Source organism: Vanellus vanellus (genome assembly GCF_965231255.1).
Source record: "Vanellus vanellus genome assembly, contig: HAP1_SCAFFOLD_71, whole genome shotgun sequence".
Lineage (NCBI taxonomy): Eukaryota > Metazoa > Chordata > Aves > Charadriiformes > Charadriidae > Vanellus > Vanellus vanellus.
In genome coordinates, this window is record NW_028126759.1 from 508,442 (window position 1) to 579,657 (window position 71,216).

Below are 71,216 nucleotides of genomic sequence, written 5' to 3' on the forward strand. Positions count from 1 at the left end.
CCCGGCCCGCTTCTGCCCTGCCCTGCGGTGGGGCCGGGCCGGCGCCGTCCCGCCCGGCCCTGCTCTGTTTGGGGGAGGCGCTTGCCCTTCTCCGGAAGCCCCGAGCCGGGCCCCGGCTGGCAGCTGGGCGCCGGGAGGCCGGGGAGTGCCCGGAGGAGGGGAAGAGGCCTTCGGGGAGAGGCCCCCACGGAGGCCGGAGGGGCCCCCCAGAAGCCTCCCAGAGAGCGGAGGGGCCCCTCGGAGAGCGGAGAAGCCTTTCGGCGTCCCGCAGGCCTGAGGCGAGCGACAGCGGCCGGCGGCGCGGGCTCTCGCGCGCCCCCTCCTGCCTCCTCTGCCCTCGGTGGGTGAGGGAATGCCAATCCCGGGCTTACCGAGCCCTTTCCTCCGCGCTCGCACGGCGCTTTGCGCCCCTCTGGCGGGGAGCTGCGCTCGCTGCACCCGGCTGCGCCATGGCTGCGGTGCGACTGGAAGGACGCGGACTGCGTTCGGCGTTCCACCATGGTGAGCGACTGTGACGGAGCGGCGCCCGACCGCCGGCCGCGGGCAGCCCCGCTCGAGCCGCTGCTGCGGGGGCCGGCGAGCGTGTGGTGAGTGCTGAGCTGTGTGCTGGGGGGTTGGCTGGCTCTTGGGGCGCTGCCTTGCTCCTAAGGGGGCTTTGAAATGCGGTGCTCGCCCCTCGTTAACGAGCTGTTTCCTGTGGGGTGGAAATGTGCGGCTGTTGCTGCAGCCCCGTCCTGGAGAGGCTTTTTTTCCAGGGCTGGGAGCGAGAGCGGCGTCCAGGCTGGGCAGGGGAGCCGGGTCTGCTCGTCCTCCAGCTGAGCAGTGGTGGTTTGCAGGTAGCATCCGGTTGCACTTGCTGGAATGCAGAGCAGGAGAGAGTTGTGTCGTGGTTTTCCCCTGCAGATGCGGGACACGGGCGGCAAGGTGGCAGCGTGGGGGGAGTGGGGGTAACTGGGAGCCCCCGTCTGCCTCCCAGCCCCATGGCGCTGGATGCAGCTCAGATGCACCCACGCTCTGTGAGGGGGGGTTGAGGGCCTGAAGGGTTGTCCCCGTGTCCCTGCCGGGCTTATGGTGGTATCTTGCTGCTGTGCGTGGGTCTGGGGGTGGCCGGGAAGGGTCTGGCATGCTGGGGCCATCACTGACCCTCATTTTCTCTCCCACCATAGAGCTCCTCGGCGTAGCTCTCAGCCAGCTCTCGGCGGAGCTCCCCCAGCCTTCCCACATCAGCACCCTTTAGGTGCCTGTCCCCCCTCTCCAGGAGATCTTTGCTGGGGCACCTTGGGAGAGTGGGCAACCACTACCATGGGATGGTGGGATGGGGACAGCCACCTCCTTTGTCCCCTGTCCAGCTGGTGCCCTGACCCTCTCACTCTTCCATGCCCCCGCAGCTTCCGGAGCAAGAGGTTGTGAACGTGTTCATCGGGACGCAGGCGGTGGGGGCCATCATCGGGAAGAAGGGGCAGCACATCAAGCAGCTGGTGCGGTTTGCGGGTGCCTCCATCAAGGTGAGGAAGGCGCTGCGGGGCTGGTCCTGCGCTTCGTGCCTCAGTTTCCCCTCTGCACTGCCGAGGTCAGGGAATGGGAGTGTGCGGGGAGCAGTTTTGCTCCCCAACTTATCACAGAACGGTTGAGGTTGGAAGGGACCTTGAAGATCGTGGAGTCCCACCCCCCTGCCCTGTTCAGGGACACCTCCCCCCAGCCCAGGTTGCTCCAAGCCCCGTCCAACCTGGCCTTGAACACCTCCAGGGCTAGGGCAGCCACAGCTTCTCTGGGCAAGCTGGGCCAGTGATTCACCACCCTCACAGTGAAAAATTTCTTCCTGTTATCTCCTCTAAATGTCCCCTCTTCCACTTTGAAGGCACTCCGCCTCGTCCTGTCACCCCATGCCCTTGTAAAAAGTCTCTCCCCAGCTCTCCTGTACCCGTTGGCATGGGCCCACCTCTCCCGCCTGTGTTTAGTAGAAGGCCAGGCCTGCAGCACCCTGGTTATGAGCCCGGCTCGGGTGGGAGGGGATGCTCCTGCATGGGGGGATTGCCCTGCGTTGTGGGGGGACATGCCACCGAGGGAAGGTCTTGCTGAAGCGGTGGCTGCACTCACGCTCCTTCTCCCCCATACTTCCCCAGATTGCACCGGCAGAAGGTCCCAAGGGCAGCGAGCGCATGGTCATCATCACAGGGCCGCCCGAGGCTCAGTTCAAGGTGCGCTGGGTGGGGGCTGTGGGTGTGGGGGACAGTAAGGGCCAAGTTGAGAGCGTCCCTGTGGTCAGCACTGTGCTGCCAGCCTGGCTTGGCCTCCCTCAGCGCCAGGGGAGCTCTTTGCTGGGTACCGTGGTTTTGATGCTGCTGGACGTGAGGACATTGTGAATGGACTCCTCGGTGCGGGCAAAGCCACCCGCATCCCACCTGGGTTCATCTTCCATAACCTTGTCTCCTGTCCACTCGAGCGGGATGGTGGCCCCCCCCCCAAAAAATTGAGCCTCTCTCAAGGAGCGATGGAGGAAGCACAAGTTAAAAAAACCCAGAAACCTGAAATTAATTAGGGCTTGTCCGGGGTGAAAAGTTGGGAGCGGCGAGATGCTGGGTGGGGGCTCAGGGGTGGGTGGTGGTGGGAGAAACAGTGCCCTGACCCCCAACTCTTGCTTTTCCCTTCTCCTCCCCAAGACTGCACAGTGCAAGATGAGGGAAATGGTCCAGCAGGTGAAGCAGCAGGAGCAGAAACACGCTCCGGGAGCCCCGGCCTCGCAGCACAGCAAGTGATGCTCCTGTCGTGCCGCCCAGCACTGCCTGAGGAATGTAACCCCACTGCCGGACAATCCCCTCCAACCTCCTCCACCACCCCCAGCAGGTCAGGGGAGCAAACCAAAGACCCGCCCAGACACGCAGCCCCCCATTCCCGCGGCGCTGCGAGGATGCGCAGCTGAGGGGTACGGGGAGGGCTCTCTCCATCCCACAGCCTCCCCCTTCCTCCTCCGTCGCCTCCCGACGCTGTCCCTTTAGTTGGACTAACAGGGGCAGGTTTTGGTACCTCAGCACCTCACGCTTGTGTTTCCCTTTTAGAGATTTTGTGTGCCTTGTAAAACTGAGAGTTGGAGCATTTTTTCATTAATTTTTTTAATAAAAAAGACTGAGTTGGAAAAAACCATGTCGAGCGAGTGCGAGGCGGGAGAAGGAAAGCAATCCCAGGGGTGCTGACGTGCGGAAAGAAACTCCCCAACTCAGGGCGAGTTACAAAGCAGCATGTTTATTGCAGCGCTGGGTGCAAGGGGGATGGCTCCCAACTCGCCCAGGGGCTGGTAAAGCAAGCGTTCCTTTCTGATGCAAAGGCATACGTATTCATTAGTGTAGGCTGGGAATAGGCACCACTCTGGTCATGATCTGTGGGTTGTTGTGGAGGAAGGCTCCCAGTCTTCCTGCCGGTGTACTTTTCCCCTTTGGCTCAAGAGTGCTGCTGGGGCTGAGCTCTGAGCCGCCAGACCGGTTCTCAGCAGATGGTTACTTCGCGCAGACAATAAGGCCCTGAATAGCCCTTCCTGTTCTCTGGATGGCTCTGGGTGGCTCTGCTCCTCTGCTGCTTCTAAGGTCGGGCTGCCCCAGTGTCATCATTGAGGAGCCTTTTGTCTATCCAGTTCTCACTTGTGGGTGTTCCTGCCCATGTCAGTGCCAGAGCTCTTCCGTAGGCTCCTTCTGCTAGCGGAGAGCCAGGGGCCGTTCCTTCAGGAGAAAGCTTGAGAAATGTTTAAAAAGAGAAAAGGGGAAAAAAAAAAAGGGAAAGGAGGAAAAAAAAAGTGGGAAAAGAAAAAAGAGAAAAAGAAAAAAAGGGGGAAAAAGCAAAAAAGGTCAAAAGAAAAAAGGGGTAAAAGAGAAAAAAGGGGGAAGCGAAAACATATTAAAAAAGAAAGGTAGAAAGGAAAAAAAAACAACCAAACCAAGCAAGGAAAGTGGGAACAGCTGCGGGGCAAGAGGAGGGACAGGAGCTGGGGGGGGAGGTGGCAGTGCTGGCGCTGACCCCGGGGGCTGCGACACCACGTTTTTGTCCTCTACTGCAAAGTGTTGTGTGAAAAACAACCAAGCAAAACCCACCCAACGACAACATCAAAAACCAAAGAGAAATCTCTGCAGCTCACAGGAGCCTGAGCTTGCTCTCGGTTGCTTTCTTTCCAGTGTCTTGGGGGCGTCACAGCCGAGCTGAGATTGGGGTGTGGTGGTGGTGGGAGTTTGTCCCATGGCTGTGATGGGGGGAGAAGGGGTGGGCGGGGAGTGAGGGATGTGGTGTGGGGTTTTCTTTGGGTGATGGTGTTTTTTTGCCAGGCGTCGCTTTACCCAGTGGTTCAGGGAGGTGTTGGCATCACAAAGCCTGCGCTAAAGCGGGGTGGGGGCCTCGCCGCAGTTGGTTAGCAGAGCCAAAGTGGTTATTAATGGTTCTTAAGGGCGCCCTAATTATGCCCGTGTAACTGGGAAGCTCAGATGCCCCCTAAGCACCCCCCCGGTGCTTCTCTAGCCAGGCGAGTGCTGGGCGTCCCCCCCTGCAGGAGAGGAGCGCACCTCCAGGGTGGGTAGAAGGGCATCACCCAAGAGGGAGAGGACCAAGATGGGGCTTGGGTGTCCTTGGGGTGGCCGGGTGGCGGGGTAGGGCTGCTGGGGGCTGCCACGATGAGGGACACCCCCATGCCTTTCTCCATGGCTCCCAGAGCTGTGCTCCCTCCCTCCCTCCCACCCATCCAGTGCCACCGGAGAGGTGGTGTCCCCCCTCCCGGGGCGGGCAGGGGCTGCTGCCACCCCACCTAACACCTCAACGCACCAAACCAGCTTTCAGCAGTCACAGCCACCCGGGCGCTGCCAAGGGGGCAGCAGGGGCTCCCCACAGGGGGTTTACAGAACACAGAGAGCGTCCGTACACCGCTGACCCCTCTCCAGGGGCGGATTTTCGGGATGCTGCTTGCTCATCTCATCACTGAACGACACCCCGATTGCCCCTGCAGCACTGTGTGACCATCGCTTCGCCGCTTCTGTGCTCCGATGCTCCTCCTGGCTCCAATCCTCTTCCTGGGGGATTGTGAGGGAGCGAAAATCCACATCGCTACATCCAACTTTTTTTCAGTTAAATAAAAAAAAAAGAATAAATCACCCTCTCTCATTACCAGGTAGAGGTTCGTTCCATTAAGGCTCTTTTTATGAAAATAAATATTTAAATTCTATAAAGAAATAAATACTTCTCTTTTCACATTAGATAACTCCCTGGAGACAGCAAAAAACAACCCAACACCACTGTGCACCAGTGTCCACCAGGGCTTTATACTTTTGTGGCTCTCATGTGCCAGGCCATCGAATCCACACAGTCCAATAAAGTCGGTTGTCCCTCTCCTCCTCCTGGCTGGAGGCAGGGCACCTCTACTGTTGACCGTAGTACCTACGATTATCAGATTGGTTCCTACCTGGTCCGTAGGATCGCCTACCGTAGGTTGGAGCAACCTTCTTCCTGTAAGAATCCTTTCTTCTATCGGCTTCATTTTGCAACTCAAGCACCCGTGCCTGTAGGGCTGAGGTAGGTTCTCCATCCCACTTCTTCATGTCTTCTGCATATTCACAGAGGCAAACCCACAGGATATCTCGCATCAGCTTTGATTTGTCTTGAGTCGGAGGGTGGTTTTTCTCTTGAGTAGGAGGGCGTTTCCTCTTAGCAGCTGCAACATGAGTCTGTACAGGGAAAGCATGGAGTTTTTCCTCCACCTTGGTTAGTTTATCAAACAGTTTATCGGTTTGCTCAACTAATCTCTGGGTCATTTGCTCTATTTTCTCAGTCAGTTTCTCAGTCATTTTCTCGGTGGTCACAGTCAGCTTTTCTATGGCTGCCACAGAGAAGGGACCAGAGAGACTGTCTTCATACTGTCGTACCTTCTTAACCCCTTCATTTACAGTTGGTGTGTCAGTATCGGATCCTCCCCAGACCATTGTTGACAATGTGTGGGAATATGTTGATGGTGCACTTTGTACAAACTTTTTGAGCAGAGATCGTTTGCATGGCATTTCATCAGGGTCTACTGTCGCTTGCCCATCACTATAAATCACCTCTCGCACAGGCAGTTCTCTCAGGTACTTCATACCTTTTCCCATGTTGGTCCATTTACTTGGACGGCATTCGATATCGTCCTTGAAGGGATACCTGCGCTTTATGGCTGACACCAGTCGCCTCCAGAGACTGAGAGTGCTTGTCTTTCTCCCAATTTCTTTATCAATCCCTCCATCCTTGGCCAGGTTTCCCAATCGCCTAGCTTCTCTGCCATCTCAATCTACGGTATCTGCCCCGCTATCCCAGCATCGGAGCAACCAGGAGACAAGTGTTTCGCCTTCATGACGACTAAAGTCCTTCCTGATACTTCTCAGATCTTTCACGGAGAAGGATTGAACAACTCCCTCTACATCTGAGTCCTCCTGTGGTGAGGCTGCCCCAGAAGGGGCCTCTCCAGCATCTGCTCTAGAAGGACTCTGGCCTTTGTCTGTTTTCAAAGGTCTCTTTCCCTTCTGTGGTCTTGAAGGACCCTCCCCTGGATCTTGTTCAGAACTCTCCCCCAAGCTATGTGACTTGAGGTGGTCTTTGTGGTAAGGGGCAGGGGAAGGAGTTGACCTCCTCTTCTTGCTCCTGGTTCCCGGGGCGGCTTGTACCGATTTTGATGGAGTTGGAGTAGTTTTGGTACTGGTTGTAGTGGCTGCAGTAGGTTGTGCCGGGAGAGGCGGCGGCGTGGCTTGTGCCGCTGCAGGGGGGGGCGCGGCTTGTGCCGGGACGGGCGGCGGAGGGGCCGGTGGTGTTGCGGTGGGGGGGGCGGCTGCCGGTGGTGCGGGTGCCGGTGCCGGTGCAGGCGGCGGCGGAGGCGCCTGTGCCGTGGCGGTGGGGGGGGCGGCTGCCGGTGGCGCCGGTGCCGTGGAGGAGGCGGCTGCCGGTGGTGCCGTTGCTCCGGGGGGTACAGCTGCGGCCGGGCCGGGCGGGGCCGCGGTTCGCGCCGCTGCAGATCGCCGAGCGGCTGCGCGGGTCTGAGTGGCGGCAGCGCACGGTCCCCTCCAGCTCCCCCTGCACAGATGTTTCACAAGAAACCACCCCTGCACCACATTCAGGAGCATCAACAACAAAATCACGATCTTAACAAGGTACCAGTCCTTATCCTCAGAGCCCAGAAGGTTGCCATGCCCCAGCTCTGATGGGGTCACATCAGCATAATTATCAAAGGGCGAAGTAAACATTCCCCAGGTAGAAGAACCCTTTGATCCCTTTGGTCCCTTTTCTACTGAGCATGAGGCAGATGGGATGGAATACCCTGTTGGTCAGTTTGGGGTCACCTGTCCTGTCGCTCCTCCCCGCAGGTGGGACCCCACTATGCTTTTCCGCTTCCGACCCTCCAACGGGGCAAATAACAAAGCTGGTTGGCCGTGGGGGTTATAGCAATAAGTATAAGCAAGAGCCTCTCTGCATCCCACGCCTGGGCATCAGCTGTAAACATTGCTCTTATCGCTCTGAGAGAGTGAACGCTGACGGCACAATAGGCAGTTAATTTCAGTTGGTAGAAGAGGCCCAGCTAAGAAGCCAAGTTACTGAACAAAATTGGTTCTCTTTTACCTCAAACCAGGACACAGGGAGAGTTTCCTTCCATTAAGGCTCTTTTTATTAAAATAAATATTTATATTATATAAAGAAATAAATACTTCTCTTTTCACATTAGATCACTCCCTGGAGGCAGCAAAAAAAGCCAACCCCAAACCAGCCCAAAGGACAGGGGCTTTGGTGAGAAATCAAGAGATGGTAAACGCTTTCTTTCCGTGGTCGTGACAAATCCAGTTTTAGGAATCAAGGAGATGGTAGATATTCCAGAAACAGAGGAAAACTCTCTTTGAGACGGTAGTTCAGCACGTTGTCCTTGGGAAGGTAAGGTGGGCAAACACAACTGTAACCACCACCACAGATGTTTCCCATTTGTCTGTAACGTGGTCGCGTGCGCTGCGAGGCGCGAGCGTGCGGCTCAGCAATGGAAGTTGACGATGTTCCTTCTTCACTCTGCCCTTAACGAGGTCACACCCACCTTTCTGGCTTTTGCTTAAGGTGCGTTAGCTAATTTCAAAGAGAGTTACTGTCTCCAAAATAAGGGGGGGTGGGGGGTGGTGGTGGGGAAATAAACTGTCTTAACCACTACTTCATAACTTGAAGAGGAAAACTTGTGTACCAAAACCCCAGAGTTACTGTCTCCAAAATAAGGGAGGTGGGGGGAATAAACCATCTTAACTTCTCCTTCATAACCTAAAGAGGAAAATTCGTCTAAGAAATGTAACTAAAGGTCTAAGAAAACTAACTAAAGGCCTAAGAAAAGTAACTAAGGTCGAAGAAACGTAATCAAAATAAGAACTCTAAGAGTCCACGTGTCACAGCAGCTGTTGGTGGATTATCTCCCACACCATCTTCTTCCGGAAGTATGGCATGTGAGTCTGAAAAGAGAAGAGAAAGAAAAGAGAAATTAAATAATGACGTCACGGTAGAAAGAGGCGGCAAACACGCATAAACGCCCAGCGGAGTCCTTAATAGGAAGTTCCCTTTAGGAACTGTCAACCGTTTGGGTACAACACCCCACGCGGTTCCTAAGAGGGTGACACGACAACCCGACAAAACCAGATTGACTTGACCGCGCGACAGCTTACAAGCACGCTAATAAAAGACCCGTCTAAAACGAAATCAAGAAAAAGAAGCGGTGTCTTGACTGGTCAAAGGGTAGAAGCCATTTCTCCAAAAGATACCGAGCCCAGATATGCCAAACCCGCTGGCGGCAGTATCTTGCCCAAGAGGAATCTCACCGGCAGCAGCTCCCAAAGGCGGGGATGGAGAACCACAGCTCTGCCCTGCCCAGGCCACTTGGAAGTTCTGATCCCAGCAACTACGCACCGAAACGGGGTACGAAACCTCAGCCCCTGCCCCGGACACAATGAAGAGCTGCTGCCTAACCTCCCTGGCTCCTGTCCCTGGGCGAGAGGGGCTTGGAGGGGTTTATGACCTTCACTCACCTGGCTAAAGTTGAACGGTTTCTCTCTGGCGATGTAATCTGCGTATTTACACATAAAGACGCCGCAGTCGCTTCCATTCAGCTGCTGAGGGATCTCCTAAGGAATGCAAAGAAGATGGAGGATTTCCCTCTGTCTCAAAAGAAAAGCAACTTGGAAGCAGCGCACATTACCCACACCGACACTGCGCTCACCGCACACTCCTGACCCTACTTACCTAATCCCCAATACCCACTCCCGCCCACGAGGAACAGACCCAGTTCACTGCTCACCATCCCTCCCCTCTGCCTCCCGGACTCGGACACTACAATCCAAATTTTTGGCAGGCCCAGAAGGCGCAGCAGCCCTCCCCCCTGCGAGGTGTCTCAAGGTTCGCACCGCCTCTTTCTTAAGTGACCTTTCTTAAATCCGGTCTTTAGGGACTGCTTTTTACTATCAACTCCTCGAGAAACATCAGCTCAACCCTTTCTTTGCCACGGGCCAGGATCTGGGCCCCAAAGAAGCACTTACAGTTCCCATTTCAAACCCAAGGGGTGCTCACGTACACGTGGCTCCTTGCTGTGAAGAGTCCACTCTGAAACATCCAGCTCCAGCTGTCTTTTTTCCCAGCTTTCTTTTTGCAGGTATTGGCTGGTTAAAACAAAAGGAAAAAAAAAAATCCCTTTTCATCTCTGTAATTTAGGCCAACAACAAAATAAAGCGGCTGAAGGATCACAGGAAGACGGACGGCAGGACGGTAAAATGTCAGAGGATCCTCACCGCAGCTGATTTAAGGCTGATTTTGAGGAAAAATCCCAATCTGAAACTTACAAACACGGGGAGAGGCTGTGAGCTAATGGTCAAGAACGAGGCCAACGACTCCATTGCTTCGGAGAGGTCAAAAAGCCCCAAATCACATGTTATCAGAGCACAAAGAGACAAACCAAGCAAGGAACTGTAATGCCGTAATTCCACCGGGTGCCTTGATCCCACATCCTGGGCTCCGACTAACAAAGTCGGCACACGTGTGCCACGGGGCTATGGCGTATTTGGCTGTGCCTCTCACGGGAAGGTGGCAGAATCCAGGCACCCCAGACCCTGGGTGCAGGGGACGCTGTGACAGCAGATAAGCAGTCGATGCCAGACAAGTCGCAGCAAGCAACTCCAAGATTCCTGCTTGGTTATCTACAAGCCACGTGAAAACTGGCAGTCGCCTTACAGGGACTAAATCTAAAACCCCTCTCCTCATTCACACCAGAAAAGCAGTGACGGAGCGGTTACTTACAGCAAAGTCTGACAAATCTTGTCCCCTTTCTGCCCAAGCGAGTCCAAGTACGTGATCGTGTTCTTCCTCAGATCTATGACCTGTTATTAAAAGGTGACCGTTAGGCAAAGCACAACCTTGTGCCGCACACCCCCCAACACCTACATGACTTCTCTTGCCAGTTTTTGCTCCCCGTCCAATTCTAAAGAAAAAGCCCGTGGGACTCACGGCTAGTGTCCAGTGTGCTTGCAAGTTCACAGGCACAAAGATGATGTCCTGCTTGAAGACATCAACACTTCTGGTCCATCTTCTTACTGCTTCGTAGCCCCCAGATGTTAGTTTGGCATAAAAGAAAGTACTGAACGCGTGGACCGCTGGATAGCCTTCCTTCTTGCCTCTTTCCATCAGCAGACCCATGTAGAAATTAACCACCTGTACCATAAAGAGGAAACGTGAGGTGTAAAAATAAGACGCTGCCTTCCCCAATGAAAAATACAGCACCATGTCTTTTCTGGCCACCCTTAAGCATGCAGCGCAGAGAACTCCAGCCTCAGCTGTCAGCTTTTGTTCCCAGAATTTCACACGGGGCTACATCGGCAGTTTGATCAAAACACCTGCCACCCACGCCAATAACCCGGACGAACTCCTGGAAGCTGCGTCATACAAGAAGTAACGGAACTTCCCGAAACGCTCGACCCTTCAACACCTCAAATAAGAAGTGTACAGAGATTTCTAGGCTCTGCAGCGGAGGTCGTCAAAGAACGTTGACGCGACTTCTGTACAGGGCGGAGGGGTATTTTTCAATAAAGGCTGAGTGAGACTAGCCCTGTGCTGCAGCTGGTTTTACCTCATCGTTTAGCCAGCAAAGGTTCCTGAGCGTGTGGATGTCTTCGCGAGTGACCTTTAGTTTGAAGGCACTGCTCATGATCTCATCTGGCTCACCTTTGCCAAATGCGGCACTGACCTCTCTCTCCATGGCCTGAAAGGAACAATTAAATGGGGAAGGACTTGTGAAACAGAGCATGGAGCACGCTGACCTGGGGGCAGCTTTCCACTGAAACACGGCCTGTAAATTCAGCTCAGGTGACAGAGCAACTGCCTCCGACGGTTTCTTGCCTCAGTGAGCGATAGCGCTTTTGCCTTGCTTGGTTGGTTTCAGCATCCTAACTTTGAACTTCACAGCCCAGGCTTGCTGCCGTTTCTTTTCACCAAGGACGTGGGGATAAAACCCGTCAACTTAGCAAACACGCTCAAGCAGCTGAAAATGGAACACAACTCTGGCAACCCCCTTTCCCAGGTGCTGCTGCGGCCCTCGCAATACCCAGGTTTAAGCCAACCCCAGCGGGCATCCTCCGTACCGAGGCAGCTAAGTCAGGAGCCTGAAAGAACGTGAAGGTGGGGGACTTCAAAGGGAACGGCAAAGGGGGAAACTGAGGCAGCCGTCCCGCTAACAGAAGGCCCACAAACCCTTAGGGCAGCACAACTGAAGGAGCGCGGGGAGCACACAAAATCCTTCAAAGCAGCTTTAGTGCTGACCCTCGCACTGTGAAGCCACAACCACAGCCACTCGCTAACAGGTTCAATGCAAGTTCTTCAGATTTCAAAGCGCCTTAAGAACCACCGAGAAGAAGAGGACTTCCTTGCAGCTCTGCCACAACCTTCTCTTTTGTCTCACAGACTGTCGCCTACGGTACCTCTGTGAGCGGAGGAAAGCGTTCCGCTGTTTTTCCCAATCTTGGCACTTTCTTTTCCTCCACATCGAGGCTGGCTGACTTTTTGGACGGAACAGGTGTAGGGTGTCCTCGGAATAAGGCATCTTCTAAGATTTCTGTGCCACGCTGCCTCTGTTAGACAAACGGACGTTAAGCTAGCAATCAAGCACAGATTTGTTTCCTTGGGGACAGGACAGAAAATCTTGCTTATATAGAAAACTGGAAGGGTTTTTGTACACCCATGCAACCAGCAAACTCCAAAGTTACTTCTTCTTGACGACTGCATTCCAACTGTGCACCCATGGAGTGCTGCACTCGGAGGCAAGAGAAGCAGAAAGCTCCTTTGCCTTGGGCTAGCGTTAAGAACCCCAGCAAAGCCTCCACGTGTAGGTATCAAGTTGAGATTGAGACTACTATTTCTGATTACCATGACTAAAATTTTATTTTTGACCTCAACCCTGACCAGAGGTGAAAGTCAAAGAGACGTACTGCCTATCCCAGCAAACAAGATAAGACTAAAGACACCCCAGTCCAGCTTTGCAGGTCAACCAAGTCTGTGCGCTAAAGATTTTGAGGCTATACCCAACACGTGAAAGGGGAAGAATCAAAACTGTATAGTGTAGTGTGCTCCTAATAGTCCAGAAACAAAATTAACGGCAGCGGAAAACACTTGGCGATAGCGCTACTCATCAAATAACGCTCCCGCTTTCCCGGGGAAAAACAACCTGGGCAAATACAGATATTGTTGAGGAAGTCATGTGAAGAGTGCTGAAGTTTCTCATCACAAAGAGCTCTATTTTCCTTGGGAATAACACAAGCTTACCCCTGCGATGGTTTCTTTCACTGCTCCTTCCTCTTCCGCAGAGTTTTCTTCTGGTGTGCAGTACCTGCCAGGAGAGGGAGAGAGAGAAGCGAGCTCTATATCCGTCCTGTCCCATGGAATTCTCAAGAATTCACCCTCTGGACAAGAAAGGCTTTTGCAAGGCTAAATACAGCACTAGTTTTTAAAGCGGGGAGAAGAATAGGGACAGAATTAGCTACAAAACAGGACTGCTGCAACTGAACCTCCCTCTGCTCCCATCTACGCTTTCTCCTCTCTCATGTAAGGGCAGGTCACTGCAGAAAGATGCGTGCATCTTACCGCCGTACAAAATCTCTCCCTGTAGCTGCACCTACTGCCCCCAAAAACCTGTTTCCATAAAGACCGCAAAGCCGTCGCAACTCACAGTCCTGCCAGCTCAGACAGCCAATACCAATGAGGCCGCTGGCCTCTCAAACCCAACTGCACGCTGCCTTTTTCCCCCTCCTAGGCAAACCCCAGGCATCCTTTGGGACTTACAAAGTCCCCAAAACTGCCTCAAGTCCCACCAGGCTTTACAAGCTCTCTAATCCTTCTGCTTAGGATGTGGGTTTCCAAGTGAAAGAAGTGAAATGTCAGCTCATTGATGGCTCGGCAGAACGACTCACAAACAAAAACGGATTCTGCACATCCAAGGACAACTTGGGACGGCCACCACTCGCACCCTTACTGGCTTTCTTCCCACAGCAAACACCACACCAGCACAACCCTCTTTGTCACGCAGCACGGCTCTCGCTTGTGTTGCAGATGCAACTGGCTTGCAAGCAATTCCGGAGCCGCAAGCTAGCTACTTCTCTTTCACAGCACTGAGACGATCAAAGACCGTTGGTCATCTTCGAGACTCTACCAGCGGCTGAAAGAGATACACGCGCAGAGCCAAAAGGAACAAGAAGCATCATTAGAAGAGACTCTACCTGATCGTATCACCTCTCTGCGACCGCTGCGGGCAGCAAACATCTATACATTCGACACCTGCACAGAAAAGCAGTAGTAAGAAAACAAGAAGTCGACTTTCAATCACCATCAGATGTACACAGCTCTCCATTTCTGAGTGATAAATAAAAAAAAAGGAAAAACTTTGAAGGATGACGGTATGGTCAGGAAGTTCGAATTCTGGCAAGCACTTTGAACTCGGAACGTCATCTGCGAGTGTGTAAGAAATGCCCTATTCGGATTTGACGTCTACCTACAAAGTGGAACGGATTGGAATCATGGGGATACTCACCGGTCCTGAGTGTTGCACGTGGATAGACGTCTCCTCCGTATTTTGGTTCTTCCCGGTGACTCACAGTCGCCACTGGTTCCTTGGAGGAGGCTTGAACACTTTGGGGCAGGAAACAAACAACAGAGGAGAATCACAATTTTTATACGGGGGGCATTTGTTATCAGTGCGTACCAATTCACGCTGGCTTTTGGGGTTTTTCTTTAAGAAGAACAAAATATTCTTTGCACATCCGACAAATATCTGCATTAACCTGAGGAGGCCACTTTACTCTGTGGGACAAGACAGCGTTCATTTCAACCAGCCCTGACCAATTCTGCTCAATCTATTTGTTAAAGGTTATGCTGACGCTGAGAATGGCAATGTCCACAACATCCACACTGCTGGGACATTTTACTTCAGACCTGCCCTGCTCTGACCTCAGGGACTATATGCTCAGTAGCGGTTGGAGTGCATTAGACACCTTCCCCAGGAACTTCTCTGGTTTAGCTTCCTCTGAAAGGAATCTCTTTCTCAGGCTCCAGATCTGCTCCAAAATATGAGCCAAACCACAATAAGCAACGACTGGCAGATGAGACGCCGACAGCAGAGTCTTGACCTGCTCTCAAATGCAGTGCGCTTAAACTCAGCGCACCCAAAATTACATGAGAAACTCTCTTCTGTATCATTTTCATGGTATGGATTTTCATCTGCAGTGGCGGATTCTGGCGCAGCGCACTCCTTAACTGGTGGCCTCAGTGGTAAGAAGCTGTCTGGAGCAGCTTTGATGCTCTGTTTGCCCTTCCGGCTTGTGCTCAAAACATCAACGGCAAAAGAAACGGTATCAAGAGAACATTCCAATGTGCACCTCCACCACCACCTGCTTTGTCAAGCACGTACACCGATGACGATGGAGACAGACACGAGATGTTTATGACTTTCAGATGAAGACCTGCTGTCTTCAACTGGCTAATGGGGAAGTAGAGAGAAGTAAAAGTGAAAATCACAACAACTGCCTTGAAGATACGCTGTTGATTGTGTCCTCAGCCTCCTCTCAAGTTCAACGCTTCCTCTTACCGCAGACCTTTAATCTCTAGCTAATCTCCTGTGTCAATTAAGTAGCTGGATTTAAAGAAAAAGTTTAATATTGGTTCTTCGGGGGGGAAGCAGCTGACGACCTCCCTTACCATAGGCAGTAAACCTTTCGGGGAAGAAGTCAAAGAAAACGGAAGGATTTTTACCTCAGACGGGGAATTGTCTTGTCAGGACGAGAGAGTGGTTCCTTCGTCAAGCGAGCATGGGTCCCACACGGCATTTGACCTACGAGAGAAGAGCGTAAGGCATGGGTAAGTATAAAAGGAAACTGAAGAGGTTTATGAGTTTACAGTAACGAGCTTCACCAAAGATAAATTGTCATTTTCTCTCTCACATCATCATATGATTTGTGTTATGTCACTTTAGGACATTTTCAGGTTTTCACACCGGCAACTGCAGCAAGTTGCGCGCACAAGGTATTGCCAGCCGAAACCTGAAATACAAAAGGCTCCTCAGGATCTACTACCTAAAAGGACCATTGAAAACAATTTGCTTCTGGCAAGCTAACAGTGGACCTATCAGAACGGAAGGACTGCATCCAAGGCAGCTCTGGTACCGAGACGACCAGATCGACGCCCGGCTCCACTCCAGAAGCAATGCAAGGATGCGGGTAAGAAACAGAGGTCACGCTCAAGTATTCCCAGATGCTGCCTCGTCCCGTGCCTGCCATAATCCCTACAGAACCCTAGGGGTAGACTTGGACAGTACACAAGGTAGGGTGAAAATGAAACAAGTCGTATAACTTGATGTCAGCCTTACCAATTTGCAGCACGGCTACATCGAGTGACGAAAATCGTGGTCTTTTAGTGGAAGGCTCTAAAGAAGTGGACCCAGGCTTAAAAGAAAACAACAAAAAAGCACCAGCGTGAGTGTAACCTGAATGTGAATCCCAGCAAACACACTTCCTGAGGCTTAGTCAGCTCTACTATGACTTGGGGACCATGACTTGCTGGTTCAGATTGCAGAAGGCGGCAAATCTTGGCAGGACCTTTGACAGGTACGCTTTAAATTTTGAATACAGGCTCTCATATGTGCAGCAATTAAAAGAATACAGTCTTGTCACTGAGTTATCACTCAGTCGGCTTCTAAACATTCCAAAGGGTGATAGTTCGGCCCTTGAGAAATATATTTTGTACAAATAAGAGTTAACGACTCTCTCAGGAACGAAGAACTAGAGCCCAACAGTCTCTTAGCCCTCTAATCCCATGGGGCAATAAGAAAAACTGCACTACACCTTTGAACCAAACTAGGCAGTCAAGGTGGCTCATTTTTACAGAGCCAAAGTCCTACAGGAACGCTCTCCTGGACTGGTGGATAATGAGCAGAAAGTGGTTTATCCAGAGCAAGTATGCAGTTTTTCTTGTCAGGTAGTGTATATTGATTCCTTAACCACAAGCTTGAGAAAGAGAATAACAGTTTGCAAACACACTAAAACTATAAACTTGAACCATTCTCAAGTATCTGGAAGACAACAAACAGTTTGCTCCTCCCGCAGCTGCCAGTGCCGGAGCAGAGGACGCAGGCTTGAGTAAGGCAAACCCAGCCCACATTAGAGCTGCCTGCTAGAAATGCAAAAGAACCACCTACTGCTGTACAGGCTCAGAGCAGGCTCAACCTCAAGATGCAGTAGGGAGAGCCGCTTGCTCTCGCACCTTGCACAGACCCTAACATTTCAAAGCCCTCGCTAACCTCTTCTGCAGACTCTGTGCCGGCAGCATCTTCGCTGACGGAAGCCGCCGGGCGTTTGGTTGCCTTGGTCGGCAACTGCAGCACTGCAGAAACGTCAACTTTCTCTTTCTGCTCAGAGATGGAATAATCTAAAAAACAAAGACAGGCCGTATAAGAACAGGCTAGAAAACCAACAGAGGTACATTGCGAATACAGACAGGAGGGAGCACACAGCTTGGATTTAAGATACTCTTTCTGCTGACAGGCGCGGGCTCAGCGCCAGAGACCTGGGCTATCTCCTGCTGGCAGTAAAAGTATTGGGCCCTGCCACAGTCACCGCAGAGAACGTCCGTCATCTATAGGGCTAAGCCCTACCGGACACCCTCAAGCCATTGGCTATAGGCATAGAGAGCCACAAGGCAAGAAGCCAACAGCTTGAAAAGCCACCGTTTCAGGAACAATGCCAGAGCACAAAAGCCAGACTTTTCCAAGGGACACGAAACCTCAGAAAAATCGGGCATATTCAGTACTTGTGTAATGCGCGATACCTGATTTTTGCTTTTTCGGCGGAGTCTCGTCATCATCATCATCCACAACTATGCAAACGCTGAGGAAAGAACACACACAACAGTGTTTTGCAACCCTAGGGAAGCTCCCAGCAGGCTGACTTCCCTTCACAGGGCCCAAACTTCCCAAGTTACTTTTCCTATCCCGAAGGTCTCCCCCTCCAAGCGCCCCTGGGATCATCTCAGGCACATACACCTAACTGCAGCCCTCCTCAACGCCCCCCAACCTCTCCCAGCCAACGACCGCTCGCAGAGAGCTAATGATCCCGCTGCAGCACATTAGGCCTCTTTGGCTCATTCCGTTAATGCTTCCCAACATTTTACCTTTCTTCCTATCGCCAACAAATTAAGTTCGTTTCGGAAATCCCTACACTGAGTTGCAAAGAAAAGTCTAAGGAGGACAGGACATAAAAGGTGGGAAAGCAACTCGGGCATACACCCACTTCAATCACTTTGTCCTTTGGGAATGGAGCACACAGGTTGGTCCGAGGTGGGTTTTTTCCTCTCTTTGCCCCCCCAAATGTCAGGACAGCCGGATCCTTTGAAGAACTCTTTGGTCTTTCTTACACAAAGGAATTTCTCTTGAACTGTTATGCCCCCGACCCCTGCTGATAGCATTGCTTCTGGCCGGGGAGATGGGGGGGGAGTGGGCGCCGGGGCGATGCCCGGGGGCGGCCCTGAGGCGGCGGGGCGGCTCGCTGCCCTGGGGGGCGGCCTCTTGCGCGGCGGCGGGGCCGGGGGCGGCGAGGAGGGCGCCGAGGGCCCCCCGCAGCCATTAGTGGAGGGGAGGCTGAGGGGGGAGAGAGGGGCGGGGCGGTGGGTGCGCGCGCGCAGGCGCGCCGCCGTCTGTGCTCTGCCTGAGGGAGCCGTTAGCGGCCGCCCGGCCCGCTTCTGCCCCTGCCCTGCGGTGGGGCCGGGCCGGCGCCGTCCCGCCCGGCCCGCCCGGCCCTGCTCTGTCTGGGGGAGGCGCTTGCCCTTCTCCGGAAGCCCCGAGTCGGGCCCCGGCTGGCAGCTGGGCGCCGGGAGGCCGGGGAGTGCCCGGAGGAGGGGAAGAGGCCTTCGGGGAGAGGCCCCCACGGAGGCCGGAGGGGCCCCCCAGAAGCCCTCCAGAGACGGAGGGGCCCCCCAGAAGCCTCCCAGAGAGCGGAGGGGCCCCTCGGAGAGCGGAGAAGCCTTTCGGCGTCCCGCAGGCCTGAGGCGAGCGGCACCGCCCGGCGGCGCGGGCTCTCGCGCGCCCCCTCCTTCCTCCTCTGCCCTCGGTGGGTGAGGGAATGCCAATCCCGGGCTTACCGAGCCCTTTCCTCCGCGCTCGCACGGCGCTTTGCGCCCCTCTGGCGGGGAGCTGCGCTCGCTGCACCCGGCTGCGCCATGGCTGCGGTGCGACTGGAAGGACGCGGACTGCGTTCGGCGTTCCACCATGGTGAGCGGCTGTGACGGAGCGGCGCCCGACCGCCGGCCGCAGGCAGCCCCACTCGAGCCGCTGCTGCGGGGGCCGGCGAGCGTGTGGTGAGTGCTGAGCTGTGTGCGGGGGGTTGGCTGGCTCTTGGGGCGCTGCCTTGCTCCTAAGGGGGCTTTGAAATGCGGTGCTCGCCCCTCGTTAACGAGCTGTTTCCTGTGGGGTGGAAATGTGCGGCTGTTGCTGCAGCCCCGTCCTGGAGAGGCTTTTTTTCCAGGGCTGGGAGCGAGAGCGGCGTCCAGGCTGGGCAGGGGAGCCGGGTCTGCTCGTCCTCCAGCTGAGCAGTGGTGGTTTGCAGGTAGCATCCGGTTGCACTTGCTGGAATGCAGAGCAGGAGAGAGTTGTGTCGTGGTTTTCCCCTGCAGATGCGGGACACGGGCGGCAAGGTGGCAGCGTGGGGGGAGTGGGGGTAACTGGGAGCCCCCGTCTGCCTCCCAGCCCCATGGCGCTGGATGCAGCTCAGATGCACCCACGCTCTGTGAGGGGGGGTTTGAGGGCCTGAAGGGTTGTCCCCGTGTCCCTGCCGGGCTTATGGTGGTATCTTGCTGCTGTGCGTGGGTCTGGGGGTGGCCGGGAAGGGTCTGGCATGCTGGGGCCATCACTGACCCTCATTTTCTCTCCCACCATAGAGCTCCTCGGCGGAGCTCTCAGCCAGCTCTCGGCGGAGCTCCCCCAGCCAGCGCCTTCCCACATCAGCACCCTTTAGGTGCCTGTCCCCCCTCTCCAGGAGATCTTTGCTGGGGCACCTTGGGAGAGTGGGCAACCACTACCATGGGATGGTGGGATGGGGACAGCCACCTCCTTTGTCCCCTGTCCAGCTGGTGCCCTGACCCTCTCGCTCTTCCATGCCCCCGCAGCTTCCGGAGCAAGAGGTTGTGAACGTGTTCATCGGGACGCAGGCGGTGGGGGCCATCATCGGGAAGAAGGGGCAGCACATCAAGCAGCTGGTGCGGTTTGCGGGTGCCTCCATCAAGGTGAGGAAGGCGCTGCGGGGCTGGTCCTGCGCTTCGTGCCTCAGTTTCCCCTCTGCACTGCCGAGGTCAGGGAATGGGAGTGTGCGGGGAGCAGTTTTGCTCCCCAGCTTATCACAGAACGGTTGAGGTTGGAAGGGACCTTGAAGATCATGGAGTCCCACCCCCCTGCCCTGTTCAGGGACACCTCCCCCCAGCCCAAGTTGCTCCAAGCCCCGTCCAACCTGGCCTTGAACACCTCCAGGGCTAGGGCAGCCACAGCTTCTCTGGGCAAGCTGGGCCAGTGATTCACCACCGTCACAGTGAAAAATTTCTTCCTGTTATCTCCTCTAAATGTCCCCTCTTCCACTTTGAAGGCACTCCGCCTCGTCCTGTCACCCCATGCCCTTGTAAAAAGTCTCTCCCCAGCTCTCCTGTACCCGTTGGCATGGGCCCACCTCTCCCGCCTGTGTTTAGTAGAAGGCCAGGCCTGCAGCACCCTGGTTATGAGCCCGGCTCGGGTGGGAGGGGATGCTCCTGCATGGGGGGATTGCCCTGCGTTGTGGGGGGACATGCCACCGAGGGAAGGTCTTGCTGAAGCGGTGGCTGCACTCACGCTCCTTCTCCCCCATACTTCCCCAGATTGCACCGGCAGAAGGTCCCAAGGGCAGCGAGCGCATGGTCATCATCACAGGGCCGCCCGAGGCTCAGTTCAAGGTGCGCTGGGTGGGGGCTGTGGGTGTGGGGGACAGTAAGGGCCAAGTTGAGAGCGTCCCTGTGGTCAGCACTGTGCTGCCAGCCTGGCTTGGCCTCCCTCAGCGCCAGGGGAGCTCTTTGCTGGGTACCATGATTTTGATGCTGCTGGACGTGAGGACATTGTGAATGGACTCCTCGGTGCGGGCAAAGCCACCCGCATCCCACCTGGGTTCATCTTCCATAACCTTGTCTCCTGTCCACTCGAGCGGGATGGCGGCCCCCCCCCCAAAAAATTGAGCCTCTCTCAAGGAGCGATGGAGGAAGCACAAGTTAAAAAAACCCAGAAACCTGAAATTAATTAGGGCTTGTCCGGGGTGAAAAGTTGGGAGCGGCGAGATGCTCGGTGGGGGCTCAGGGGTGGGTGGTGGTGGGAGAAACAGTGCCCTGACCCCCAACTCTTGCTTTTCCCTTCTCCTCCCCAAGATTGCACAGCGCAAGATGAGGGAAATGGTCCAGCAGGTGAAGCAGCAGGAGCAGAAACACGCTCCGGGAGCCCCAGCCTCGCAGCACAGCAAGTGATGCTCCTGTCGTGCCGCCCAGCACCGCCTGATGAATGTAACCCCACTGCCGGACAACCCCCTCCAACCTCCTCCACCACCCCCAGCAGGTCAGGGGAGCAAACCAAAGACCCGCCCAGACACACAGCCCCCCATTCCCGCGGCGCTGCGAGGATGCGCAGCTGAGGGGTACGGGGAGGGCTCTCTCCATCCCACAGCCTCCCCCTTCCTCCTCCCTCGCCTCCCGACGCTGTCCCTTTAGTTGGACTAACAGGGGCAGGTTTTGGTACCTCAGCACCTCACGCTTGTGTTTCCCTTTTAGAGATTTTGTGTGCCTTGTAAAACTGAGAGTTGGAGCATTTTTTTATTAATTTTTTTAATAAAAAAGACTGAGTTGGAAAAAACCATGTCGAGCGAGTGCGAGGCGGGAGAAGGAAAGCAATCCCAGGGGTGCTGACGTGCGGAAAGAAACTCCCCAACTCGGGGCGAGTTACAAAGCAGCATGTTTATTGCAGCGCTGGGTGCAAGGGGGATGGCTCCCAACTCGCCCAGGGGCTGGTAAAGCAAGCGCTCCTTTCTGATGCAAAGGCATACGTATTCATTAGTGTAGGCTGGGAATAGGCACCACTCTGGTCATGATCTGTGGGTTGTTGTGGAGGAAGGCTCCCAGTCTTCCTGCCGGTGTACTTTTCCCCTTTGGCTCAAGAGTGCTGCTGTGGCTGAGCTCTGAGCCGCCAGACCGGTTCTCAGCAGATGGTTACTTCGCGCAGACAATAAGGCCCTGAATAGCCCTTCCTGTTCTCTGGATGGCTCTGGGTGGCTCTGCTCCTCTGCTGCTTCTAAGGTCGGGCTGCCCCAGTGTCATCATTGAGGAGCCTTTTGTCTATCCAGTTCTCACTTGTGGGTGTTCCTGCCCATGTCAGTGCCAGAGCTCTTCCGTAGGCTCCTTCTGCTAGCGGAGAGCCAGGGGCCGTTCCTTCAGGAGAAAGCTTGAGAAATGTTTAAAAAGAGAAAAGGGGAAAAAAAAAAAGGGAAAGGAGGAAAAAAAAAGTGGGAAAAGAAAAAAGAGAAAAAGAAAAAAAGGGGGAAAAAGCAAAAAAGGTCAAAAGAAAAAAGGGGTAAAAGAGAAAAAAGGGGGAAGCGAAAACATATTAAAAAAGAAAGGTAGAAAGGAAAAAAAAACAACCAAACCAAGCAAGGAAAGTGGGAACAGCTGCGGGGCAAGAGGAGGGACAGGAGCTGGGGGGGGGAGGTGGCAGTGCCGGCGCTGACCCCGGGGGCTGCGACACCACGTTTTTGTCCTCTACTGCCAAGTGTTGTGTGAAAAACAACCAAGCAAAACCCACCCAACGACAACATCAAAAACCAAAGAGAAATCTCTGCAGCTCACAGGAGCCTGAGCTTGCTCTCGGTTGCTTTCTTTCCAGTGTCTTGGGGGCGTCACAGCCGAGCTGAGATTGGGGTGTGGTGGTGGTGGGAGTTTGTCCCATGGCTGTGATGGGGGGAGAAGGGGTGGGCGGGGAGTGAGGGATGTGGTGTGGGGTTTTCTTTGGGTGATGGTGTTTTTTTGCCAGGCGTCGCTTTACCCAGTGGCTCAGGGAGGTGCTGGCATCACAAAGCCTGCGCTAAAGCGGGGTGGGGGCCTCGCCGCAGTTGGTGCTAACCAAAGCCAAAGTGGTTATTAATGGTTCTTAAGGGCGCCCTAATTATGCCCGTGTAACTGGGAAGCTCAGATGCCCCCTAAGCACCCCCCCCGGTGCTTCTCTAGCCAGGCGAGTGCTGGGCGTCCCCCCCTGCAGGAGAGGAGCGCACCTCCAGGGTGGGTAGAAGGGCATCACCCAAGAGGGAGAGGACCAAGATGGGGCTTGGGTGTCCTTGGGGTGGCCGGGTGGCGGGGTAGGGCTGCTGGGGGCTGCCACGATGAGGGACACCCCCATGCCTTTCTCCATGGCTCCCAGAGCTGTGCTCCCTCCCTCCCTCCCACCCATCCAGTGCCACCGGAGAGGTGGTGTCCCCCCTCCCGGGGCGGGCAGGGGCTGCTGCCACCCCACCTAACACCTCAACACACCAAACCAGCTTTCAGCAGTCACAGCCACCCGGGCGCTGCCAAGGGGGCAGCAGGGGCTCCCCACAGGGGGTTTACAGAACACAGAGAGCGTCCGTACACCGCTGACCCCTCTCCAGGGGCGGATTTTCGGGATGCTGCTTGCTCATCTCATCACTGAACGACACCCCGATTGCCCCTGCAGCACTGTGTGACCATCGCTTCGCCGCTTCTGTGCTCCGATGCTCCTCCTGGCTCCAATCCTCTTCCTGGGGGATTGTGAGGGAGCGAAAATCCACATCGCTACATCCAACTTTTTTTCAGTTAAATAAAAAAAAAAGAATAAATCACCCTCTCTCATTACCAGGTAGAGGTTCGTTCCATTAAGGCTCTTTTTATGAAAATAAATATTTAAATTCTATAAAGAAATAAATACTTCTCTTTTCACATTAGATAACTCCCTGGAGACAGCAAAAAACAACCCAACACCAGTGTGCACCAGTGTCCACCAGGGCTTTATACTTTTGTGGCTCTCATGTGCCAGGCCATCGAATCCACACAGTCCAATACAGTCGGTTGTCCCTCTCCTCCTCCTGGCTGGAGGCAGGGCACCTCTACTGTTGACCGTAGTACCTACGATTATCAGATTGGTTCCTACCTGGTCCGTAGGATCGCCTACCGTAGGTTGGAGCAACCTTCTTCCTGTAAGAATCCTTTCTTCTATCGGCTTCATTTTGCAACTCAAGCACCCGTGCCTGTAGGGCTGAGGTAGGTTCTCCATCCCACTTCTTCATGTCTTCTGCATATTCACAGAGGCAAACCCACAGGATATCTCGCATCAGCTTTGATTTGTCTTGAGTCGGAGGGTGGTTTTTCTCTTGAGTAGGAGGGCGTTTCCTCTTAGCAGCTGCAACATGAGTCTGTACAGGGAAAGCATGGAGTTTTTCCTCCACCTTGGTTAGTTTATCAAACAGTTTATCGGTTTGCTCAACTAATCTCTGGGTCATTTGCTCTATTTTCTCAGTCAGTTTCTCAGTCATTTTCTCGGTGGTCACAGTCAGCTTTTCTATGGCTGCCACAGAGAAGGGACCAGAGAGACTGTCTTCATACTGTCGTACCTTCTTAACCCCTTCATTTACAGTTGGTGTGTCAGTATCGGATCCTCCCCAGACCATTGTTGACAATGTGTGGGAATATGTTGATGGTGCACTTTGTACAAACTTTTTGAGCAGAGATCGTTTGCATGGCATTTCATCAGGGTCTACTGTCGCTTGCCCATCACTATAAATCACCTCTCGCACAGGCAGTTCTCTCAGGTACTTCATACCTTTTCCCATGTTGGTCCATTTACTTGGACGGCATTCGATATCGTCCTTGAAGGGATACCTGCGCTTTATGGCTGACACCAGTCGCCTCCAGAGACTGAGAGTGCTTGTCTTTCTCCCAATTTCTTTATCAATCCCTCCATCCTTGGCCAGGTTTCCCAATTGCCTAGCTTCTCTGCCATCTCAGTCTACGGTATCTGCCCCGCTATCCCAGCATCGGAGCAACCAGGAGACAAGTGTTTCGCCTTCATGACGACTAAAGTCCTTCCTGATACTTCTCAGATCTTTCACGGAGAAGGATTGAACAACTCCCTCTACATCTGAGTCCTCCTGTGGTGAGGCTGCCCCAGAAGGGGCCTCTCCAGCATCTGCTCTAGAAGGACTCTGGCCTTTGTCTGTTTTCAAAGGTCTCTTTCCCTTCTGTGGTCTTGAAGGACCCTCCCCTGGATCTTGTTCAGAACTCTCCCCCAAGCTATGTGACTTGAGGTGGTCTTTGTGGTAAGGGGCAGGGGAAGGAGTTGACCTCCTCTTCTTGCTCCTGGTTCCCGGGGCGGCTTGTACCGATTTTGATGGAGTTGGAGTAGTTTTGGTACTGGTTGTAGTGGCTGCAGTAGGTTGTGCCGGGAGAGGCGGCGGCGTGGCTTGTGCCGCTGCGGGGGGGGCACGGCTTGTGCCGGGACGGGCGGCGGAGGGGCCGGTGTTGTTGCGGTGGGGGGGGCGGCTGCCGGTGGTGCGGGTGCCGGTGCCGGTGCAGGCGGCGGTGGAGGCGCCTGTGCCGTGGCGGTGGGGGGGGCGGCTGCCGGTGGCGCCGGTGCCGTGGGGGAGGCGGCTGCCGGTGGTGCCGTTGCTCCGGGGGGGGGCAGCTGCCGGTGGCCCCGGTGCCGTGGGGGAGGCGGCTGCCGGTGGTGCCGTTGCTCCGGGGGGGACAGCTGCGGCCGGGCCGGGCGGGGCCGCGGTTCGCGCCGCTGCAGATCGCCGAGCGGCTGCGCGGGTCTGAGTGGCGGCAGCGCACGGTCCCCTCCAGCTCCCCCTGCACAGATGTTTCACAAGAAACCACCCCTGCACCACATTCAGGAGCATCAACAACAAAATCACGATCTTAACAAGGTACCAGTCCTTATCCTCAGAGCCCAGAAGGTTGCCATGCCCCAGCTCTGATGGGGTCACATCAGCATAATTATCAAAGGGCGAAGTAAACATTCCCCAGGTAGAAGAACCCTTTGATCCCTTTGGTCCCTTTTCTACTGAGCATGAGGCAGATGGGATGGAATACCCTGTTGGTCAGTTTTGGGTCACCTGTCCTGTCGCTCCTCCCCGCAGGTGGGACCCCACTATGCTTTTCCGCTTCCGACCCTCCAACGGGGCAAATAACAAAGCTGGTTGGCCGTGGGGGTTATATCAATAAGTGTAAGCAAGAGCCTCTCTGCATCCCATGCCTGGGCATCAGCTGTAAACATTGCTCTTATCGCTCTGAGAGAGTGAACGCTGACGGCACAATAGGCAGTTAATTTCAGTTGGTAGAAGAGGCCCAGCTAAGAAGCCAAGTTACTGAACAAAATTGGTTCTCTTTTACCTCAAACCAGGACACAGGGAGAGTTTCCTTCCATTAAGGCTCTTTTTATTAAAATAAATATTTATATTATATAAAGAAATAAATACTTCTCTTTTCACATTAGATCACTCCCTGGAGGCAGCAAAAAAAGCCAACCCCAAACCAGCCCAAAGGACAGGGGCTTTGGTGAGAAATCAAGAGATGGTAAACGCTTTCTTTCCGTGGTTGTGACAAATCCAGTTTTAGGAATCAAGGAGATGGTAGATATTCCAGAAACAGAGGAAAACTCTCTTTGAGACGGTAGTTCAGCACGTTGTCCTTGGGAAGGTAAGGTGGGCAAACACAACTGTAACCACCACCACAGATGTTTCCCATTTGTCTGTAACGTGGTCGCGTGCGCTGCGAGGCGCGAGCGTGCGGCTCAGCCATGGAAGTTGACGATGTTCCTTCTTCACTCTGCCCTTAACGAGGTCACACCCACCTTTCTGGCTTTTGCTTAAGGTGCGTTAGCTAATTTCAAAGAGAGTTACTGTCTCCAAAATAAGGGGGGGTGGGGGGTGGTGGTGGGGAAATAAACTGTCTTAACCACTACTTCATAACTTGAAGAGGAAAACTTGTGTACCAAAACCCCAGAGTTACTGTCTCCAAAATAAGGGAGGTGGGGGGAATAAACCATCTTAACTTCTCCTTCATAAGCTAAAGAGGAAAACTTGTGTACCAAAACCCCAGAGTTACTGTCTCCAAAATAAGGGAGGTGGGGGGAACAAACCATCTTAACTTCTACTTCATAAGCTAAAGAGGAAAACTTGTGTACCAAAACCCCAGAGTTACTGTCTCCAAAATAAGGGAGGTGGGGGGAATAAACCATCTTAACTTCTACTTCATAACCTAAAGAGGAAAATTCGTCTAAGAAATGTAACTAAAGGTCTAAGAAAACTAACTAAAGGCCTAAGAAAAGTAACTAAGGTCGAAGAAACGTAATCAAAATAAGAACTCTAAGAGTCCACGTGTCACAGCAGCTGTTGGTGGATTATCTCCCACACCATCTTCTTCCGGAAGTATGGCATGTGAGTCTGAAAAGAGAAGAGAAAGAAAAGAGAAATTAAATAATGACGTCACGGTAGAAAGAGGCGGCAAACACGCATAAACGCCCAGCGGAGTCCTTAATAGGAAGTTCCCTTTAGGAACTGTCAACCGTTTGGGTACAACACCCCACGCGGTTCCTAAGAGGGTGACACGACAACCCGACAAAACCAGATTGACTTGACCGCGCGACAGCTTACAAGCACGCTAATAAAAGACCCGTCTAAAACGAAATCAAGAAAAAGAAGCGCTGTCTTGACTGGTCAAAGGGTAGAAGCCATTTCTCCAAAAGATACCGAGCCCAGATATGCCAAACCCGCTGGCGGCAGTATCTTGCCCAAGAGGAATCTCACCGGCAGCAGCTCCCAAAGGCGGGGATGGAGAACCACAGCTCTGCCCTGCCCAGGCCACTTGGAAGTTCTGATCCCAGCAACTACGCACCGAAACGGGGTACGAAACCTCAGCCCCTGCCCCGGACACAATGAAGAGCTGCTGCCTAACCTCCCTGGCTCCTGTCCCTGGGCGAGAGGGGCTTGGAGGGGTTTATGACCTTCACTCACCTGGCTAAAGTTGAATGGTTTCTCTCTGGCGATGTAATCTGCGTATTTACACATAAAGACGCCGCAGTCGCTTCCATTCAGCTGCTGAGGGATCTCCTAAGGAATGCAAAGAAGATGGAGGATTTCCCTCTGTCTCAAAAGAAAAGCAACTTGGAAGCAGCGCACATTACCCACACCGACACTGCGCTCACCGCACACTCCTGACCCTACTTGCCTAATCCCCAATACCCACTCCCGCCCACGAGGAACAGACCCAGTTCACTGCTCACCATCCCTCCCCTCTGCCTCCCGGACTCGGACACTACGATCCAAATTTTTGGCAGGCCCAGAAGGCGCAGCAGCCCTCCCCCCTGCGAGGTGTCTCAAGGTTCGCACCGCCTCTTTCTTAAGTGACCTTTCTTAAATCCGGTCTTTAGGGACTGCTTTTTACTATCAACTCCTCGAGAAACATCAGCTCAACCCTTTCTTTGCCACGGGCCAGGATCTGGGCCCCAAAGAAGCACTTACAGTTCCCATTTCAAACCCAAGGGGTGCTCACGTACACGTGGCTCCATGCTGTGAAGAGTCCACTCTGAAACATCCAGCTCCAGCTGTCTTTTTTCCCAGCTTTCTTTTTGCAGGTATTGGCTGGTTAAAACAAAAGGAAAAAAAAAAATCCCTTTTCATCTCTGTAATTTAGGCCAACAACAAAATAAAGCGGCTGAAGAATCACAGGAAGACGGACGGCAGGACGGTAAAATGTCAGAGGATCCTCACCGCAGCTGATTTAAGGCTGATTTTGAGGAAAAATCCCAATCTGAAACTTACAAACACGGGGAGAGGCTGTGAGCTAATGGTCAAGAACGAGGCCAACGACTCCATTGCTTCGGAGAGGTCAAAAAGCCCCAAATCACATGTTATCAGAGCACAAAGAGACAAACCAAGCAAGGAACTGTAATGCCGTAATTCCACCGGGTGCCTTGATCCCACATCCTGGGCTCCGACTAACAAAGTCGGCACACGTGTGCCACGGGGCTATGGCGTATTTGGCTGTGCCTCTCACGGGAAGGTGGCAGAATCCAGGCACCCCAGACCCTGGGTGCAGGGGACGCTGTGACAGCAGATAAGCAGTCGATGCCAGACAAGTCGCAGCAAGCAACTCCAAGATTCCTGCTTGGTTATCTACAAGCCACGTGAAAACTGGCAGTCGCCTTACAGGGACTAAATCTAAAACCCCTCTCCTCATTCACACCAGAAAAGCAGTGACGGAGCGGTTACTTACAGCAAAGTCTGACAAATCTTGTCCCCTTTCTGCCCAAGCGAGTCCAAGTACGTGATCGTGTTCTTCCTCAGATCTATGACCTGTTATTAAAAGGTGACCGTTAGGCAAAGCACAACCTTGTGCCGCACACCCCCCAACACCTACATGACTTCTCTTGCCAGTTTTTGCTCCCCGTCCAATTCTAAAGAAAAAGCCCGTGGGACTCACGGCTAGTGTCCAGTGTGCTCGCGAGTTCACAGGCACAAAGATGATGTCCTGCTTGAAGACATCCACACTTCTGGTCCATCTTCTTACTGCTTCGTAGCCCCCAGATGTTAGTTTGGCATAAAAGAAAGTACTGAATGCGTGGACCGCTGGATAGCCTTCCTTCTTGCCTCTTTCCATCAGCAGACCCATGTAGAAATTAACCACCTGTACCATAAAGAGGAAACGTGAGGTGTAAACATATGACGCTGCCTTCCCCAACCAAAAATACAGCACCACATCTTTTCTGGCCACCCTTAAGCACGCAGCGCAGAGAACTCCAGCCTCAGCTGGAGGCTTTTGTTCCCAGGATTTCACACGGGGCTACATCGGCAGTTTGATCAAAACACCTGCCACCCACGCCAATAACCCGGACGAACTCCTGGAAGCTGCGTCATACAAGAAGTAACGGAACTTCCCGAAACGCTCGACCCTTCAACACCTCAAATAAGAAGTGTACAGAGATTTCTAGGCTCTGCAGCGGAGGTCGTCAAAGAACGTTGACGCGACTTCTGTACAGGGCGGAGGGGTATTTTTCAATAAAGGCTGAGTGAGACTAGCCCTGTGCTGCAGCTGGTTTTACCTCATCGTTTAGCCAGCAAAGGTTCCTGAGCGTGTGGATGTCTTCGCGAGTGACCTTTAGTTTGAAGGCACTGCTCATGATCTCATCTGGCTCACCTTTGCCAAATGCGGCACTGACCTCTCTCTCCATGGCCTGAAAGGAACAATTAAATGGGGAAGGACTTGTGAAACAGAGCATGGAGCACGCTGACCTGGGGGCAGCTTTCCACTGAAACACGGCCTGTAAATTCAGCTCAGGTGACAGAGCAACTGCCTCCGACGGTTTCCTGCCTCAGTGAGCGATAGCGCTTTTGCCTTGCTTGGTTGGTTTCAGCATCCTAACTTTGAACTTCACAGCCCAGGCTTGCTGCCGTTTCTTTTCACCAAGGACGTGGGGATAAAACCCGTCAACTTAGCAAACACGCTCAAGCAGCTGAAAATGGAACACAACTCTGGCAACCCCCTTTCCCAGGTGCTGCTGCGGCCCTCGCAATACCCAGGTTTAAGCCAACCCCAGCGGGCATCCTCCGTACCGAGGCAGCTAAGTCAGGAGCCTGAAAGAACGTGAAGGTGGGGGACTTCAAAGGGAACGGCAAAGGGGGAAACTGAGGCAGCCGTCCCGCTAACAGAAGGCCCACAAACCCTTAGGGCAGCACAACTGAAGGAGCGCGGGGAGCACACAAAATCCTTCAAAGCAGCTTTAGTGCTGACCCTCGCACTGTGAAGCCACAACCACAGCCACTCGCTAACAGGTTCAATGCAAGTTCTTCAGATTTCAAAGCGCCTTAAGAACCACCGAGAAGAAGAGGACTTCCTTGCAGCTCTGCCACAACCTTCTCTTTTGTCTCACAGACTGTCGCCTACGGTACCTCTGTGAGCGGAGGAAAGCGTTCCGCTGTTTTTCCCAATCTTGGCACTTTCTTTTCCTCCACATCGAGGCTGGCTGACTTTTTGGACGGAACAGGTGTAGGGTGTCCTCGGAATAAGGCATCTTCTAAGATTTCTGTGCCACGCTGCCTCTGTTAGACAAACGGACGTTAAGCTAGCAATCAAGCACAGATTTGTTTCCTTGGGGACAGGACAGAAAATCTTGCTTATATAGAAAACTGGAAGGGTTTTTGTACACCCATGCAACCAGCAAACTCCAAAGTTACTTCTTCTTGACGACTGCATTCCAACTGTGCACCCATGGAGTGCTGCACTCGGAGGCAAGAGAGGCAGAAAGCTCCTTTGCCTTGGGCTAGCGTTAAGAACCCCAGCAAAGCCTCCACGTGTAGGTATCAAGTTGAGATTGAGACTACTATTTCTGATTACCATGACTAAAATTTTATTTTTGACCTCAACCCTGACCAGAGGTGAAAGTCAAAGAGACGTACTTCCTATCCCAGCAAACAAGATAAGACTAAAGACACCCCAGTCCAGCTTTGCAGGTCAACCAAGTCTGTGCGCTAAAGATTTTGAGGCTATACCCAACACGTGAAAGGGGAAGAATCAAAACCGTATAGTGTAGTGTGCTCCTAATAGTCCAGAAACAAAATTAACGGCAGCGGAAAACACTTGGCGATAGCGCTACTCATCAAATAACGCTCCCGCTTTCCCGGGGAAAAACAACCTGGGCAAATACAGATATTGTTGAGGAAGTCATGTGAAGAGTGCTGAAGTTTCTCATCACAAAGAGCTCTATTTTCCTTGGGAATAACACAAGCTTACCCCTGCGATGGTTTCTTTCACTGCTCCTTCCTCTTCCGCAGAGTTTTCTTCTGGTGTGCAGTACCTGCCAGGAGAGGGAGAGAGAGAAGCGAGCTCTATATCCGTCCTGTCCCATGGAATTCTCAAGAATTCACCCTCTGGACAAGAAAGGCTTTTGCAAGGCTAAATACAGCACTAGTTTTTAAAGCGGGGAGAAGAATAGGGACAGAATTAGCTACAAAACAGGACTGCTGCAACTGAACCTCCCTCTGCTCCCATCTACGCTTTCTCCTCTCTCATGTAAGGGCAGGTCACTGCAGAAAGATGCGTGCATCTTACCGCCGTACAAAATCTCTCCCTGTAGCTGCACCTACTGCCCCCAAAAACCTGTTTCCATAAAGACCGCAAAGCCATCGCAACTCACAGTCCTGCCAGCTCAGACAGCCAATACCAATGAGGCCGCTGGCCTCTCAAACCCAACTGCACGCTGCCTTTTTCCCCCTCCTAGGCAAACCCCAGGCATCCTTTGGGACTTACAAAGTCCCCAAAACTGCCTCAAGTCCCACCAGGCTTTACAAGCTCTCTAATCCTTCTGCTTAGGATGCGGGTTTCCAAGTGAAAGAAGTGAAATGTCAGCTCCTTGATGGCTCGGCAGAACGACTCACAAACAAAAACGGATTCTGCACATCCAAGGACAACTTGGGACGGCCACCACTCGCACCCTTACTGGCTTTCTTCCCACAGCAAACACCACACCAGCACAACCCTCTTTGTCACGCAGCACGGCTCTCGCTTGTGTTGGAGATGCAACTGGCTTGCAAGCAATTCCGGAGCCGCAAGCTAGCTACTTCTCTTTCACAGCACTGAGACGATCAAAGACCGTTGGTCATCTTCGAGACTCTACCAGCGGCTGAAAGAGATACACGCGCAGAGCCAAAAGGAACAAGAAGCATCATTAGAAGAGACTCTACCTGATCGTATCACCTCTCTGCGACCGCTGCGGGCAGCAAACATCTATACATTCGACACCTGCACAGAAAAGCAGTAGTAAGAAAACAAGAAGTCGACTTTCAATCACCATCAGATGTACACAGCTCTCCATTTCTGAGTGATAAATAAAAAAAAAGGAAAAACTTTGAAGGATGACGGTATGGTCAGGAAGTTCGAATTCTGGCAAGCACTTTGAACTCGGAACGTCATCTGCGAGTGTGTAAGAAATGCCCTATTCGGATTTGACGTCTACCTACAAAGTGGAACGGATTGGAATCATGGGGATACTCACCGGTCCTGAGTGTTGCACGTGGATAGACGTCTCCTCCGTATTTTGGTTCTTCCCGGTGACTCACAGTCGCCACTGGTTCCTTGGAGGAGGCTTGAACACTTTGGGGCAGGAAACAAACAACAGAGGAGAATCACAATTTTTATACGGGGGGCATTTGTTATCAGTGCGTACCAATTCACGCTGGCTTTTGGGGTTTTTCTTTAAGAAGAACAAAATATTCTTTGCACATCCGACAAATATCTGCATTAACCTGAGGAGGCCACTTTACTCTGTGGGACAAGACAGCGTTCATTTCAACCAGCCCTGACCAATTCTGCTCAATCTATTTGTTAAAGGTTATGCTGACGCTGAGAATGGCAATGTCCACAACATCCACACTGCTGGGACATTTTACTTCAGACCTGCCCTGCTCTGACCTCAGGGACTATATGCTCAGTAGCGGTTGGAGTGCATTAGACACCTTCCCCAGGAACTTCTCTGGTTTAGCTTCCTCTGAAAGGAATCTCTTTCTCAGGCTCCAGATCTGCTCCAAAATATGAGCCAAACCACAATAAGCAACGACTGGCAGATGAGACGCCGACAGCAGAGTCTTGACCTGCTCTCAAATGCAGTGCGCTTAAACTCAGCGCACCCAAAATTACATGAGAAACTCTCTTCTGTATCATTTTCATGGTATGGATTTTCATCTGCAGTGGCGGATTCTGGCGCAGCGCACTCCTTAACTGGTGGCCTCAGTGGTAAGAAGCTGTCTGGAGCAGCTTTGATGCTCTGTTTGCCCTTCCGGCTTGTGCTCAAAACATCAACGGCAAAAGAAACGGTATCAAGAGAACATTCCAATGTGCACCTCCACCACCACCTGCTTTGTCAAGCACGTACACCGATGACGATGGAGACAGACACGAGATGTTTATGACTTTCAGATGAAGACCTGCTGTCTTCAACTGGCTAATGGGGAAGTAGAGAGAAGTAAAAGTGAAAATCACAACAACTGCCTTGAAGATACGCTGTTGATTGTGTCCTCAGCCTCCTCTCAAGTTCAACGCTTCCTCTTACCGCAGACCTTTAATCTCTAGCTAATCTCCTGTGTCAATTAAGTAGCTGGATTTAAAGAAAAAGTTTAATATTGGTTCTTCGGGGGGGAAGCAGCTGACGACCTCCCTTACCATAGGCAGTAAACCTTTCGGGGAAGAAGTCAAAGAAAACGGAAGGATTTTTACCTCAGACGGGGAATTGTCTTGTCAGGACGAGAGAGTGGTTCCTTAGTCAAGCGAGCATGGGTCCCACACGGCATTTGACCTACGAGAGAAGAGCGTAAGGCATGGGTAAGTATAAAAGGAAACTGAAGAGGTTTATGAGTTTACAGTAACGAGCTTCACCAAAGATAAATTGTCATTTTCTCTCTCACATCATCATATGATTTGTGTTATGTCACTTTAGGACATTTTCAGGTTTTCACACCGGCAACTGCAGCAAGTTGCGCGCACAAGGTATTGCCAGCCGAAACCTGAAATACAAAAGGCTCCTCAGGATCTACTACCTAAAAGGACCATTGAAAACAATTTGCTTCTGGAAAGCTAACAGTGGACCTATCAGAACGGAAGGACTGCATCCAAGGCAGCTCTGGTACCGAGACGACCAGATCGACGCCCGGCTCCACTCCAGAAGCAATGCAAGGATGCGGGTAAGAAACAGAGGTCACGCTCAAGTCTTCCCAGATGCTGCCTCGTCCCGTGCCTGCCATAATCCCTACAGAACCCTAGGGGTAGACTTGGACAGTACACAAGGTAGGGTGAAAATGAAACAAGTCGTATAACTTGATGTCAGCCTTACCAATTTGCAGCACGGCTACATCGAGTGATGAAAATCGTGGTCTTTTAGTGGAAGGCTCTAAAGAAGTGGACCCAGGCTTAAAAGAAAACAACAAAAAAGCACCAGCGTGAGTGTAACCTGAATGTGAATCCCAGCAAACACACTTCCTGAGGCTTAGTCAGCTCTACTATGACTTGGGGACCATGACTTGCTGGTTCAGATTGCAGAAGGCGGCAAATCTTGGCAGGACCTTTGACAGGTACGCTTTAAATTTTGAATACAGGCTCTCATGTGTGCAGCAATTAAAAGAATACAGTCTTGTCACTGAGTTATCACTCAGTCGGCTTCTAAACATTCCAAAGGGTGATAGTTCGGCCCTTGAGAAATATATTTTGTACAAATAAGAGTTAACGACTCTCTCAGGAACGAAGAACTAGAGCCCAACAGTCTCTTAGCCCTCTAATCCCATGGGGCAATAAGAAAAACTGCACTACACCTTTGAACCAAACTAGGCAGTCAAGGTGGCTCATTTTTACAGAGCCAAAGTCCTACAGGAACGCTCTCCTGGACTGGTGGATAATGAGCAGAAAGTGGTTTATCCAGAGCAAGTATGCAGTTTTTCTTGTCAGGTAGTGTATATTGATTCCTTAACCACAAGCTTGAGAAAGAGAATAACAGTTTGCAAACACACTAAAACTATAAACTTGAACCATTCTCAAGTATCTGGAAGACAACAAACAGTTTGCTCCTCCCGCAGCTGCCAGTGCCGGAGCAGAGGACGCAGGCTCGAGTAAGGCAAACCCAGCCCACATTAGAGCTGCCTGCTAGAAATGCAAAAGAACCACCTACTGCTGTACAGGCTCAGAGCAGGCTCAACCTCAAGATGCAGTAGGGAGAGCCGCTTGCTCTCGCACCTTGCACAGACCCTAACATTTCAAAGCCCTCGCTAACCTCTTCCGCAGACTCTGTGCCGGCAGCATCTTCGCTGACGGAAGCCGCCGGGCGTTTGGTTGCCTTGGTCGGCAACTGCAGCACTGCAGAAACTTCAACTTTCTCTTTCTGCTCAGAGATGGAAGAATCTAAAAAACAAAGACAGGCCGTATAAGAACAGGCTAGAAAACCAACAGAGGTACATTGCGAATACAGACAGGAGGGAGCACACAGCTTGGATTTAAGATACTCTTTCTGCTGACAGGCGCGGGCTCAGCGCCAGAGACCTGGGCTATCTCCTGCTGGCAGTAAAAGTATTGGGCCCTGCCACAGTCACCGCAGAGAACGTCCGTCATCTATAGGGCTAAGCCCTACCGGACACCCTCAAGCCATTGGCTATAGGCATAGAGAGCCACAAGGCAAGAAGCCAACAGCTTGAAAAGCCACCGTTTCAGGAACAATGCCAGAGCACAAAAGCCAGACTTTTCCAAGGGACACGAAACCTCAGAAAAATCGGGCATATTCAGTACTTGTGTAATGCGCGATACCTGATTTTTGCTTTTTCGGCGGAGTCTCGTCATCATCATCATCCACAACTATGCAAACGCTGAGGAAAGAACACACACAACAGTGTTTTGCAACCCTAGGGAAGCTCCCAGCAGGCTGACTTCCCTTCACAGGGCCCAAACTTCCCAAGTTACTTTTCCTATCCCAAAGGTCTCCCCCTCCAAGCGCCCCTGGGATCATCTCAGGCACATACACCTAACTGCAGCCCTCCTCAACGCCCCCCAACCTCTCCCAGCCAACGACCGCTCGCAGAGAGCTAATGATCCCGCTGCAGCACATTAGGCCTCTTTGGCTCATTCCGTTAATGCTTCCCAACATTTTACCTTTCTTCCTATCGCCAACAAATTAAGTTCGTTTCGGAAATCCCTACACTGAGTTGCAAAGAAAAGTCTAAGGAGGACAGGACATAAAAGGTGGGAAAGCAACTCGGGCATACACCCACTTCAATCACTTTGTCCTTTGGGAATGGAGCACACAGGTTGGTCCGAGGTGGGTTTTTTCCTCTCTTTGCCCCCCCAAATGTCAGGACAGCCGGATCCTTTGAAGAACTCTTTGGTCTTTCTTACACAAAGGAATTTCTCTTGAACTGTTATGCCCCCGACCCCTGCTGATAGCATTGCTTCTGGCCGGGGAGATGGGGGGGGAGTGGGCGCCGGGGCGATGCCCGGGGGCGGCCCTGAGGCGGCGGGGCGGCTCGCTGCCCTGGGGGGCGGCCTCTTGCGCGGCGGCGGGGCCGGGGGCGGCGAGGAGGGCGCCGAGGGCCCCCCGCAGCCATTAGTGGAGGGGAGGCTGAGGGGGGAGAGAGGGGCGGGGCGGGGCGGTGGGTGCGCGCGCGCAGGCGCGCCGCCGTCTGTGCTCTGCCTGAGGGAGCCGTTAGCGGCCGCCCGGCCCGCTTCTGCCCCTGCCCTGCGGTGGGGCCGGGCCGGCGCCGTCCCGCCCGGCCCGCCTGGCCCTGCTCTGTCTGGGGGAGGCGCTTGCCCTTCTCCGGAAGCCCCGAGCCGGGCCCCGGCTGGCAGCTGGGCGCCGGGAGGCCGGGGAGTGCCCGGAGGAGGGGAAGAGGCCTTCGGGGAGAGGCCCCCACGGAGGCCGGAGGGGCCCCCCAGAAGCCCTCCAGAGACGGAGGGGCCCCCCAGAAGCCTCCCAGAGAGCGGAGGCGCCCCTCGGAGAGCGGAGAAGCCTTTCGGCGTCCCGCAGGCCTGAGGCGAGCGACAGCGGCCGGCGGCGCGGGCTCTCGCGCGCCCCCTCCTGCCTCCTCTGCCCTCGGTGGGTGAGGGAATGCCAATCCCGGGCTTACCGAGCCCTTTCCTCCGCGCTCGCACGGCGCTTTGCGCCCCTCTGGCGCGGAGCTCCGGTAGCCGCATCCAGCTGCGCCATGGCTGCGGCGCGACTGGAAGGACGCGGACTGCGTTCGGCGTTCCACCATGGTGAGCGGCTGTGACGGAGCGGCGCCCGACCGCCGGCCGCGGGCAGCCCCGCTCGAGCCGCTGCTGCGGGGGCCGGCGAGCGTGTGGTGAGTGCTGAGCTGTGTGCTGGGGGGTTGGGCTGGCTCTTGGGGCGCTGCCTTGCTCCTAAGGGGGCTTTGAAATGCGGTGCTCGCCCCTCGTTAACGAGCTGTTTCCTGTGGGGTGGAAATGTGCGGCTGTTGCTGCAGCCCCGTCCTGGAGAGGCTTTTTTTCCAGGGCTGGGAGCGAGAGCGGCGTCCAGGCTGGGCAGGGGAGCCGGGTCTGCTCGTCCTCCAGCTGAGCAGTGGTGGTTTGCAGGTAGCATCCGGTTGCACTTGCTGGAATGCAGAGCAGGAGAGAGTTGTGTCGTGGTTTTCCCCTGCAGATGCGGGACACGGGCGGCAAGGTGGCAGCGTGGGGGGAGTGGGGGTAACTGGGAGCCCCCGTCTGCCTCCCAGCCCCATGGCGCTGGATGCAGCTCAGATGCACCCACGCTCTGTGAGGGGGGGGTTGAGGGCCTGAAGGGTTGTCCCCGTGTCCCTGCCGGGCTTATGGTGGTATCTTGCTGCTGTGCGTGGGTCTGGGGGTGGCCGGGAAGGGTCTGGCATGCTGGGGCCATCACTGACCCTCATTTTCTCTCCCACCATAGAGCTCCTCTGCGGAGCTCTCAGCCAGCTCTCGGCGGAGCTCCCCCAGCCAGCGCCTTCCCACATCAGCACCCTTTAGGTGCCTGTCCCCCCTCTCCGGGAGATCTTTGCTGGGGCACCTTGGGAGAGTGGGCAACCACTACCATGGGATGGTGGGATGGGGACAGCCACCTCCTTTGTCCCCTGTCCAGCTGGTGCCCTGACCCTCTCACTCTTCCATGCCCCCGCAGCTTCCGGAGCAAGAGGTTGTGAACGTGTTCATCGGGACGCAGGCGGTGGGGGCCATCATCGGGAAGAAGGGGCAGCACATCAAGCAGCTGGTGCGGTTTGCGGGTGCCTCCATCAAGGTGAGGAAGGCGCTGCGGGGCTGGTCCTGCGCTTCGTGCCTCAGTTTCCCCTCTGCACTGCCGAGGTCAGGGAATGGGAGTGTGCGGGGAGCAGTTTTGCTCCCCAACTTATCACAGAACGGTTGAGGTTGGAAGGGACCTTGAAGATCATGGAGTCCCACCCCCCTGCCCTGTTCAGGGACACCTCCCCCCAGCCCAAGTTGCTCCAAGCCCCGTCCAACCTGGCCTTGAACACCTCCAGGGCTAGGGCAGCCACAGCTTCTCTGGGCAAGCTGGGCCAGTGATTCACCACCCTCACAGTGAAAAATTTCTTCCTGTTATCTCCTCTAAATGTCCCCTCTTCCACTTTGAAGGAACTCCGCCTCGTCCTGTCACCCCATGCCCTTGTAAAAATTCTCTCCCCAGCTCTCCTGTACCCGTTGGCATGGGCCCACCTCTCCCGCCTGTGTTTAGTAGAAGGCCAGGCCTGCAGCACCCTGGTTATGAGCCCGGCTCGGGTGGGAGGGGATGCTCCTGCATGGGGGGATTGCCCTGCGTTGTGGGGGGACATGCCACCGAGGGAAGGTCTTGCTGAAGCGGTGGCTGCACTCACGCTCCTTCTCCCCCATACTTCCCCAGATTGCACCGGCAGAAGGTCCCAAGGGCAGCGAGCGCATGGTCATCATCACAGGGCCGCCCGAGGCTCAGTTCAAGGTGCGCTGGGTGGGGGCTGTGGGTGTGGGGGACAGTAAGGGCCAAGTTGAGAGCGTCCCTGTGGTCAGCACTGTGCTGCCAGCCTGGCTTGGCCTCCCTCAGCGCCAGGGGAGCTCTTTGCTGGGTACCGTGGTTTTGATGCTGCTGGACGTGAGGACATTGTGAATGGACTCCTCGGTGCGGGCAAAGCCACCCGCATCCCACCTGGGTTCATCTTCCATAACCTTGTCTCCTGTCCACTCGAGCGGGATGGCGGCCCCCCCCCAAAAAATTGAGCCTCTCTCAAGGAGCGATGGAGGAAGCACAAGTTAAAAAAACCCAGAAACCTGAAATTAATTAGGGCTTGTCCGGGGTGAAAAGTTGGGAGCGGCGAGATGCTCGGTGGGGGCTCAGGGGTGGGTGGTGGTGGGAGAAACAGTGCCCCCCAACTCTTGCTTTTCCCTTCTCCTCCCCAAGACTGCACAGCGCAAGATGAGGGAAATGGTCCAGCAGGTGAAGCAGCAGGAGCAGAAACACGCTCCGGGAGCCCCGGCCTCGCAGCACAGCAAGTGATGCTCCTGTCGTGCCGCCCAGCACCGCCTGATGAATGTAACCCCACTGCCGGACAACCCCCTCCAACCTCCTCCACCACCCCCAGCAGGTCAGGGGAGCAAACCAAAGACCCGCCCAGACACACAGCCCCCCATTCCCGCGGCGCTGCGAGGATGCGCAGCTGAGGGGTACGGGGAGGGCTCTCTCCATCCCACAGCCTCCCCCTTCCTCCTCCGTCGCCTCCCGACGCTGTCCCTTTAGTTGGACTAACAGGGGCAGGTTTTGGTACCTCAGCACCTCACGCTTGTGTTTCCCTTTTAGAGATTTTGTGTGCCTTGTAAAACTGAGAGTTGGAGCATTTTTTTATTAATTTTTTTAATAAAAAAGACTGAGTTGGAAAAAACCATGTCGAGCGAGTGCGAGGCGGGAGAAGGAAAGCAATCCCAGGGGTGCTGACGTGCGGAAAGAAACTCCCCAACTCGGGGCGAGTTACAAAGCAGCATGTTTATTGCAGCGCTGGGTGCAAGGGGGATGGCTCCCAACTCGCCCAGGGGCTGGTAAAGCAAGCGTTCCTTTCTGATGCAAAGGCATACGTATTCATTAGTGTAGGCTGGGAATAGGCACCACTCTGGTCATGATCTGTGGGTTGTTGTGGAGGAAGGCTCCCAGTCTTCCTGCCGGTGTACTTTTCCCCTTTGGCTCAAGAGTGCTGCTGGGGCTGAGCTCTGAGCCGCCAGACCGGTTCTCAGCAGATGGTTACTTCGCGCAGACAATAAGGCCCTGAATAGCCCTTCCTGTTCTCTGGATGGCTCTGGGTGGCTCTGCTCCTCTGCTGCTTCTAAGGTCGGGCTGCCCCAGTGTCATCATTGAGGAGCCTTTTGTCTATCCAGTTCTCACTTGTGGGTGTTCCTGCCCATGTCAGTGCCAGAGCTCTTCCGTAGGCTCCTTCTGCTAGCGGAGAGCCAGGGGCCGTTCCTTCAGGAGAAAGCTTGAGAAATGTTTAAAAAGAGAAAAGGGAAAGGAGGAAAAATAAAGTGGGAAAAGAAAAAAGAGAAAAAGAAAAAAAGGGGGGGAAAAAGGGGGAAAAAGCAAAAAAGGTCAAAAGAAAAAAGGGGTAAAAGAGAAAAAAGGGGGAAGCGAAAACATATTAAAAAAGAAAGGTAGAAAGGAAAAAAAACCAACCAAACCAAGCAAGGAAAGTGGGAACAGCTGCGGGGCAAGAGGAGGGACAGGAGCTGGGGGGGGGAGGTGGCAGTGCCGGCGCCGACCCCGGGGGCTGCGACACCACGTTTTTGTCCTCTACTGCAAAGTGTTGTGTGAAAAACAACCAACCAAACCCCATCCACGGACAACATCAAAAACCAAAGAGAAATCTCTGCAGCTCACAGGAGCCTGAGCTTGCTCTCGGTTGCTTTATTTCCAGTGTCTTGGGGGCGTCACAGCCGAGCTGAGATTGGGGTGTGGTGGTGGTGGGAGTTTGTCCCATGGCTGTGATGGGGGGAGAAGGGGTGGGCGGGGAGTGGGGGATGTGGTGTGGGGTTTTCTTTGGGTGATGGTGTTTTTTTGCCAGGCGTCGCTTTACCCAGTGGCTCAGGGAGGTGTTGGCATCACAAAGCCTGCGCTAAAGCGGGGTGGGGGCCTCGCCGCAGTTGGTTAGCAGAGCCAAAGTGGTTATTAATGGTTCTTAAGGGCGCCCTAATTATGCCCGTGTAACTGGGAAGCTCAGATGCCCCCTAAGCACCCCCCCCGGTGCTTCTCTAGCCAGGCGAGTGCTGGGCGTCCCCCCCTGCAGGAGAGGAGCGCACCTCCAGGGCGGGTAGAAGGGCATCATCCAAGAGGGAGAGGACCAAGATGGGGCTTGGGTGTCCTTGGGGTGGCCGGGTGGCGGGGTAGGGCTGCTGGGGGCTGCCACGATGAGGGACACCCCCATGCCTTTCTCCATGGCTCCCAGAGCTGTGCTCCCTCCCTCCCTCCCACCCATCCAGTGCCACCGGAGAGGTGGTGTCCCCCCTCCCGGGGCGGGCAGGGGCTGCTGCCACCCCACCTAACACCTCAACACACCAAACCAGCTTTCAGCAGTCACAGCCACCCGGGCGCTGCCAAGGGGGCAGCAGGGGCTCCCCACAGGGGGTTTACAGAACACAGAGAGCGTCCGTACACCGCTGACCCCTCTCCAGGGGCGGATTTTCGGGATGCTGCTTGCTCATCTCATCACTGAACGACACCCCGATTGCCCCTGCAGCACTGTGTGACCATCGCTTCGCCGCTTCTGTGCTCCGATGCTCCTCCTGGCTCCAATCCTCTTCCTGGGGGATTGTGAGGGAGCGAAAATCCACATCGCTACATCCAACTTTTTTTCAGTTAAATAAAAAAAAAAGAATAAATCACCCTCTCTCATTACCAGGTAGAGGTTCGTTCCATTAAGGCTCTTTTTATGAAAATAAATATTTAAATTCTATAAAGAAATAAATACTTCTCTTTTCACATTAGATAACTCCCTGGAGACAGCAAAAAACAACCCAACACCAGTGTGCACCAGTGTCCACCAGGGCTTTATACTTTTGTGGCTCTCATGTGCCAGGCCATCGAATCCACACAGTCCAATACAGTCGGTTGTCCCTCTCCTCCTCCTGGCTGGAGGCAGGGCACCTCTACTGTTGACCGTAGTACCTACGATTATCAGATTGGTTCCTACCTGGTCCGTAGGATCGCCTACCGTAGGTTGGAGCAACCTTCTTCCTGTAAGAATCCTTTCTTCTATCGGCTTCATTTTGCAACTCAAGCACCCGTGCCTGTAGGGCTGAGGTAGGTTCTCCATCCCACTTCTTCATGTCTTCTGCATATTCACAGAGGCAAACCCACAGGATATCTCGCATCAGCTTTGATTTGTCTTGAGTCGGAGGGTGGTTTTTCTCTTGAGTAGGAGGGCGTTTCCTCTTAGCAGCTGCAACATGAGTCTGTACAGGGAAAGCATGGAGTTTTTCCTCCACCTTGGTTAGTTTATCAAACAGTTTATCGGTTTGCTCAACTAATCTCTGGGTCATTTGCTCTATTTTCTCAGTCAGTTTCTCAGTCATTTTCTCGGTGGTCACAGTCAGCTTTTCTATGGCTGCCATAGAGAAGGGACCAGAGAGACTGTCTTCATACTGTCGTACCTTCTTAACCCCTTCATTTACAGTTGGTGTGTCAGTATCATATCCTCCCCAGACCATTGTTGACAATGTGTGGGAATATGTTGATGGTGCACTTTGTACAAACTTTTTGAGCAGAGATCGTTTGCATGGCATTTCATCAGGGTCTACTGTCGCTTGCCCATCACTATAAATCACCTCTCGCACAGGCAGTTCTCTCAGGTACTTCATACCTTTTCCCATGTTGGTCCATTTACTTGGACGGCATTCGATATCGTCCTTGAAGGGATACCTGCGCTTTATGGCTGACACCAGTCGCCTCCAGAGACTGAGAGTGCTTGTCTTTCTCCCAATTTCTTTATCAATCCCTCCATCCTTGGCCAGGTTTCCCAATTGCCTAGCTTCTCTGCCATCTCAATCTACGGTATCTGCCCCGCTATCCCAGCATCGGAGCAACCAGGAGACAAGTGTTTCGCCTTCATGACGACTAAAGTCCTTCCTGATACTTCTCAGATCTTTCACGGAGAAGGATTGAACAACTCCCTCTACATCTGAGTCCTCCTGTGGTGAGGCTGCCCCAGAAGGGGCCTCTCCAGCATCTGCTCTAGAAGGACTCTGGCCTTTGTCTGTTTTCAAAGGTCTCTTTCCCTTCTGTGGTCTTGAAGGACCCTCCCCTGGATCTTGTTCAGAACTCTCCCCCAAGCTATGTGACTTGAGGTGGTCTTTGTGGTAAGGGGCAGGGGAAGGAGTTGACCTCCTCTTCCTGCTCCTGGTTCCCGGGGCGGCTTGTACCGATTTTGATGGAGTTGGAGTAGTTTTGGTACTGGTTGTAGTGGCTGCAGTAGGTTGTGCCGGGAGAGGCGGCGGCGTGGCTTGTGCCGCTGCAGGGGGGGGCGCGGCTTGTGCCGGGACGGGCGGCGGAGGGGCCGGTGTTGTTGCGGTGGGGGGGGCGGCTGCCGGTGGTGCGGGTGCCGGTGCCGGTGCAGGCGGCGGCGGAGGCGCCTGTGCCGTGGCGGTGGGGGGGGCGGCTGCCGGTGGCGCCGGTGCCGTGGAGGAGGCGGCTGCCGGTGGTGCCGTTGCTCCGGGGGGGGGCAGCTGCCGGTGGCGCCGGTGCCGTGGGGGAGGCGGCTGCCGGTGGTGCCGTTGCTCCGGGGGGGGGCAGCTGCCGGTGGCGCCGGTGCCGTGGGGGAGGCGGCTGCCGGTGGTGCCGTTGCTCCGGGGGGGACAGCTGCGGCCGGGCCGGGCGGGGCCGCGGTTCGCGCCGCTGCAGATCGCCGAGCGGCTGCGCGGGTCTGAGTGGCGGCAGCGCACGGTCCCCTCCAGCTCCCCCTGCACAGATGTTTCACAAGAAACCACCCCTGCACCACATTCAGGAGCATCAACAACAAAATCACGATCTTAACAAGGTACCAGTCCTTATCCTCAGAGCCCAGAAGGTTGCCATGCCCCAGCTCTGATGGGGTCACATCAGCATAATTATCAAAGGGCGAAGTAAACATTCCCCAGGTAGAAGAACCCTTTGATCCCTTTGGTCTCTTTTCTACTGAGCATGAGGCAGATGGGATGGAATACCCTGTTGGTCAGTTTTGGGTCACCTGTCCTGTCGCTCCTCCCCGCAGGTGGGACCCCACTATGCTTTTCCGCTTCCGACCCTCCAACGGGGCAAATAACAAAGCTGGTTGGCCGTGGGGGTTATATCAATAAGTGTAAGCAAGAGCCTCTCTGCATCCCACGCCTGGGCATCAGCTGTAAACATTGCTCTTATCGCTCTGAGAGAGTGAACGCTGACGGCACAATAGGCAGTTAATTTCAGTTGGTAGAAGAGGCCCAGCTAAGAAGCCAAGTTACTGAACAAAATTGGTTCTCTTTTACCTCAAACCAGGACACAGGGAGAGTTTCCTTCCATTAAGGCTCTTTTTATTAAAATAAATATTTATATTATATAAAGAAATAAATACTTCTCTTTTCACATTAGATAACTCCCTGGAGGCAGCAAAAAACGAACAACCCCAAACCAGCCCAAAGGACAGGGGCTTTGGTGAGAAATCAAGAGATGGTAAACGCTTTCTTTCCGTGGTCGTGACAAATCCAGTTTTAGGAATCAAGTAGACGGTAGATATTCCAGAAACAGAGGAAAACTCTCTTTGAGGAGACGGTAGTTCAGCACGTTGTCCTTGGGAAGGTAAGTTGGGCAAACACAACTGTAACCACCACCACAGATGTTTCCCATTTGTCTGTAACGTGGTCGCGTGCGCTGCGAGGCGCGAGCGTGCGGCTCAGCCATGGAAGTTGACGATGTTCCTTCTTCACTCTGCCCTTAACGAGGTCACACCCATCTTTCTGGCTCTTGCTTAAGGTGCGTTAGCTAATTTCAAAGAGAGTTACTGTCTCCAAAATAAGGGGGGGGTGGGGTGGGGGGTGGTGGTGGGGAAATAAACTGTCTTAACCACTACTTCATAACTTGAAGAGGAAAACTTGTGTACGAAAACCCCAGAGTTACTGTCTCCAAAATAAGGGAGGTGGGGGGAACAAACCATCTTAACTTCTACTTCATAACCTAAAGAGGAAAATTCATCTAAGAAATGTAACTAAAGGTCTAAGAAAACTAACTAAAGGTCTAAGAAAAGTAACTAAAGGTCTAAGAAATGTAACTAAGGTCTAAGAAACGTAATTAAAATAAGAACTCTAATAGTCCATGTGTCACAGCAGCTGTTGGTGGATTATCTCCCACACCATCTTCTTCCGGAAGTATGGCATGTGAGTCTGAAAAGAGAAGAGAAATCCATTAAATAATGACATCACGGTAGAAAGAGGCGGCAAACAGGCATAAACGCCCAGCGGAGTCCTTAATATGAAGTTCCCTTTAAGAACTGTCAACCGTTTGGGTACAACACCCCACGCGGCTCCTAAGAGGGTGACACGACAACCCGACAAAACCAGATTGACTTGACTGCGCGACAGCTTACAAGCACGCTAATAAAAGACCGGTGTAAAATGAAATCAATAAAAATAAGCGCTGTCTTGACTGGTCAAAGGGTAGAAGCCATTTCTCCAAAAGATACGAGCCCAGATATGCCAAACCCGCTGGCGGCAGTACCTTGCCCAAGAGGAATCTCACCGGCAGCAGCTCCCAAAGGCGGGGATGGAGAACCACAGCTCTGCCCTGCCCAGGCCACTTGGAAGTTCTGACCCCAGCAACTACGCACCGAAACGGGGCACGAAACCTCAGCCCCTGCCCCGGACACAATGAAGAGCTGCTGCCTAACCTCCCCGGCTCCTGTCCCTGCGCGAAAGGGGCTGGAGGGGTTTATGACCTTCACTCACCTGGGTAAAGTTGAACGGTTTCTCTCTGGCGATGTACTCTGCGTATTTGCACATAAAGACGCCGCAGTCGCTTCCGTTCAGCTGCTGAGGGATCTCCTAAGGAATGCAAAGAAGATGGAGGATTTCCCTCTATCTCAAAAGAAAAGCAACTTGGAAGTAGCGCACATTACCCACACCGACACTGCGCTCACCGCACACTCCTGACCCTACTTGCCTAATCCCGAATACCCACTCCCGCCCATGAGGAACAGACCCAGTTCACTGCACACCATCCCTCCCCTCTGCCTCCCGGACTTGGACACTACAATCCAAATTCTTGGCAGGCCCAGAAGGGGCAGCAGCCCTCCTCCCTGCGAGACCTCTCGAGGTTCGCACCGCCTTTTTCTTAAGTGACCTTTCTTAAATCCAGTCTTTAGGGACTGCTTTTTACTATCAACTCCTCGAGAAACATCAGCTCAGCCCTTTCTTTGTCACGTGCCAGGATCTGGGCCCCAAAGAAGCACTGACAGTTCCCATTTCAAACCCAAGTGGTGCTCACGTACACGTGGCTCCATGCTGTGAAGAGTCCACTCCAAAACATTCAGCTCCAGGTTTCTTTTTTCCCGGCTTTCTTTTTGCAGGTATTGGCTGGTTAAAACAAAAGGGAAAAAAAATCCCTTTTCATCTCTGTAATTTAGGCCAACAACAAAATAAAGTGGCTGAAGGATCACAGGAAGACAAACGGCAGGACAGTAAAATGTCAGAGGATCCTCACAGCAGCTGATTTAAGGCTGATTTTGAGGAAAAATCCCAATCTGAAACTTACAAACACAGGGAGAGGCTGTGAGCTAATGGTCAAGAACAAGGCCAATGATTCCATTGCTTCAGAGAGGTCAAAAAGCCCCAAATCACATGTTATCAGAGCACAAAGAGACAAACCAAGCAAGGAACTGTAATGCCATAATTCCACCGTGTGCCTTCATCCCACATACTGGGATCCAACTAACAAAGCCGGTAGACGTGTGCCACGGGGCTATGGTGGATTTGGCTGTGCCTATCACGGGAAGGTGGCAGAATCGAGGCACCCCAGACCCTGGGCGGAGGGGACGCTGTGACACCAGATAAGCAGCCGATGCCAGACAACTCGCAGCAAGCAACTCCAAGATTCCTGCTTGGTTATCTACAAGCCATGTGAAAACTTGCAGTCGCCTTACAGGGACTCAATCTAAAATCCCTCTCCTCATTCACACCATAAAAGCCGTGACGGAGTGGTTACTTACAGCAAAGTCTGACAAATCTTGTCCCCTTTCTGGCCCAGAGAGTCCAAGTACATGATGGTCTTCCTCCTGAGATCTATGACCTGTTATTAAAAGGTGACCATTAGACAAAGCACAACCTTCTGCCGCACACCCCCCAACACCCAAATGACTTCTCTTGCCAGATTTTGCTCGCCGTCCAATTCTAAAGAAAAAGCCCATGGGACTCACGGCTAGTGTCCAGTGCGCTTTCAAGTTTACAGGCACGAAGATGATGTCCTGCTTGAAGACATCAACACTTCTGGTCCATCTTCTTACTGCATCGTAGCCACCAGATCTTAGTTTGGCATAAAAGAAAGTACTGAAAGCGTGGACCGCTGGATATCCTTCCTTCTTGCCTCTTTCCATCAGCAGACCCATGTAGAAATTAACGACCTGTACCATAAAGAGGAAACGTGAGGTGTCAAAATAAGACGCTGCCTTCCCCAATGAAAAATACAGCACCACCTCTGTTCTGGCCACCCTTAAGCACGCAGCGCAGAGAACTCCAGCCTCAGCTGGAGGCTTTTGTTCCCAGGATTTCACACGGGGCTACATCGGCAGTTTGATCAAAACACCTGCCACCCACGCCAATAACCCGGACGAACCCCTGGAAGCTGCGTCATACAAGAAGTAACGGAACTTCCCGAAACGCTCGACCCTTCAACACCTCAAATAAGAAGTGTACAGAGATTTCTAGGCTCTGCAGCGGAGGTCGTCAAAGAACGTTGACGCGACTTCTGTACAGGGCGGAGGGGTATTTTTCAATAAAGGCTGAGTGAGACTAGCCCTGTGCTGCAGCTGGTTTTACCTCATCGTTTAGCCAGCAAAGGTTCCTGAGCGTGTGGATGTCTTCACGAGTGACCTTTAGTTTGAAGGCACTGCTCATGATCTCATCTGGCTCACCTTTGCCAAATGCGGCACTGACCTCTCTCTCCATGGCCTGAAAGGAACAATTAAATGGGGAAGGACTTGTGAAACAGAGCATGGAGCACGCTGACCTGGGGGCAGCTTTCCACTGAAACACGGCCTGTAAATTCAGCTCAGCTGACAGAGCAACTGCCTTCGACGGTTTCCTGCCTCAGTGAGCGATAGCGCTTTTGCCTTGCTTGGTTGGTTTCAGCATCCTAACTTTGAACTTCACAGCCCAGGCTTGCTGCCATTTCTTTTCACCAAGGACGTTGGGATAAAACCCGTAAACTCAGCAAACACGCTCAAGCAGCTGAAAATGGAACACAACTCTGGCAAACCCCTTTCCCACGTGCTGCCGCGGCCCTCGCAATACCCAGGTTTAAGCCAATCCCAGCGGGGAATGCAAAGAAACCACTACGGATGGTGGTATAAAATACTCTGATCTGCAATAGCATCTCCTTCTTGCTTGAATCTGGGCGAGCAAAATAAGAAAACCACCCGGTTTCCCTTGTACCCAGCATCAACTCTGCAGACTTTGTAAACTCTGCATTTGCCCGCCCTTTCCGAGTCCATCCTCAACAGGCAGGAAAAGGTGGGGGGAGCTCAATTAGACTGCAACTCCAAGAATAAAAGCAGCCAAAATTCATACAAGCAGGGGAAACTGAACTCCCACTCCCTGGGGAACGGCATCACGGACCAGCACAAGCTGATCTTTCAGGTTCTATCACCACGGTAGGACAAGAGGCACATCCAATATAACTGGATGAGTCGGGTTAGCACTGCTCTGGAGACTGGTGTTCAACCTGGACTCATTTTTTGTCCTGCTAACAGAAGGCCCACAAACCCTCAGGGCAGCACAACTGAAGGAGCGCTGGAGCACACGAAATCCTTCAAACCAGCTTTAGTGCTGACCCTCGCACTGCAAAGTCACAGCCGCAGACACTCGCTAACAGGTTCAATGCAAGTTCTTCAGATTTCAAAAAGCCTCAAGAACCACCGAGAATAAGAGGAGTTCCCTGCAGCTCTGTCACAACCTTCTCTTTTGTCTAACAGACTGTCGGCTGTGGTACCTCTGTGAGCGGAGGAAAGCGTTCCGCTGTTTTTCCCAAGCCTGGCACTTTCTTTCCTTCCACGGTGAGGCTGGCTGACTTTTTGGACCGAACAGGTATAGGATGTCCTTGGAATAACGCATCTTCTGAGATTTCAGCTCCATGCTGCCTCTGTTAGACAAACGGACATTAAGCTAGCAATCAAGCACAGATTTGTTTGCTTGGGGACAGGACAGAAAACTGGAAGAGTTTTTGTACACACATCCAAACAGCAAACCCCAAAGTGACTTTTTATTGACGACTGCATTCCAACTGTGCACCCATGGAGTGCTGCACTTGGAGGCAAGAGAGGCAGAGAGCTCGTTTGGCTTGGGCTAGCGTTAAGAACCCCAGCAAAGCCTCCACGTGTAGGTATTAAGTTGAGAGTGAGACTACTATTTATGATTTCCATGATTAAAATTGTATTTTTGACCTCAACCCTGACCAGAGATGGAAGTCAGGGATGTACTTCCCATCCCAGCAAACAAGATAAGACTAAAGACACCCCAGTCCAGCTTTGCAGGTCAACTAAGGCTGTGCAGTAAAGATTTTGAGGCTATACCCAACACATGAAAGGGGAAGAATCAAAATGCTATAGTGTAGCGTGCTCCTAATAGTCCAGAAACAAAATTAACGGTAGCGGAAAACACTTTGCCATAGCGCTACTCATCAAATAACGCTCCCGCTTTCCCGGGGAAAAACAACCTGGGCAAATACAGATATTGTTGAGGAAGTCACGTGAAGTGGAGAGTGCTGAAGTTTCTGATCACAAATAGCTCTATTTTCCTTGTGAATAACGCAAGCTTACCCCCGCGATGGTTTGTTTCGCTGCTCCTTCCTCTTCCTGAGAGTTTTCTTCTGGTGTGCAGTACCTGCCAGGAGAGGGAGAGAGAGAAGTGAGCTTTGTATCTGTCCTCTCCCATGGAATTCTCAGGAATTCACCTTCTGGACAAGAAAGGCTTTTTCAAGGCTTATTCTGACTACAGCCCCAGTTGCACACATCAACACGTGACAATATCGCCTCAACGTCCAGCACCATTCTTTCTTAGCAGCAGGACTGGGATAGAATGAAGAGCTGGGAGCTTTGCAATTTTTTTTTTTCCCATTTACTTGTACAGGACTCCTTTTCCTTCTCTTTATCAGTTGCATTATTTAGAAAACAGAGAAGCAACCAGCACTTCCTCTATCGAGTGCTTTGTGATCTACTGCTGATAAACACTGCACGCTGGGTGTTCTACTGCAAGGTGTAACAGGAACATCTGCAACTAGACTTGCATCCAAACAGAGTGAGCTTCGGGAAACTAAGGCCAGCACACTGAATTCCAAATGGGACAGCCACAGGATGTTTACTTGCCTTCTACAGGCCAGTCAAGAGAGTGACTATCCCCATTTGGAGAGGATTGTCATTCAAACCACACAGACTCTGAAGAGCAAACAAATACACAGACATTAAAGTTGTCCAGATATATGTCCCTGCTTCAAAAACAAGAATTCGCATTGTCACCAAAAGACCCCTTTGAGAGAGGCTGCTGGCCTCTCAAACCCAACCGCACGCTGCTTTTTTCCCCCTCCTAGTCAAACCCCACGCATCCTCTAAGTCCCAAAAACTGCCTCAAGTCCCACCAGGCTTTACAAGCTCTCTAATCCTTATGCTCAGGATGTGAGTTTCCAAGTGAAAGAAATGCAACGTCAGCTCGTTGATGGCTCAGCAGAACGACTCACAAACAAAAACGGATTCTGCACATCCAAGGACAACTTGGGACGGCCACCACTCGCACCCTTACTGGCTTTCTTCCCACAGCAAACACCACACCAGCACAACCCTCTTTGTCACGCAGCACGGCTCTCACATGGCAGCTGTGTTGGAGATGCAACTGGCTTGCGAGCAATTCCGGAGCCGCAAGGTAGCTACTCATTACTGCATTAAAAGAGACTCTACCTGATCGTATCACCTCTCTGCGACCACTGCGGGCAGCAAACATCTATACATTCGACACCTGCACAGGAAAGCAGTAGTAAGAAAACAAGAAGTCGACTTTCAGTCACCATCGGATGTACATAGCTCTCCATTTCTGAGTGATAATTAAAAAAAAAAAGAAAAACTTTGAATGCTGACTGTATGGTCAGGAAGTTTGAATTCTGGCAAGCGCTTTGAACATCATCTGCCAGTGTCTAAGAAATGCCCTATTCCGATTTGAAGTCTACCTACAAAGTGGAACGGATTGGAATCATGGGGATACTCACCGGTCCTTAGTGTTGGACGTGGATAGACCTCTCCTCCGTATTTTGGTTCTTCCAGGTGACTCACAGTCGTCACTGGTTCCTTAGAGGAGGCTTGAACACTTTGGGGCAGGAAAGAACAACAGTGGAGAATCACAATTTTTATATGTGGGGCATTTGTTATCAGTGTATACCAATTCACGGTGGCTTTTGGGGTTTTTCTTTGAAAAGAAAAAAATATTCTTTGCACATCCGACAAATATCTGCATCAACCTGAGGAGGCCACTTTACTCTGCAGGACAAGACAGCGTTCATTTCAACCAGCCTTGACCAATTCTGCTCAATCTATTTGTTAAAGGTTATGCTGACAGTGAGAATGGCAATGTCCACAGCATCCACACTGCTGGGACATTTTACTTCAGACCTGCCCTGCTCTGACCTCAGGGACTATATGCTCAGTAGCAGTTGGAGTGCATTAGACACGTTCCCCAGGAACCTTCTCTGGTTTACCTTCCTCTGAAAGGAATCTCTTTCTCATGCTCCAGATCTGCTCCAAAATATGAGCCAAACCACAATAAGCAACGACTGGCAGATTAGACGCCCAAAGCAGAGTCTTGACCCGCTCTCAAATGCAGTGCACTTAAACTCAGTGCACACAAAATTACATGAGAAACTGTTTTCTGTATCATTTTCATGATATGGATTTTCATCTGAAGTGGCGGATTCTGGCGCAGCGCGCTCCTTAATGGGTGGCCTCAGGGGTAAGAAGCTGTCTGGAGCAGCTTTGATGCTCTGTTTGCCATTCCGGATTGTGCTGAAAACATCAACGGCAAAAGAAATGGTATCCAGAGAACATTCCAATATGCACCTCCACCACCAACTACTTTGTCAAGCACGTACACCGATGATGATGGAGACAGACATGAGATGTTCATGACTTTCAGATGAAGATACGCTGCTGATTGTGTCCTCAGCCTCCTCTCAAGTTCAACACTTCCTCTTACTGCAGACCTTTAATCTCTACCTAATCTCCTGCGTCAATTAAGTAGCTGGGTTTAAAGAAAAAGTTGAAAATTGGTTCTTCAGGGGGGAAGCAGCTGGAGACCTCCCTTACCATAGGCAGTAAACCTTTTGGGGAAGAAGTCAAAGAAAACAGAAGGATTTTTACCTCAGACGTGGAATTATCTTGTGAGGATGGGATAGTGGTTCCTTCGTCAGGTGAGCATGGGTTCCACACGGCATCTGACCTACGAGGGAAGAGCATAAGGCATCAGGAACTCTAAAAGGAAACTGAAGAGGTTCATGAGTTTACAGTAACGAGCTTCAACAAAGATAAACTGTCATTTTCTCTCTCACATCATCATATTATTTCTGTTATGTCACTTGAGGACATTTTCAGGTTTTCACACCGGCAACTACAGCAAGTTGTGCGCACAAGGTATTGCCAGCCAAAACCTGAAATACAAAAGGCTTCTCGGGATCTACTACCTAAAAGAAGCATTGAAAACAATTTACTTCTGGCAAGCTAACAGTGGACCTATCAGAATGGAAGGACTGCATCCAAGGCAGCTCTGGTACTGAGATGACAAGATAAATGCCCGGCCCCACTCCAGAAGCAATGCAAGGATGCGGGTAAGAAACAGAGGTCACGCTCAAGTCTTCCCAGATGCTGCCTCGTCCCGTGCCTGCCATAATCCCTACAGAACCCTAGGGGTAGACTTGGACAGTACACAAGGTAGGGTGAAAATGAAACAAGTCGTATAACTTGATGTCAGCCTTACCAATTTGCAGCACGGCTACATCGAGTGACGAAAATCGTGGTCTTTTAGTGGAAGGCTCTAAAGAAGTGGACCCAGGCTTAAAAGAAAACAACAAAAAAGCACCAGCGTGAGTGTAACCTGAATGTGAATCCCAGCAAACACACTTCCTGAGGCTTAGTCAGCTCTACTATGACTTGGGGACCATGACTTGCTGGTTCAGATTGCAGAAGGCGGCAAATCTTGGCAGGACCTTTGACAGGTACGCTTTAAATTTTGAATACAGGCTCTCATATGTGCAGCAATTAAAAGAATACAGTCTTGTCACTGAGTTATCACTCAGTCGGCTTCTAAACATTCCAAAGGGTGATAGTTCGGCCCTTGAGAAATATATTTTGTACAAATAAGAGTTAACGACTCTCTCAGGAACGAAGAACTAGAGCCCGACAGTCTCTTAGCCCTCTAATCCCATGGGGCAATAAGAAAAACTGCACTACACCTTTGAACCAAACTAGGCAGTCAAGGTGGCTCATTTTTACAGAGCCAAAGTCCTACAGGAACGCTCTCCTGGACTGGTGGATAATGAGCAGAAAGTGGTTTATCCAGAGCAAGTATGCAGTTTTTCTTGTCAGGTAGTGTATATTGATTCCTTAACCACAAGCTTGAGAAAGAGAATAACAGTTTGCAAACACACTAAAACTATAAACTTGAACCATTCTCAAGTATCTGGAAGACAACAAACAGTTTGCTCCTCCCGCAGCTGCCAGTGCCGGAGCAGAGGACGCAGGCTTGAGTAAGGCAAACCCAGCCCACATTAGAGCTGCCTGCTAGAAATGCAAAAGAACCACCTACTGCTGTACAGGCTCAGAGCAGGCTCAACCTCAAGATGCAGTAGGGAGAGCTGCTTGCTCTCGCACCTTGCACAGACCCTAACACTTCAAAGCCCTCGCTAACCTCTTCCGCAGACTCTGTGCCGGCAGCATCTTCGCTGACGGAAGCCGCCGGGCGTTTGGTTGCCTTGGTCGGCAACTGCAGCACTGCAGAAACTTCAACTTTCTCTTTCTGCTCAGAGATGGAATAATCTAAAAAACAAAGACAGGCCGTATAAGAACAGGCTAGAAAACCAACAGAGGTACATTGCGAATACAGACAGGAGGGAGCACACAGCTTGGATTTAAGATACTCTTTCTGCTGACAGGCGCGGGCTCAGCGCCAGAGACCTGGGCTATCTCCTGCTGGCAGTAAAAGTATTGGGCCCTGCCACAGTCACCGCAGAGAACGTCCGTCATCTATAGGGCTAAGCCCTACCGGACACCCTCAAGCCATTGGCTATAGGCATAGAGAGCCACAAGGCAAGAAGCCAACAGCTTGAAAAGCCACCGTTTCAGGAACAATGCCAGAGCACAAAAGCCAGACTTTTCCAAGGGACACGAAACCTCAGAAAAATCGGGCATATTCAGTACTTGTGTAATGCGCGATACCTGATTTTTGCTTTTTCGGCGGAGTCTCGTCATCATCATCATCCACAACTATGCAAACGCTGAGGAAAGAACACACACAACAGTGTTTTGCAACCCTAGGGAAGCTCCCAGCAGGCTGACTTCCCTTCACAGGGCCCAAACTTCCCAAGTTACTTTTCCTATCCCAAAGGTCTCCCCCTCCAAGTGCCCCTGGGATCATCTCAGGCACATACACCTAACTGCAGCCCTCCTCAACGCCCCCCAACCTCTCCCAGCCAACGACCGCTCGCAGAGAGCTAATGATCCCGCTGCAGCACATTAGGCCTCTTTGGCTCATTCCGTTAATGCTTCCCAACATTTTACCTTTCTTCCTATCGCCAACAAATTAAGTTCGTTTCGGAAATCCCTACACTGAGTTGCAAAGAAAAGTCTAAGGAGGACAGGACATAAAAGGTGGGAAAGCAACTCGGGCATACACCCACTTCAATCACTTTGTCCTTTGGGAATGGAGCACACAGGTTGGTCCGAGGTGGGTTTTTTCCTCTCTTTGCCCCCCCAAATGTCAGGACAGCCGGATCCTTTGAAGAACTCTTTGGTCTTTCTTACACAAAGGAATTTCTCTTGAACTGTTATGCCCCCGACCCCTGCTGATAGCATTGCTTCTGGCCGGGGAGATGGGGGGGGAGTGGGCGCCGGGGCGATGCCCGGGGGCGGCCCTGAGGCGGCGGGGCGGCTCGCTGCCCTGGGGGGCGGCCTCTTGCGCGGCGGCGGGGCCGGGGGCGGCGAGGAGGGCGCCGAGGGCCCCCCGCAGCCATTAGTGGAGGGGAGGCTGAGGGGGGAGAGAGGGGCGGGGCGGGGCGGTGGGTGCGCGCGCGCAGGCGCGCCGCCGTCTGTGCTCTGCCTGAGGGAGCCGTTAGCGGCCGCCCGGCCCGCTTCTGCCCCTGCCCTGCGGTGGGGCCGGGCCGGCGCCGTCCCGCCCGGCCCGCCTGGCCCTGCTCTGTCTGGGGGAGGCGCTTGCCCTTCTCCGGAAGCCCCGAGCCGGGCCCCGGCTGGCAGCTGGGCGCCGGGAGGCCGGGGAGTGCCCGGAGGAGGGGAAGAGGCCTTCGGGGAGAGGCCCCCACGGAGGCCGGAGGGGCCCCCCAGAAGCCCTCCAGAGACGGAGGGGCCCCCCAGAAGCCTCCCAGAGAGCGGAGGGGCCCCTCGGAGAGCGGAGAAGCCTTTCGGCGTCCCGCAGGCCTGAGGCGAGCGACAGCGGCCGGCGGCGCGGGCTCTCGCGCGCCCCCTCCTGCCTCCTCTGCCCTCGGTGGGTGAGGGAATGCCAATCCCGGGCTTACCGAGCCCTTTCCTCCGCGCTCGCACGGCGCTTTGCGCCCCTCTGGCGGGGAGCTGCGCTCGCTGCACCCGGCTGCGCCATGGCTGCGGTGCGACTGGAAGGACGCGGACTGCGTTCGGCGTTCCACCATGGTGAGCGACTGTGACGGAGCGGCGCCCGACCGCCGGCCGCAGGCAGCCCCGCTCGAGCCGCTGCTGCGGGGGCCGGCGAGCGTGTGGTGAGTGCTGAGCTGTGTGCTGGGGGGTTGGCTGGCTCTTGGGGCGCTGCCTTGCTCCTAAGGGGGCTTTGAAATGCGGTGCTCGCCCCTCGTTAACGAGCTGTTTCCTGTGGGGTGGAAATGTGCGGCTGTTGCTGCAGCCCCGTCCTGGAGAGGCTTTTTTTCCAGGGCTGGGAGCGAGAGCGGCGTCCAGGCTGGGCAGGGGAGCCGGGTCTGCTCGTCCTCCAGCTGAGCAGTGGTGGTTTGCAGGTAGCATCCGGTTGCACTTGCTGGAATGCAGAGCAGGAGAGAGTTGTGTCGTGGTTTTCCCCTGCAGATGCGGGACACGGGCGGCAAGGTGGCAGCGTGGGGGGAGTGGGGGTAACTGGGAGCCCCCGTCTGCCTCCCAGCCCCATGGTGGTGTCTTGCTGCTGTGCGTGGGTCTGGGGGTGGCCGGGAAGGGTCTGGCATGCTGGGGCCATCACTGACCCTCATTTTCTCTCCCACCATAGAGCTCCTCGGCGTAGCTCTCAGCCAGCTCTCGGCGGAGCTCCCCCAGCCAGCGCCTTCCCACATCAGCACCCTTTAGGTGCCTGTCCCCCTTCTCCAGGAGATCTTTGCTGGGGCACCTTGGGAGAGTGGGCAACCACTACCATGGGATGGTGGGATGGGGACAGCCACCTCCTTTGTCCCCTGTCCAGCTGGTGCCCTGACCCTCTCACTCTTCCATGCCCCCGCAGCTTCCGGAGCAAGAGGTTGTGAACGTGTTCATCGGGACGCAGGCGGTGGGGGCCATCATCGGGAAGAAGGGGCAGCACATCAAGCAGCTGGTGCGGTTTGCGGGTGCCTCCATCAAGGTGAGGAAGGCGCTGCGGGGCTGGTCCTGCGCTTCGTGCCTCAGTTTCCCCTCTGCACTGCCGAGGTCAGGGAATGGGAGTGTGCGGGGAGCAGTTTTGCTCCCCAGCTTATCACAGAACGGTTGAGGTTGGAAGGGACCTTGAAGATCATGGAGTCCCACCCCCCTGCCCTGTTCAGGGACACCTCCCCCCAGCCCAAGTTGCTCCAAGCCCCGTCCAACCTGGCCTTGAACACCTCCAGGGCTAGGGCAGCCACAGCTTCTCTGGGCAAGCTGGGCCAGTGATTCACCACCGTCACAGTGAAAAATTTCTTCCTGTTATCTCCTCTAAATGTCCCCTCTTCCACTTTGAAGGCACTCCGCCTCGTCCTGTCACCCCATGCCCTTGTAAAAAGTCTCTCCCCAGCTCTCCTGTACCCGTTGGCATAGGCCCACCTCTCCCGCCTGTGTTTAGTAGAAGGCCAGGCCTGCAGCACCCTGGTTATGAGCCCGGCTCGGGTGGGAGGGGATGCTCCTGCATGGGGGGATTGCCCTGCGTTGTGGGGGGACATGCCACCGAGGGAAGGTCTTGCTGAAGCGGTGGCTGCACTCACGCTCCTTCTCCCCCATACTTCCCCAGATTGCACCGGCAGAAGGTCCCAAGGGCAGCGAGCGCATGGTCATCATCACAGGGCCGCCCGAGGCTCAGTTCAAGGTGCGCTGGGTGGGGGCTGTGGGTGTGGGGGACAGTAAGGGCCAAGTTGAGAGCATCCCTGTGGTCAGCACTGTGCTGCCAGCCTGGCTTGGCCTCCCTCAGCGCCAGGGGAGCTCTTTGCTGGGTACCATGATTTTGATGCTGCTGGACGTGAGGACATTGTGAATGGACTCCTCGGTGCGGGCAAAGCCACCCGCATCCCACCTGGGTTCATCTTCCATAACCTTGTCTCCTGTCCACTCGAGCGGGATGGCGGCCCCCCCCCAAAAATTGAGCCTCTCTCAAGGAGCGATGGAGGAAGCACAAGTTAAAAAAACCCAGAAACCTGAAATTAATTAGGGCTTGTCCGGGGTGAAAAGTTGGGATCGGCGAGATGCTCGGTGGGGGCTCAGGGGTGGGTGGTGGTGGGAGAAACAGTGCCCTGACCCCCAACTCTTGCTTTTCCCTTCTCCTCCCCAAGATTGCACAGCGCAAGATGAGGGAAATGGTCCAGCAGGTGAAGCAGCAGGAGCAGAAACACGCTCCGGGAGCCCCGGCCTCGCAGCACAGCAAGTGATGCTCCTGTCGTGCCGCCCAGCACCGCCTGATGAATGTAACCCCACTGCCGGACAACCCCCTCCAACCTCCTCCACCACCCCCAGCAGGTCAGGGGAGCAAACCAAAGACCCGCCCAGACACACAGCCCCCCATTCCCGCGGCGCTGCGAGGATGCGCAGCTGAGGGGTACGGGGAGGGCTCTCTCCATCCCACAGCCTCCCCCTTCCTCCTCCCTCGCCTCCCGACGCTGTCCCTTTAGTTGGACTAACAGGGGCAGGTTTTGGTACCTCAGCACCTCACGCTTGTGTTTCCCTTTTAGAGATTTTGTGTGCCTTGTAAAACTGAGAGTTGGAGCATTTTTTTATTATTTTTTTTAATAAAAAAGAATGAGTTGGAAAAAACCATGTCGAGCGAGTGCGAGGCGGGAGAAGGAAAGCAATCCCAGGGGTGCTGACGTGCGGAAAGAAACTCCCCAACTCGGGGCGAGTTACAAAGCAGCATGTTTATTGCAGCGCTGGGTGCAAGGGGGATGGCTCCCAACTCGCCCAGGGGCTGGTAAAGCAAGCGCTCCTTTCTGATGCAAAGGCATACGTATTCATTAGTGTAGGCTGGGAATAGGCACCACTCTGGTCATGATCTGTGGGTTGTTGTGGAGGAAGGCTCCCAGTCTTCCTGCCGGTGTACTTTTCCCCTTTGGCTCAAGAGTACTGCTGTGGCTGAGCTCTGAGCCGCCAGACCGGTTCTCAGCAGATGGTTACTTCGCGCAGACAATAAGGCCCTGAATAGCCCTTCCTGTTCTCTGGATGGCTCTGGGTGGCTCTGCTCCTCTGCTGCTTCTAAGGTCGGGCTGCCCCAGTGTCATCATTGAGGAGCCTTTTGTCTATCCAGTTCTCACTTGTGGGTGTTCCTGCCCATGTCAGTGCCAGAGCTCTTCCGTAGGCTCCTTCTGCTAGCGGAGAGCCAGGGGCCGTTCCTTCAGGAGAAAGCTTGAGAAATGTTTAAAAAGAGAAAAGGGGGGAAAAAAAAAAAGGGAAAGGAGGAAAAAAAAAGTGGGAAAAGAAAAAAGAGAAAAAGAAAAAAAGGGGGAAAAAGCAAAAAAGGTCAAAAGAAAAAAGGGGTAAAAGAGAAAAAAGGGGGAAGCGAAAACATATTAAAAAAGAAAGGTAGAAAGAAAAAAAAAACAACCAAACCAAGCAAGGAAAGTGGGAACAGCTGCGGGGCAAGAGGAGGGACAGGAGCTGGGGGGGGGAGGTGGCAGTGCCGGCGCTGACCCCGAGGGCTGCGACACCACGTTTTTGTCCTCTACTGCCAAGTGTTGTGTGAAAAACAACCAAGCAAAACCCACCCAACGACAACATCAAAAACCAAAGAGAAATCTCTGCAGCTCACAGGAGCCTGAGCTTGCTCTCGGTTGCTTTCTTTCCAGTGTCTTGGGGGCGTCACAGCCGAGCTGAGATTGGGGTGTGGTGGTGGTGGGAGTTTGTCCCATGGCTGTGATGGGGGGAGAAGGGGTGGGCGGGGAGTGGGGGATGTGGTGTGGGGTTTTCTTTGGGTGATGGTGTTTTTTTGCCAGGCGTCGCTTTACCCAGTGGCTCAGGGAGGTGTTGGCATCACAAAGCCTGCGCTAAAGCGGGGTGGGGGCCTCGCCGCAGTTGGTTAGCAGAGCCAAAGTGGTTATTAATGGTTCTTAAGGGCGCCCTAATTATGCCCGTGTAACTGGGAAGCTCAGATGCCCCCTAAGCACCCCCCCGGTGCTTCTCTAGCCAGGCGAGTGCTGGGCGTCCCCCCCTGCAGGAGAGGAGCGCACCTCCAGGGTGGGTAGAAGGGCATCACCCAAGAGGGAGAGGACCAAGATGGGGCTTGGGTGTCCTTGGGGTGGCCGGGTGGCGGGGTAGGGCTGCTGGGGGCTGCCACGATGAGGGACACCCCCACGCCTTTCTCCATGGCTCCCAGAGCTGTGCTCCCTCCCTCCCTCCCACCCATCCAGTGCCACCGGAGAGGTGGTGTCCCCCCTCCCGGGGCGGGCAGGGGCTGCTGCCACCCCACCTAACACCTCAACGCACCAAACCAGCTTTCAGCAGTCACAGCCACCCGGGCGCTGCCAAGGGGGCAGCAGGGGCTCCCCACAGGGGGTTTACAGAACACAGAGAGCGTCCGTACACCGCTGACCCCTCTCCAGGGGCGGATTTTCGGGATGCTGCTTGCTCATCTCATCACTGAACGACACCCCGATTGCCCCTGCAGCACTGTGTGACCATCGCTTCGCCGCTTCTGTGCTCCGATGCTCCTCCTGGCTCCAATCCTCTTCCTGGGGGATTGTGAGGGAGCAAAAATCCACATCGCTACATCCAACTTTTTTTCAGTTAAATAAAAAAAAAAGAATAAATCACCCTCTCTCATTACCAGGTAGAGGTTCGTTCCATTAAGGCTCTTTTTATGAAAATAAATATTTAAATTCTATAAAGAAATAAATACTTCTCTTTTCACATTAGATAACTCCCTGGAGACAGCAAAAAACAACCCAACACCACTGTGCACCAGTGTCCACCAGGGCTTTATACTTTTGTGGCTCTCATGTGCCAGGCCATCGAATCCACACAGTCCAATAAAGTCGGTTGTCCCTCTCCTCCTCCTGGCTGGAGGCAGGGCACCTCTACTGTTGACCGTAGTACCTACGATTATCAGATTGGTTCCTACCTGGTCCGTAGGATCGCCTACCGTAGGTTGGAGCAACCTTCTTCCTGTAAGAATCCTTTCTTCTATCGGCTTCATTTTGCAACTCAAGCACCCGTGCCTGTAGGGCTGAGGTAGGTTCTCCATCCCACTTCTTCATGTCTTCTGCATATTCACAGAGGCAAACCCACAGGATATCTCGCATCAGCTTTGATTTGTCTTGAGTCGGAGGGTGGTTTTTCTCTTGAGTAGGAGGGCGTTTCCTCTTAGCAGCTGCAACATGAGTCTGTACAGGGAAAGCATGGAGTTTTTCCTCCACCTTGGTTAGTTTATCAAACAGTTTATCGGTTTGCTCAACTAATCTCTGGGTCATTTGCTCTATTTTCTCAGTCAGTTTCTCAGTCATTTTCTCGGTGGTCACAGTCAGCTTTTCTATGGCTGCCACAGAGAAGGGACCAGAGAGACTGTCTTCATACTGTCGTACCTTCTTAACCCCTTCATTTACAGTTGGTGTGTCAGTATCGGATCCTCCCCAGACCATTGTTGACAATGTGTGGGAATATGTTGATGGTGCACTTTGTACAAACTTTTTGAGCAGAGATCGTTTGCATGGCATTTCATCAGGGTCTACTGTCGCTTGCCCATCACTATAAATCACCTCTCGCACAGGCAGTTCTCTCAGGTACTTCATACCTTTTCCCATGTTGGTCCATTTACTTGGACGGCATTCGATATCGTCCTTGAAGGGATACCTGCGCTTTATGGCTGACACCAGTCGCCTCCAGAGACTGAGAGTGCTTGTCTTTCTCCCAATTTCTTTATCAATCCCTCCATCCTTGGCCAGGTTTCCCAATTGCCTAGCTTCTCTGCCATCTCAATCTACGGTATCTGCCCCGCTATCCCAGCATCGGAGCAACCAGGAGACAAGTGTTTCGCCTTCATGACGACTAAAGTCCTTCCTGATACTTCTCAGATCTTTCACGGAGAAGGATTGAACAACTCCCTCTACATCTGAGTCCTCCTGTGGTGAGGCTGCCCCAGAAGGGGCCTCTCCAGCATCTGCTCTAGAAGGACTCTGGCCTTTGTCTGTTTTCAAAGGTCTCTTTCCCTTCTGTGGTCTTGAAGGACCCTCCCCTGGATCTTGTTCAGAACTCTCCCCCAAGCTATGTGACTTGAGGTGGTCTTTGTGGTAAGGGGCAGGGGAAGGAGTTGACCTCCTCTTCTTGCTCCTGGTTACCGGGGCGGCTTGTACCGATTTTGATGGAGTTGGAGTAGTTTTGGTACTGGTTGTAGTGGCTGCAGTAGGTTGTGCCGGGAGAGGCGGCGGCGTGGCTTGTGCCGCTGCAGGGGGGGGCGCGGCTTGTGCCGGGACGGGCGGCGGAGGGGCCGGTGTTGTTGCGGTGGGGGGGGCGGCTGCCGGTGGTGCGGGTGCCGGTGCCGGTGCAGGCGGCGGCGGAGGCGCCTGTGCCGTGGCGGTGGGGGGGGGCGGCTGCCGCTGGCGCCGGTGCCGTGGGGGAGGCGGCTGCCGGTGGTGCCGTTGCTCCGGGGGGGGCAGCTGCGGCCGGGCCGGGCGGGGCCGCGGTTCGCGCCGCTGCAGATCGCCGAGCGGCTGCGCGGGTCTGAGTGGCGGCAGCGCACGGTCCCCTCCAGCTCCCCCTGCACAGATGTTTCACAAGAAACCACCCCTGCACCACATTCAGGAGCATCAACAACAAAATCACGATCTTAACAAGGTACCAGTCCTTATCCTCAGAGCCCAGAAGGTTGCCATGCCCCAGCTCTGAGGGTGTCACATCAGCATAAGTATCAAAGGGCGAAGTAAACATTCCCCAGGTAGAAGAACCCTTTGATCCCTTTGGTCCCTTTTCTACTGAGCATGAGGCAGATGGGATGGAATACCCTGTTGGTCAGTTTTGGGTCACCTGTCCTGTCGCTCCTCCCCGCAGGTGGGACCCCACTATGCTTTTCCGCTTCCGACCCTCCAACGGGGCAAATAACAAAGCTGGTTGGCCGTGGGGGTTATAGCAATAAGTATAAGCAAGAGCCTCTCTGCATCCCATGCCTGGGCATCAGCTGTAACCATTGCTCTTATCGCTCTGAGAGAGTGAACGCTGACGGCACAATAGGCAGTTAATTTCAGTTGGTAGAAGAGGCCCAGCTAAGAAGCCAAGTTACTGAACAAAATTGGTTCTCTTTTACCTCAAACCAGGACACAGGGAGAGTTTCCTTCCATTAAGGCTCTTTTTATTAAAATAAATATTTATATTATATAAAGAAATAAATACTTCTCTTTTCACATTAGATCACTCCCTGGAGACAGCAAAAAACAAACAACCCCAAACCAGCCCAAAGGACAGGGGCTTTGGTGAGAAATCAAGAGATGGTAAACGCTTTCTTTCTGTGGTCGTGACAAATCCAGTTTTAGGAATCAAGTAGACGGTAGATATTCCAGAAACAGAGGAAAACTCTCTTTGAGGAGACGGTAGTTCAGCACGTTGTCCTTGGGAAGGTAAGTTGGGCAAACACAACTGTAACCACCACCACAGATGTTTCCCATTTGTCTGTAATGTGGTCGCGTGCGCTGCGAGGCGCGAGCGTGCGGCTCAGCCATGGAAGTTGACGATGTTCCTTCTTCACTCTGCCCTTAACGAGGTCACACCCATCTTTCTGGCTCTTGCTTAAGGTGCGTTAGCTAATTTCAAAGAGAGTTACTGTCTCCAAAATAAGGGGGGGGGGGGGGTGGGGTGGTGGTGGTGGGGAAATAAACTGTCTTAACCACTACTTCATAACTTGAAGAGGAAAACTTGTGTACGAAAACCCCAGAGTTACTGTCTCCAAAATAAGGGAGGTGGGGGGAACAAACCATCTTAACTTCTACTTCATAACCTAAAGAGGAAAATTCATCTAAGAAATGTAACTAAAGGTCTAAGAAAACTAACTAAAGGTCTAAGAAAAGTAACTAAAGGTCTAAGAAATGTAACTAAGGTCTAAGAAACGTAATTAAAATAAGAACTCTAATAGTCCATGTGTCACAGCAGCTGTTGGTGGATTATCTCCCACACCATCTTCTTGCGGAAGTATGGCATGTGAGTCTGAAAAGAGAAGAGAAATCCATTAAATAATGACATCACGGTAGAAAGAGGCGGCAAACAGGCATAAACGCCCAGCGGAGTCCTTAATATGAAGTTCCCTTTAAGAACTGTCAACCGTTTGGGTACAACACCCCACGCGGCTCCTAAGAGGGTGACACGACAACCCGACAAAACCAGATTGACTTGACTGCGCGACAGCTTACAAGCACGCTAATAAAAGACCGGTGTAAAATGAAATCAATAAAAATAAGCGCTGTCTTGACTGGTCAAAGGGTAGAAGCCATTTCTCCAAAAGATACGAGCCCAGATATGCCAAACCCACTGGCGGCAGTATCTTGCCCAAGAGGAATCTCACCGGCAGCAGCTCCCAAAGGCGGGGATGGAGAACCACAGCTCTGCCCTGCCCAGGCCACTTGGAAGTTCTGACCCCAGCAACTACGCACCGAAACGGGGCACGAAACCTCAGCCCCTGCCCCGGACACAATGAAGAGCTGCTGCGTAACCTCCCCGGCTCCTGTCCCTGGGCGAAAGGGGCTGGAGGGGTTTATGACCTTCACTCACCTGGCTAAAGTTGAACGGTTTCTCTCTGGCGATGTACTCTGCGTATTTGCACATAAAGACGCCGCAGTCGCTTCCGTTCAGCTGCTGAGGGATCTCCTAAGGAATGCAAAGAAGATGGAGGATTTCCCTCTATCTCAAAAGAAAAGCAACTTGGAAGTAGCGCACATTACCCACACCGACACTGCGCTCACCGCACACTCCTGACCCTACTTGCCTAATCCCGAATACCCACTCCCGCCCATGAGGAACAGACCCAGTTCACTGCACACCATCCCTCCCCTCTGCCTCCCGGACTTGGACACTACAATCCAAATTCTTGGCAGGCCCAGAAGGGGCAGCAGCCCTCCTCCCTGCGAGGCCTCTCGAGGTTTGCACCGCCTTTTTCTTAAGTGACCTTTCTTAAATCCGGTCTTTAGGGACTGCTTTTTACTATCAACTCCTCGAGAAACATCAGCTCAGCCCTTTCTTTGTCACGTGCCAGGATCTGGGCCCCAAAGAAGCACTGACAGTTCCCATTTCAAACCCAAGGGGTGCTCACGTACACGTGGCTCCATGCTGTGAAGAGTCCACTCCAAAACATTCAGCTCCAGGTTTCTTTTTTCCCGGCTTTCTTTTTGCAGGTATTGGCTGGTTAAAACAAAAGGGAAAAAAAAAATCCCCTTTCATCTCTGTAATTTAGGCCAACAACAAAATAAAGTGGCTGAAGGATCACAGGAAGACAAACGGCAGGACAGTAAAATGTCAGAGGATCCTCACAGCAGCTGATTTAAGGCTGATTTTGAGGAAAAATCTCAATCTGAAACTTACAAACACAGGGAGAGGCTGTGAGCTAATGGTCAAGAACAAGGCCAATGATTCCATTGCTTCAGAGAGGTCAAAAAGCCCCAAATCACATGTTATCAGAAGACAAAGAGACAAACCAAGCAAGGAACTGTAATGCCATAATTCCACCGTGTGCCTTCATCCCACATACTGGGATCCAACTAACAAAGCCGGTAGACGTGTGCCACGGGGCTATGGTGGATTTGGCTGTGCCTATCACGGGAAGGTGGCAGAATCCAGGCACCCCAGACCCTGGGCGGAGGGGACGCTGTGACACCAGATAAGCAGCCGATGCCAGACAACTCGCAGCAAGCAACTCCAAGATTCCGGGTTGGTTATCTACAAGCCATGTGAAAACTTGCAGTCGCCTTACAGGGACTCAATCTAAAATCCCTCTCCTCATTCACACCATAAAAGCAGTGACGGAGCAGTTACTTACAGCAAAGTCTGACAAATCTTGTCCCCTTTCTGGCCCAGAGAGTCCAAGTACATGATGGTCTTCCTCCTGAGATCTATGACCTGTTATTAAAAGGTGACCATTAGACAAAGCACAACCTTCTGCCGCACACCCCCCAACACCTAAATGACTTCTCTTGCCAGTTTTTGCTCCCCGTCCAATTCTAAAGAAAAAGCCCGTGGGACTCACGGCTAGTGTCCAGTGCGCTTTCAAGTTTACAGGCACGAAGATGATGTCCTGCTTGAAGACATCAACACTTCTGGTCCATCTTCTTACTGCATCGTAGCCACCAGATCTTAGTTTGGCATAAAAGAAAGTACTGAAAGCGTGGACCGCTGGATATCCTTCCTTCTTGCCTCTTTCCATCAGCAGACCCATGTAGAAATTAACGACCTGTACCATAAAGAGGAAACGTGAGGTGTAAAAATAAGACGCTGCCTTCCCCAATGAAAAATACAGCACCATGTCTTTTCTGGCCACCCTTAAGCACGCAGCGGAGAGAACTCCAGCCTCAGCTGTCAGCTTTTGTTCCCAGAATTTCACACGGGGCTACATCGGCAGTTTGATCAAAACACCTGCCACCCACACCAAAAACCCGGACGAACTCCGGGAAGCTGCGTCATACAAGAAGTAACGGAACTTCCCGAAACGCTCGACCCTTCAATACCTCAAATAAGACTTCTACAGAGGTTTTTAGGCTCTGCCACGGAGGTCGTCAAAGAACGTTGACGGGACTTCTGTACACGGCAGAGGGGTATTTTTCAATAAAGGCTGAGTGAGACTAGCCCTGTGCTGCAGCTGGTTTTACCTCATCGTTTAGCCAGCAAAGGTTCCTGAGCGTGCGGATGTCTTCGCGAGTGACCTTTAGTTTGAAGGCACTGCTCATGATCTCATCTGGCTCACCTCTGCCAAATGCGGCACTGACCTCTCTCTCCATGGCCTGAAAGGAACAATTCAATGGGGAAGGACTTGTGAAACAGAGCATGGAGCACGCTGACCTGGGGGCAGCTTTCCACTGAAACACGGCCTGTAAATTCAGCTCAGGTGACAGAGCAACTGCCTCCGACGGTTTCTTGGCTAAGTCAGCGATAACGCTTTTGCCTTGCTTGGTTGGCTTCAGCATCCCAACTTTGAACTTTAGAGCCCAGGCTTGCTGCCATTTCTTTTCACCAAGGACGTTGGGATAAAACCCGTAAACTCAGCAAACACGCTAAAGCAGCTGAAAATGGAACACAACTCTGGCAAACCCCTTTCCCACGTGCTGCCGCGGCCCTCGCAATACCCAGGTTTAAGCCAATCCCAGCGGGGAATGCAAAGAAACCACTACGGATGGTGGTATAAAATACTCTGATCTGCAATAGCATCTCCTTCTTGCTTGAATCTGGGCGAGCAAAATAAGAAAACCACCCGGTTTCCCTTGTACCCAGCATCAACTCTGCAGACTTTGTAAACTCTGCATTTGCCCGCCCTTTCCGAGTCCATCCTCAACAGGCAGGAAAAGGTGGGGGGAGCTCAATTAGACTGCAACTCCAAAGACTAAAAGCAGCCAAAATTCATACAAGCAGGGGAAACTGAACTCCCACTCCCTGGGGAACGGCATCACGGACCAGCACAAGCTGATCTTTCAGGTTCTATCACCACGGTAGGACAAGAGGCACATCCAATATAACTGGATGAGTCGGGTTAGCACTGCTCTGGAGACTGGTGTTCAACCTGGACTCATTTTTTGTCCTGCTAACAGAAGGCCCACAAACCCTCAGGGCAGCACAACTGAAGGAGCGCTGGAGCACACGAAATCCTTCAAACCAGCTTTAGTGCTGACCCTCGCACTGCAAAGTCACAGCCGCAGACACTCGCTAACAGGTTCAATGCAAGTTCTTCAGATTTCAAAAAGCCTCAAGAACCACCGAGAATAAGAGGAGTTCCCTGCAGCTCTGTCACAACCTTCTCTTTTGTCTAACAGACTGTCGGCTGTGGTACCTCTGTGAGCGGAGGAAAGCGTTCCGCTGTTTTTCCCAAGCCTGGCACTTTCTTTCCTTCCACGGTGAGGCTGGCTGACTTTTTGGACCGAACAGGTATAGGATGTCCTTGGAATAACGCATCTTCTGAGATTTCAGTGCCACGCTGCCTCTGTTAGACAAACGGACATTAAGCTAGCAATCAAGCACAGATTTGTTTGCTTGGGGACAGGACAGAAAACTGGAAGAGTTTTTGTACACACATCCAAACAGCAAACCCCAAAGTGACTTTTTATTGACGACTGCATTCCAACTGTGCACCCATGGAGTGCTGCACTTGGAGGCAAGAGAGGCAGAGAGCTCGTTTGGCTTGGGCTAGCGTTAAGAACCCCAGCAAAGCCTCCACGTGTAGGTATTAAGTTGAGAGTGAGACTACTATTTATGATTTCCATGATTAAAATTTTATTTTTGACCTCAGTCCTGACCAGAGGTGGAAGTCGGAGATGTACTTCCCATCCCAGCAAACAAGGTAAGACTAAAGACACCCCAGTCCAGCTTTGCAGGTCAACTAAGGCTGTGCAGTAAAGATTTTGAGGCTATACCCAACACATGAAAGGGGAAGAATCAAAATGCTATAGTGTAGTGTGCTCCTAATAGTCCAGAAACAAAATTAACGGTAGCGGAAAACACTTTGCCATAGCGCTACTCATCAAATAACGCTCCCGCTTTCCCGGGGAAAAACAACCTGGGCAAATACAGATATTGTTGAGTAAGTCACGTGAAGTGGAGAGTGCTGAAGTTTCTGATCACAAATAGCTCTATTTTCCTTGTGAATAACGCAAGCTTACCCCCGCGATGGTTTGTTTCGCTGCTCCTTCCTCTTCCTGAGAGTTTTCTTCTGGTGTGCAGTACCTGCCAGGAGAGGGAGAGAGAGAAGTGAGCTTTGTATCTGTCCTCTCCCATGGAATTCTCAGGAATTCACCTTCTGGACAAGAAAGGCTTTTTCAAGGCTTATTCTGACTACAGCCCCAGTTGCACACATCAACACGTGACAATATCGCCTCAACGTCCAGCACCATTCTTTCTTAGCAGCAGGACTGGGATAGAATGAAGAGCTGGGAGCTTTGCAATTTTTTTTTTTTCCCATTTACTTGTACAAGACTCCTTTTCCTTCTCTTTATCAGTTGCATTATTTAGAAAACAGAGAAGCAACCAGCACTTCCTCTATCGAGTGCTTTGTGATCTACTGCTGATAAACACTGCACGCTGGGTGTTCTACTGCAAGGTATAACAGGAACATCTGCAACTAGACTTGCATCCAAACAGAGTGAGCTTCGGGAAACTAAGGCCAGCACACTGAATTCCAAATGGGACAGCGACAGGATGTTTACTTGCCTTCTACAGGCCAGTCAAGAGAGTGACTATCCCCATTTGGAGAGGATTGTCATTCAAACCACACAGACTCTGAAGAGCAAACAAATACACAGACATTAAAGTTGTCCAGATATATGTCCCTGCTTCAAAAACAAGAATTCGCATTGTCACCAAAAGACCCCTTTGAGAGAGGCTGCTGGCCTCTCAAACCCAACTGCACGCTGCTTTTTTCCCCCTCCTAGTCAAACCCCACGCATCCTCTAAGTCCCAAAAACTGCCTCAAGTCCCACCAGGCTTTACAAGCTCTCTAATCCTTATGCTCAGGATGCGAGTTTCCAAGTGAAAGAAATGAAATGTCAGCTCATTGATGGCTCGGCAGAACGACTCACAAACAAAAACGGATTCTGCACATCCAAGGACAACTTGGGACGGCCACCACTCGCACCCTTACTGGCTTTCTTCCCACAGCAAACACCACACCAGCACAACCCTCTTTGTCACGCAGCACGGCTCTCACATGGCAGCTGTGTTGGAGATGCAACTGGCTTGCGAGCAATTCCGGAGCCGCAAGGTAGCTACTCATTACTACATTAAAAGAGACTCTACCTGATCGTATCACCTCTCTGCGACCACTGCGGGCAGCAAACATCTATACATTCGACACCTGCACAGGAAAGCAATAGTAAGAAAACAAGAAGTCGACTTTCAGTCACCATCGGATGTACATAGCTCTCCATTTCTGAGTGATAATTAAAAAAAAAAAGAAAAACTTTGAATGCTGACTGTATGGTCAGGAAGTTTGAATTCTGGCAAGCGCTTTGAACATCATCTGCCAGTGTCTAAGAAATGCCCTATTCCGATTTGAAGTCTACCTACAAAGTGGAACGGATTGGAATCATGGGGATACTCACCGGTCCTTAGTGTTGGACGTGGATAGACCTCTCCTCCGTATTTTGGTTCTTCCAGGTGACTCACAGTCGTCACTGGTTCCTTAGAGGAGGCTTGAACACTTTGGGGCAGGAAAGAACAACAGAGGAGAATCACAATTTTTATATGTGGGGCATTTGTTATCAGTGTATACCAATTCACGGTGGCTTTTGGGGTTTTTCTTTGAAAAGAAAAAAATATTCTTTGCACATCCGACAAATATCTGCATCAACCTGAGGAGGCCACTTTACTCTGCAGGACAAGACAGCGTTCATTTCAACCAGCCCTGACCAATTCTGCTCAATCTATTTGTTAAAGATTATGCTGACAGTGAGAATGGCAATGTCCACAGCATCCACACTGCTGGGACATTTTACTTCAGACCTGCCCTGCTCTGACCTCAGGGACTATATGCTCAGTAGCAGTTGGAGTGCATTAGACACGTTCCCCAGGAACCTTCTCTGGTTTACCTTCCTCTGAAAGGAATCTCTTTCTCATGCTCCAGATCTGCTCCAAAATATGAGCCAAACCACAATAAGCAACGACTGGCAGATTAGACGCCCAAAGCAGAGTCTTGACCCGCTCTCAAATGCAGTGCGCTTAAACTCAGTGCACACAAAATTACATGAGAAACTGTTTTCTGTATCATTTTCATGATATGGATTTTCATCTGAAGTGGCGGATTCTGGCGCAGCGCGCTCCTTAATGGGCGGCCTCAGGGGTAAGAAGCTGTCTGGACCAGCTTTGATGCTCTGTTTGCCCTTCCGGCTTGTGCTCAAAACATCAACGGCAAAAGAAACGGTATCAAGAGAACATTCCAATATGCACCTCCACCACCACCTGCTTTGTCAAGCACGTACACCGATGACGATGGAGACAGACACGAGATGTTCATGACTTTCAGATGAAGATACGCTGTTGATTGTGTCCTCAGCCTCCTCTCAAGTTCAACACTTCCTCTTACCGCAG